Source organism: Lepisma saccharinum, unplaced genomic scaffold (assembly GCF_977018435.1).
Source record: "Lepisma saccharinum unplaced genomic scaffold, izLepSacc3.1 HAP1_SCAFFOLD_644, whole genome shotgun sequence".
Lineage (NCBI taxonomy): Eukaryota > Metazoa > Arthropoda > Insecta > Zygentoma > Lepismatidae > Lepisma > Lepisma saccharinum.
The window spans coordinates 8,200-80,288 of record NW_028143315.1 but is presented as its reverse complement, the minus strand read 5'-3'; the positions used below and the strand labels follow the sequence as shown (position 1 = coordinate 80,288).

The following is a 72,089-nucleotide window of genomic DNA, read 5'->3' as shown; positions in this document are numbered from 1 at the left end:
TCGAATTCTACACACTTCTTCCTAAAGTGTTTGGTTCTGCATGTCTAGAATAAGCAGTTAAGAACTTTTAATGCAGAACTATTCGAAGTTCCACGACTTGAGGAAACTGAAAATCAGAAAATAGTTTCAGGAAATCGGAATCGTGACGAGGATATTTACTTCCAGATCCTATTTTAATTTAAGAGAAAAATCGTTACAACATATTTCAGTCAGACTTTTATATTACCAACAAATTCTACTTCATGTGAGAATAATAAAATGGGAGAGTTTCGATTTAAATATTGCGAATATAAAATAAGTGGGGACATAGGAAGTTGATTCTGTATACTTTATTTATAGTACTAATATTTCACAGATGAGATGCTTCGGACGCATGAAGAGGATGGGTGCAGAAAGACTGCCAGTAAGAGCTTACAATGCACAAGGAGTGGAAATAAGGCCAAGGGGGAGACCAAGATGTCGGTGGAAAGAGCAGATAGTGGAGAGTGTTAGGAGAAGAGAACAAGATTGGAACACCGTGGAAAGAGAGGAGTGGTGGAAGACAAAAAATATATAAAAAATGGAGAGGATTGACTTCTATGCCGACCCAACCAGAGGCAGGAAACAGCGAAGGATGATGACTAATATTTCAGGGATACTTCGGGAGGTTGAATTTCTCTCTCGGCACCACCTTGAAGGGTAGTAAGATGTGATTTTGACTGCGAGTAAAGGTTGAGCTACGCATTTCAGTGGCGGTTTCAGAGTGAACATTGTTCGATTTTCCTGGTCGTGTCCAAAGGTGTTGCACTGTTTCGAACCATGGACGAGCCACGAACGATCCTCAACGCTTTACATATGAGTCATTCCATGCGAAATCAACACAGCCTCCAACCTGACCATCTCCGATTTTCATGAAATTTGGGAAGTTGAAACTATGCATGGAACTTAGTAACTATGAAAATTTTTGGTCTCGTGCGTCTTGTAATTGTTAAATTATTCAAGGTCAAAGTTAGCAGAAATTGCCCTTTTTGAGCCCGCTTAGCTATACTAAATGTGCTGTAACTCCGCCACTATTTCGCCTAGAAAGCTCAAATAAAGCTTATTGTACAGGGAATTGAACAATCTTTCCAGTGATATATAACAAGCCCACCTTCCGATAAAAATATAATTTTGTCACTTGACCTTGACTTTTGACCTTGAATATCTCAAAACATGTCATCACCAAAAATCGTGAAAAAAAATATATTTGGTCCCTCATGCCATACTCTAAAACATATCAAAAAATCATTCTGGGACTGCAATGGGATCAGAAGATACAAAATAATATGTTTAACTATGTGACTGATAAAAGCCTCATTACATGAACTACGACGAGTCAAAAGTCCTTTAACACCCCCTACAAAATGTAAAGGAGTTATCCTGAGTATAATTGGTCATGAAAGAAATAGGTTAGGCACAAGAAGATCTCTAGCTGTGTGTGTCAAGCGCAGGTCCGGCATATTGTTGACCGCCATATTGAATTCAACGCAAACATTCCAAAGGAAAGTGGGTGATGTGAAATATCAAATCAGGTTAGAATTTCTCGAGAAATGAAGCGGCGAAAGGTTTTCCAACTTATTTTTAGGCAGCAAAACGTTATACGCATATCTTTCACTTACGATATATGCACATTATAGTGTTGTCAATATTCCTGTGAGTACACTCTTTGACGTCTCTCACACTCACATAGAACATTTGGCAACATCATCGCAAGCAGCAACTATGCCTTCTCTCAGATGGTCAATATCAGGGACTTTTACTGCATGCACCATTCTCTTCAAATGTTTCTGAAGGTAAAAGTCCTCCTAAGATGTTAGATCTGGGGAATGTGCAGCCCTTTTAATAGATCCCCATCTGCCCATCAATCTACCTAGAAATTTACCATGAAGAAATTGCCAAAATGTTCACATAGTGTGGTCACACACTGTCCTGTTTCAAAACTCTGGAAAAGTGCCATACCCCGTAAGCAAGGATGAAAAAACCGTTCACTTAACACATCCAAGAAGCTCTCGTCATTTAAGGTTCCGTTGTTGAATATGGACCAACCATTCCTGTTCTCCATACACTATACCACATCATTAGCTTACCAGCAACAACCATTCGGCTGGGATCTGTCTACTGTAGATTATCAAATCACAGATATTGCAAATTATTTTTATTAACTTCACCGTGAACAAAAAATTAGCCTCCTCACTGAAGAATTTTTCATTCCAAGGGAAGTGTCGCGTAATTGTATGAGATATTTTTCCCAATATTCATCTATTCAACTATTTGGTGAATGTTGCTGATTAAAATCATATGCAATGGTGCGTATACGGGAGGTTATTGCAGCATGACACCGCAACAGCGTCGGCCGCTTGCCGGCCCAGTCATGCAACAGGTGCCGGCAAATTGCGTAACAGATAGCCCGTTACACAAACCGCTTGTTTTGTAATGTTTCCACTTTTCACAATTATAGTTACAATTACAACTTAAATAAGCACGTACCTTGCCGCAAGGATGCTGGAAAAGGTGTCCTCTAAAATACAAATATTTCTGGCACTTTATTTCTGCCCATATCGCTTCTGACAGCAATGACTCATCCAACATAAAGGATTCAATTTTTCATTCTTGTCTTGCCTTCGAATAAACAAAACCGTGACTCTTATTTTGCAGATAACACAAGATTAATCCTTTTGAACACTAGAGTCAGTGGCGTGCCCAAGATTTTCGAGGGGGGAGGTTACGTATACATTATTATGCAAAACGAAAGCGCAGATAAACGAATTATTTAACAGTGTCACTTAATTTTAACGTGTGAATATTTTTGAAGTAAAGTAGCGATCATACACTGTGTGCGTTTTTCTTTCTGAGAGCGCCATTTGAAATAAGCACTTTTCCCCTTTTGCTACTATGGGATAAACTGAATATAAAAGGCTATAACAGGGCCTCCCCCATGGCGCAGTGGTAGCGTCATTGCCTTGTAATCAAGGTGTCCTGGGTTCGATACCCGGTGGAGGCACAAGTGGTTCGGATCCCACTTTAAACTGTAGGTCCAGTCCCGATTAGCCATACTGTGCATAAAGTGGACTTGAAACACCAACTCAACCAACCAACCAAAAGGCTATAACTGCTCAACAACTGCATCTTTTTAAGAAATTAAAATTCTAAATGTAAGAATGAACAAAAAGCAACATTTTATGTAAATTCCGACAATTGTGAGTCCAGGGGGAAACGGGGGCCAAATCCCAAAGTTCTATTTTCCCCGTAATTACGCAAAATTTCTGAACGTCGTAATTTCCATATTTTTTTTTTTTTTCAAAGTTGCGGCAGGAGCATTACATATCCTCATAGAGTAGTCTTTTGTTGTGCTTCCCTCAAAATTTGGTCCATCCAGTGTCTATAGAGCCGACGCTAGAAGCGAAATTCCTCAGATGTCGCAAGAGCGTCAGCGGCTTATCGGAGTAGTGGTAAGCCGCGAGAAGCCTCTCGATACTACGCGAATGCGACAGCTGTCGGCTACCAGTTGTTTAGACGTGTTCACTTCGGTTTGCGTTTATCAGTACTCGTGTTGTTCAGTGCTAGTGCTTTATCGTGTGTTAATTGTTATTCATTCATTAGTTATGCCGCCAAACAAATATAGTCTTGAACAAAGAGTTTTTATGTACGATACTTACGTGAAAACGAACTCTTGCAGAAAAGTAGTCAGGCGATTCGCAAGAAAATTTCCTGGCAATCCTGTTCCGGACAGACATACTGTTTACAACCACGTTAAAAGATTACGAGAGACAGGATCTCTTGAACCTAAGAAACGTGTTTCCAGACGACGTGTTCTTACGGAAGAAAAGCTAGACGAAATTGGTGAACGACTTGAACATACTCCAAAAAAATCCCTCCGTCGGCTTGCTCAGGAAACAGGCATTTCAAAATCCTCAGCACGAAATGCCACTAAATTACTTAGATTAAAACCCTACAAAATTACAGTGGTTCATGAATTGCAACCGCGCGATCACGCGACTAGAGTTCGATTCTGTAACTGGATGCTGGATAATATTGTTGCTGGCAGAGTAAATCCAGAATTAATCATATTTTCAGACGAAGCTTGGTTCGAATTGAATGGCCGAGTTATTTCACAAAACAATCGCTATTGGAGCGCAGAAAAACCTGACCTTGTGCATGAAGTTCCGCTCCATCCTGCAAAAATTGGTGTGTGGTGTGGTTTGAATGCGCACAGAATAATAGGGCCTATTTTTTATGAAGGTACTATCAATGGTGAAAGGTATCGAAGAGACATACTACAACCTTTTTTTGAACAATTAACGGACATTGAATGCCAGCAGTCATTTTTTCAGCAGGACTCTGCTACTGCTCACACTGCTTATGAATCACTTAATTTTATTGCCGAGATTTTTGAGGACAGAATTATCAGTACTGAGTTGTGGCCCTCTCGTAGCCCCGATCTTACTCCTTGTGATTATTATTTATGGGGAACATTAAAAAACAAAGTGTATCAGAATAACCCGCGTACAATAGAGGATTTAAAAGAAAATATAAGAAGAGAAATTGCCAGAATCACACCTGAGGAGCTTATGGATGTTCAGAGGAATTTCATACGCAGATGCCGGAAATGTATTGGTGTTGAAGGAGGTCATTTTCAACATCATTTATAACACAGAAGGTTAGTGATCATCATTATTATTAGTTTTAAATATAATTTTACACTTTCGGTTTGCTTTATGCGCCGCGATGCTGTTTCTGTTACGGACTATCTGTTACGCAATTTGGCGGCACCTGATGCATGACAAGGCCGGTAAGCGACCGACGCTCTCGCGGTGTCTAAGAAAGATTACATGTCAAAAATAAAGTGCCAGAAATATTTGTATTTTAGAGGACACCTTTTCCAGCATCCTTACGACAAGGTACGTGCTTATTTAAGTTGTAATTGTAACTATAATTGTGAAAAGTGGAAACATTACAAAACAAGCGGTTTGTGTAACGGGCTATCTGTTACGCAATTTGCCGGCACCTGTTGCATGACTGGGCCGGCAAGCGGCCGACGCTGTTGCGGTGTCATGCTGCAATAACCTCCCTGTACTTATTTCTCTCCCGAAATGTCAGCGTGATCTCGACAAGTTCCTAACACGTTAGTAACATTCTTAATACTTTGTTTTTAACACCTCGAAAAGGAGAAAATGATTACAAGCATGCAGTATAAACTTTTTGCTGGTTAAATATACTTTGGAAAAACCTTCGCCGCTTCATTTGTCGTGGAATTCTAGCCTGATTTGATATTTCACATCACCCACTTTCCTTTGAAATGTTTGCGTTGAATTCAATATGGCGGTCAACAATATGCCGGACCTGCGCTTGACACACACAGCTAGAGATCTCCTTGTGCCTAACCTATTTCTTTCATGACCAATTATACTCAGGATAACTCCTTTACATTTTGTAGGGGGTGTTAAAGGACTTTTGACTCGTCATAGTTCATGTAATGAGGCTTTTATCAGTCACATAGTTAAACATATTATTTTGTATCTTCTGATCCCATTGCAGTCCCAGAATGATTTTTTGATATGTTTTAGAGTATGGCATGAGGGACCAAATATATTTTTTTCACGATTTTTGGTGATGACATGTTTTGAGATATTCAAGGTCAAAAGTCAAGGTCACGTGACAAAATTATATTTTTATCGGAAGGTGGGCTTGTTATATATCACTGGAAAGATTGTTCAATTCCCTGTACAATAAGCTTTATTTGAGCTTTCTAGGCGAAATAGTGGCGGAGTTACAGCACATTTAGTATAGCTAAGCGGGCTCAAAAAGGGCAATTTCTGCTAACTTTGACCTTGAATAATTTAACAATTACAAGACGCACGAGACCAAAAATTTTCATAGTTACTAAGTTCCATGCATAGTTTCAACTCCCCAAATTTCATGAAAATCGGAGATGATCGGGTTAAAAATTGCATATATCTGTGCTGATTTGGCATGGAATGGTGACTCATATACTTTTCAATGCACTGTGAACCTGGAAATGATATTATTATTAATAATAACAAAATCAAATGCATGAAAACAGTACACAATGTGTGTTTGTATATATGTATATAAGTAAATAAATAATTGAAGGCTATGTTAAACCTGAAAAATCACGAGGGAATTTTAAATTTTCCTTCATTCTAGAATCTGCTCTAAAACTACCCTTGGTAAGGACTGGATCCGGGAAGAAAAAGGTAGAAATTGCCTGATCCGCTCGTGGCAAGTGACGCATTCATTTCTCTTGTACACCCAACGGCACAAGTAATAGTGGTCAAATTGTCCATTACCACTCTCATTCAGTCTGTTTTCCCAAGAATTGATATAAAAAAGTCAATAAGGACAACATCTACTTCACACTAGCAAAATTCCATTCCTTAAAACAATAGGATGTAGAATTTAAAATAATGAAAATAGGTCAATTTGGCTACCAATGTCTTCACCGTTCGCTTCGTTAATGTTGAACCGGACAGCCGTACGTAACGTACCTAACTCGAAGGACTTCCGTTCCCGAATCATCCCTGAAATGTATGATTGAACCTCTAGTTATAACTTTCCATCCCCTTGAGACATTTTGCCCTCTTATATTGGGCGTTGATTTCTCGACTAATGATCTCCCTATCGAAGGTTTTGTGTCGCCTCCATAATTTTAATCCAATCTTCATCGTCACCATTAACCTAAAGAGCGACGTTTGTTTTCATGGTCAAAAGTAAGAAAAATCAAGAAACTTTCCCACCGGTGTGAAGCATTGAAATCATCTGCTACATAAATGTCTAGAATTTCACAACCACATTGCCACCTCGCGTTCCCACTGGAGAAAGTTTCAAAACACCACGCAGCTCAACGATTACAGCTCGTTGGTTTCGCTTATCTTGGTAGATGTCTCCACCAGCAAGGAGAAGGAATTCGATTCTTTTATTTCCTTTCGGAAAAAAATGAAAGGATGTTTTGTAGTTGCAAATTGTCAACCTTGAGAAAACACGTATACCATCTACCTGGTGGAAGTGCACCGTAGTGAAGAAACATATCAGATTAATCCACTGATAAAGATTTAACTTTAACACATTGCTAACAAGATTGTGAAAAAGTTAAACATGACTTACGTATCCAATCACGAGTGATGACGTAAAGAGATTCACGCCACAAACATACACACATCACATTTTATTTCGTGACTGACAACACGATTAAGTATACTTATAAAAATTTATATTATTTAAAGCAGCTGCGATAGGGGCATCCTTGTTGCTACGTTCGGGCCATGGGTTCGATTCTTTGGTGAGTTAACTCGGGCAGGGAATTTTCCATTGATGTCCCCATAATCAACTCACGTAGCCTCTTGTTAATCGGTACAGCATTACCTAGGAACAACTAAAGGATGCTGAGCTTAGACTACTAGAAGCACAGCGCACTACGACGCCAGGGACCAGGGTTCGAATCCTCGCCTGGGTGTTCATTGTGAGTGTTCCGTCATCAGTTACATCAAATCATCCCTCATCCTCATCGTGGCGATTAGTCAAAAGTGGCAGAAAAGCGACGCTAAATAACAAAAATCAAAATCAGGTAAGATGTGTTAAACTTTAGTTGTAATTGGCACGACGTCCGTTGAACCGTGCTGTCACTGCGAGTCGGGTAGCGACAGCGCTTGCTGTGTTGCCAAGTTTAACTCATATCTTTAACCCGTTGAATAGAAATCTGTATAAAATCGGTTTCGCAACGTGAACTGACATTGATAATGGGTTTTAAAAACAGCTGCAATGAGCTTCAAAACAAGCCCAAAATCGTATTTGCAAGAATATCCAATAATAACAAGAAGTTGTTTCGCAAAATTTTTTGGCCGAATAAAAAAATTGAAAATCATGAACTGTAATTAAAACTACCTGTTTTTATTTCAACACGCTCGGAACACAAGCTTTTTTATTTGTAGAATTTCAAAGAGAACGGTCATTTAGAAGACATAAAAAACCGGCACAATTTTTTGTTCTCACGACGATAAAAAATGGATTAACGCAAAATTGAATGAGCTAAATTTTGATGTAACTTGTTTTTATGTAGGTCTACTTCTAGTGGTTAAATTTTAATTGAAGTCCAAACTCAAGTATCCATGTAATTTTTAATTCGATAGTAATCTTCAGCCCCGTAGCTAGATACTTTGTCCCCCCCTCCCCCACCCGTGCTACTAGCACCGACATTTCCTTCGATATTTTCTTCTTCTGTGCCATGGTTTGTGATTTTTACATCCTACAAATTTTGAAATGAGGGAAAAACTGAAAAAAAATAATATCGGTTATATTGAAAGATTCGTACTTTGCATTCTGATTTTAAAAATTTAGCATATTTAAGAATATTTCAGTTAAGTCTTAATGTCTGAAGAACATCTTTAAAAACGTACTACTTTGGGAATCAGAAAATTCCAGCAGTGTGTTACCAGAATATAAGCCTACAAGTAAAGGAAGACAAAACAGTTAAGAATAACAATTAAAATAAATAATACAGTGTGCAGTACGTTCTCAGTAGAAAAAATGTAATTAAAATTATTGAACTCTGCTTAAAAAAATTGCTATATTTCATAAAACTAACAACAGCGACGCGGCGAAGCCAGGATTTTATTTTTCGGAATGGGATCACAGAGATAAACATTTCAGGACAAGCTGAGAATGTCAGTAAGTACATAATGTAAAATGTGCATTATGTTTGTATATCTATATATAGGGTAAGCCTGTAACTTTGTATCAACATCATAAATCGAAAAGGATTTATGCTGGAGACATTTTCGTGACGTGATGTAACAGAGAACGTCATACGGAGTTGAATTGTGACGTCTATTTTCATAAGGTGAACCTCCAAAGGAAGCAGAACACTTCCTTCGTCACTTGAAAAATCTGGAACAAAAGCCGAGTAGCACCTTGTATGTTTTACTTCTCCCCTTACCTCTGCCAAGTGTACCCCAGCCTCCATAGCCTCGCCTCGTACGGTATTTTCATAAATTTATTTTTTATTTTCCTTTCTTTTATTTTTTGTAAAATGACTTGGAGCCTAACTTATTGGAGGTGCAGAAGATGGACTTCAGATTCCAGGAGGTTTAAAAAAGTAACCCTAACATGTAATTTTATAATAAGGCTGGAAATTTGGGTTGGGGCGCGTGACCCCTTGCGCCTGCCCAGTTACGCCTGTGGGAATAGGCCTGGACTATCATAGTACAGTGGGATCCATGAGTATTACCGTGCAAATTGTCCACGACTATTTTCATTATTTTTTCTCTTACATCCTATGTGGTTTTAAGCGATGGATTTTTATGTATGCTGGTGCAGAAGTTGTCAACAGCTTCTTTTGAGTTTTCTTTTAATTCTTGAAGCTCTTATTGAGTCAAATAAAGTGCACGAACATGGTGATGGACAATTTGCACGGTAATATTCATAAATATCGCTGCACAAGGCGAAGCAAGAATGGTCTTGGTTTGGCTCTTGGTAATTACCGTTGGCTACTTCAAGAATTCCGACTCAAACAGTAAACAGCTTCAGAGAATCGGCAAATTACCCAATGAATCAGCAAAGCATTGTTTCCGCCTCAAGGTCAGGAGGTGTACGCCAGAAGCACTGAACAAATTTACGACAGGCGTTTTTTTTTTGTTTTTTTTTGATAAAGCCATTGCAATACCACACAGACTTCCTCGATCTGGTGATTCTGGTTAGCGGCTTATAAAAAGCATTTCTATTCCATAGGCGTGCGCAGACCCTCTGATTAGGGGGGGGGGGGAGCCTTGATGAAAGTTCAGTCGGGAAAGAAAAACTGTTTTAGTTTCATTGCATTGATGGCTCGTATATACATTTTTTTGCAAAATGGAAACATTATTGATTTCATATGGCACAAAAAATTTCATGGGGAGCCATGGCATTCTCTTTTAGATTTTTTTTTCATTTCCATCGTTTGGAGCCTAGGCCCAACTCCCGTCTTCCCCTAAGCAGGGCTCTGAACTTGAGAAGGTTGTAAAAAAAGCAGATATTGCGAGAGAAGCGAGCAAGAAATTTTAAGAAATATATTTTTATTTGTATAAAAGTTGATATCAGGTGGGGCAATTTTCCCTTTGTGCCACCCTGCAGGTGCTCTTGACCGTCTGGAAGAAATGATGCAAGACAGACGTGAAAAATAATTCCATCTTGAATATTCTTCTGTCCTGCTACTCTCAGTTCTTTTACCCCAATGTTTGCCCCCTAGAATTGATTTCCATCCAAGGTTGGGGAGGGGCAATGCTTATTGACACCCCCTGTGGTTGCGCCACTGTACCCCTTCCCCCGTAGTTGCTTTGAACTTTAATCGATTTGAAAATACTTTATTTTCTTTGGGAATATAATATAGTTTAATATCGGCGATAAGATTCCTCTACACTAAATTTCTAGGTGGAAGTATAATAATGTATGGATGTCTGGAAGGGGGAGCAACGATGGCCACCCCTCCCCCCCATTAGTAATCGAATGTCAACATAAAAGTATATATTTCACATGTATAATTTGATTTCAGTCATAGTAATTTACATTAATGCGATAATTTCGAATTCAAGTGGTGTTTTTTGAGGGGCAACACTAATATCGGGGTAATTAATATACCTGCATACCTTGCTTGTCTCTCCGTTGAAACATCTGCGAACGTCCATGATTAGTGGGGGGTTGGACTGCCCCCCTTGCCCCCCGTGCGCACGCCTATGTTCTATTCTGAATGTTTTAAGTCGTTCTTCCACTAACCGAGATTCCGATATAATAGGAGGGTTCAAGGCCCTTACCATTCCTTCACTGAGTCAGGCTTGCTTCGAAAGTGGCCTATTCTGGACTCGATTCCATCCAAGGAATGGAATAAACTGCGACAATGAGGGCCAATAGCGGCGATTGGGTGCCAAAACTAGGGGGTCAAGTACAGTTTACTTTTCTTGACAGGCCATGTTGCAGGTTCAAACTGGCAACAAGTGGGGGGCAACTGCCCTCCACGCCCTCTAATCGCCGCCACTGATGAGAGCTAATGATAAACTGATGAGTGATTAAATGGATGTTAGGACAAACACAATGATAATGATACAAGCGTGCACAAGCCTACTCTCGACGTGAGGCCCCAGGCTCGGGGAATAGTGTGTTGACCCAGAATTAAAACCTGGGACCTCTGGTTTGGTAGCTTTTTAGTTATGTTGACTACTCTGCCACAGAGTCGGGCGAAATTACGAAATACACCAACATTCTGCGTAAATTGGTTGGTGTGCATTCAGTGGCGTGCCCAGGATTTTCGAAAGGAAGGGGTTACGTATACTTCTTTTGGTAGTCAGCCCTCATTTTTTGCAACATTTTCCTGCCTCTGACAATCTTTTTTTTACTTGGTCAAAGAGGGGGTGGTTATGACCCTCACCCCCTTGGGTACGCCACTGTGTGCATTGTTAATTGGACATTACACCTATTTTAACACTACTCCCTCGAAACGTATCGTTAGAATAGGTTCAACAAGTTAAGCACTAAGCAATGAATGATGTCCAATTAAAGTAGTATGCTAATAAAAAGCCATTGTCACTAACATTCAGCGAATTATTATATTATAATTGGGTTGTCTAGTGTAAAATGTCGTTGTCCAGAGATGTTTAGTATCAAAATTTAAGTGTATACTTTCCCAGTTATTATATACAGTGAGGCAGTCAAACGGGAAGATTTAAAAAATTCACAAAAAATAGAGAGAGCAAATATTAGTTAATTTTTTAACATGAATGTACTGTACATGAGTTGAAATTACTAGTGTACCTGAAAATGTCCATTTTTTTAATATGGTGTCAGTAAGATGGTTTTCCTTCCTTCCTTGGTTTTGCGCACATTGTCGGAGTCTCAGAGTAAATCCGCCCATGACGCTTCGTAGCATCTCCAACGGAATGTTGTGGATCTCTTGCCGAATTTGCCCCTTCAAACCAACCCTGGTTCTTTGGAGGGTTGTCCTTGAATACTTTAGATTTGAGGTAACCCCAATGGAAAAAGTCAGGAGCCAACAAATCGGGTGAATGGGCAGGCCACGGAATATCGCCGAATGTGCTGACGACCATGTCTAAGCACATCCATACACACACTGGCAGTATAGCTAGTTGCACCATCTTGCTGGAAGAGTGTTTCTTCATCTGGGTCATAGCCATCGAGGGCAGGCAGGAAAAAGGTTACCAACATGTCAGCATAACGTCCAGCGCTTACCGTCACCGTGTTACCGTGTTCATTTCCGAAAAAGTAGGGGCCGATAATTCCACGAGATGATAATGCACACCACACTGTTACTTTTTCTGAATGGAGAGGCGTTTCATGGAGAGTGTGTGGATTACTTTCGGATGGGCGGATTTACTCTGAGACTCCATCAACGTGTGCAAAACCAAAGACGCCATCTTACTGACGCCATATTCAAAAAATGAATATTTTTTCAGGTACACTAGTAATTAACTAATATTTGCTCTCTCTATTTTTGTGATATTTCTAAATCTTCCCGTTTGACTGCCTCACGATCGTTAGCGAATAAGATATGATGGGGTGTATGGGCTTGCCAGCTTATCAGGAATTTCAAAAAATGTAATCATGTGAAATTGTTACAGCGCACTTTTTGCTCGTGGCTGTGCGGAATATGTTATGTAATAAAGACTCCATAACTAAGCAGATTCATATATGATATGAAAAATAAGCGTTTGATGGTGGAGTATAATTTAGTGTTGTCTTAAGAACTATGTAAATATGATACATTGAGTTTATAAACTCTTTGTACAAAAATGTTACGAAAATATTTTAGGTTGAGTTTATTTGTTGCTGTGTTGACCAAGCCCGTTGAGCGATTGACCCAATATCTCTCTCTACCGAGGGTTTCACTTCATCCTCATTGTTTCAATTAGCCGATCGTTGCAGAAAAAACGACGAGAAAGAAGGAAAATGCAAATGTTTTGGACTCTTATTTGAGACGTCACTGTCCCAAATCTCGCAGCAGGACAGAGTTTTCAGTGGTTTTCCTCAGTCGATCCATTTGAATGCTGGAACTGTTTTGCAAATATAATTATGTCTGAAGGTCATAGGACGATTCGTCATGGATATTCGACCATACCGTTTTCACATCCACCATCTTTCTTGTCGCTAGTTGGCTGACAATTCTTCCACCGTGAGGTAAAAGTATGCAAGTTACATATCGCAGTCCAATATCTACTTCGGAATATGTCTGTTGTCAGTTTGCACGTAAAGTTGCATGCAGTGACATCTAGCGACGTTAGTCCGTACAACAGCAGATGCCAGTATTCCGGTAACGTGTGAATGGGATGAGGTAACGATTATGAAGTTCTGAACTATTAAGGGACTAGCGACATTGGAGGGACATAAGTAAAGGAAGATGAAGAAGTAGTTAGCAAGTGGAAAGGAAACGTCGAAATAACTGAAACCAGCAGGAGAAAAAATAAACGCGAAAAGATAATTTGATTCAAGAAGGGGAGTCTAGTTGTGAAAGACAGAACATGTGGAGATTAAATATCGAGATGGTACAGGAATTGTTGGAGAACTGAAAGGAAACAGAATAAACATTATACGGAAAGAAGAGGATATGAAGGGATACGAAGCAGGAAGAAGAGTTATAGACGTAAAAATAGTAAAGGAAGATTTTTTAAAATAGGATATGAAAAATAATACAAAAGACAGAATCCAAATTAAAGGGATATGATAATAGAAGAATAAGGAAATGGAATTTAAAGAAATTGGAACGGTTTCCCTCAAACAATGTTATCACACTGAAAACAACCGACACTTAATTGAGGGCAATGGCGTGTCCAGACGGGATGTTGGTGGGGATATATCTCCCCATTGACAACAGATTTTCCAAAAATAAGATACGTTCGCTACGCGGGAAATGGAAAATGGCAGTAAAAGAACATATGCCAATTGCTCGATATTTTAAATCATTGATAGCATTCTCGGTTCACTGATAATACATAAGCATAAGCAAATGTTCGCCAATCTCATGATCTCCAATCTGAAGTTCGTGGGTTTGAATCTCTACCCGAGCATAGTCATTTCTATTTTATTTATTCTTTAAAACGTCCAAAACATTCGCCTTTTTTTTAAAAAAAATGTGACAAACATCTAAAACATGTTATTTTACAGATTTATTTTAAACATTTTTTAATTGAACACATGACATAAATGTTTGCTACTATAAATGTATGATATTGAATTGACAAAACCTTAATCCTATTGTTTCCGGTGGCACTTTAGTGTGATTAAAACAACCATGCTTAAATTAACATAGTATTATGAATAACATATCCATTAATTAACATTTTCTGGAAATTTATTTCAGTATTTTTAGCTTCTTCGCCGTTTAAACCTTGGATACAAATACGTATACCAACAGATCGCGACTGCCCACGAATATAATGAGATTATCACGAACGCAGGAAAGAACCTTCTTAGCTCGTAAGACAAGCAGAACAATTTTATGTCTGAGTGAGGATTGCTTCTACTAATAGCGAAGAATGGACGGTAGATGAAGTGCGCATGCCACAATCGATGGAATTGTAGTCATGTCAGTGTTTCCACCTCTGAGTACACAATTCAGCATCATTAAGCAATTCGGATCAAGCAGTGACTTCAGTATGATGCTGTATTTGTGTGCTGGAAGTCGAATGAAAATGTGTTGATAGTTATTCAAAAAATGAAAACAAAGATGTTGACTGCAATTAAACCATTTCATTATATTTAATTGGATTTACTATTTGTTTGTTATTATAATATCACCACTACGACACATAGTAAGTTTTTTCTTTTTTCTTTTTAAATAAAACTGTAAAACCCTCATGACAATATTTCGATGTAAAAGAGATGAAAAAAGAGGTGAGAGGTTGAATAATACTGAACTGCATACGTTCTTAATATTCTTAGATAAATGATGGATCTGAAGGGAAATAGAAACGATTTTACCCTAGGTCGGGGCAGATTGTGTTGCATAAAGTGGACTTAAAACAGCAAATCAATCAATCAAATCAATCAACTTACTAGAGTAGCACTTTAAGCCTTACTTTACATTGCCCACTTTAATTTGCAAGTTCAACGCTTGTGATTGAACAGGAATTCAGGCCTGGGCATGCGTGAGTGTCCCTTCATCAATCTCATCATACAATCATTCATCCTTGTCTCTCGATTAGTCAAAAGTGGCATAAAAGAGACGTGAAATAACCCAATTCAACCAACCAATTGATCTTTTAAGTAACTTCTTTTTAGAGTTTCTGATTGAATGTTGTTTTGGAGGGAATTGAAAACGATCACATGAATTGCTTTATCTGATTTTGTTATCGGCAGTTACACTAGAAATAACATCAGAGACATAATTTTGTAAGATAAGATAATGATGACATTGCTCATTGTTGTCGTATTAAGTAGCTACTTTATCGAATTAGTGGAAACCTACAATACTTAGTAGTACTTGAATAATAGTAGCATGAACAATTTTAAATTTTGAATTTTTGTGATAAAGTTTTTAAAGTACTGTTCGTGCATAGATATGTTAATTGGGAGTGGACTTTTAGTTTTGTGTGGAATCTGTAATGCAAAATTTCTACCTTCCCCGAGGTACACCAGGTAACTTTTGATTTCCAATCGATTTAGGGGAAAGCGAATACTTGAATGAAAGCACCCAGACTTCGCAGAGGAAATTTCCCTGTATTTAGGGGTAATTTCTCGCATATGGCAACCCTGGATATGAGTGGCTTACTGTAGGTGCGTTTGCGAGTAGGAAGTGCTGAGCTGATCGATACGCCAGAGGGCACCACCCCCGCCTCAACCACCCAGTGACCTACAAGTGCGCGTGCACACACAATGGAAGATGCACGTTAGCAACGCTCTCTAATTAATGAAACATGCTTTGCAATTAGCAAAGCCGAAATGCTCGACTTCGTGCACCTTGCGTCTTGGGAAGTCGATGATCTTCGTGCCATCAGTCGAGCCAAATCTCGGCCTACGTCACAAGAAATACGATTGATTCGGTTTATTTTACTTCGCTTTTCTGCCACTTTTGGCTAATCATGAAGATGACGATGAGTAATGCTATGATGAAATTGAACACCCAAAAGTTAAAGTAATTGAAATTGTATATAGCATTGTCTCCCGATCAGGCACGTATCCAAGGTGGGGGCTTAGGGAGCTCGAGCCCCCCCGAAAGTTTTCGGTTTACACTAGATAAAATGAGGTTTTTGGTTTCTTGTGGTGTGAAATAAGATGATGTGAGGATAATTTAAGGAGAGAAATAATTATCGAGGAAATACGGAGTATGTTCTGTATCCTTGTTATTGTTAATAGTGCGTATCTAAGGTGGAAATCAGTGGGCTCGAGCCTCCCCCCTTAGGATTTTTTTCTGTTTACACTACATAAAATTAGGATTTAGGCTTCTTGAATAATGTGATGATAATTTGAGAGAAATACTTCTGTAATTATCGAGAAAAGACGGAGAATGTTCTATAGCCCTGTTATTGTTACTAGCGCGTATCCAAGGTGGGGATCAGGTGGCTCGACCCACCCCCCCAGGAAATGTTTCAGTTTACACTAGATAAAATTACGTATTTGTCTTTTTGAATACTATGACGATAATTTAAGGATAAATTATTCTCGATGCAAGACAAAGAATGTTCTATTACCCTCTTATTATTAATAGCGTGTATTCAAGGTAAGAATCAGGGGCTCGAGGCCCCCCCCCCACCTTCAGGAAAATTTTCTGTTTACATTAAATAAAATTAGGATTTTGGCTTCTTGAATAATATGATGATAATTTGAGAGAAATAATTATCAAGAAAAGACGGAGAATGTTCTATAACCCTGTTATTGTTACTGGCACGTATCCAAGGTGGGAATTAGGTGGCTCGAGCCCCCCTCCCCAGGAAAGGAAATTTTTCAGTTTACACTAGATAAAATTAGGTTCTTGTCTTCTTGAATAATGTGACGATGATTTAAGGAGATACAATTATCGAGGCAAGACGAAGAATGTTATATAACCCTGTTATTGTTAATAGCGCGTCCAAGGTGGGAATCATGGGGCTCGAGGCCCCCCCCCCCCCCACACGCCTTCAGGAAATATTTCTGTTTACATTAGATAAAATTAGGATTTTTGCTTTTTGAATAATGTGACGATAATTTAAGGGGAGAAATACTTATCAAGGCAAGACGGAGAATGTTTTATAACCCTGTTGTTGATAATATTGCACGTAAACTTTTCTTGAGCTTTCAGTATTGTCGCAGCAAACTTGAGCACTATGTAGAGACTTGTCAGCATTTGGAAGTTGCACAGCAAAGGTATCGCCACACGTAGAGCGATTCGTTGTTATTCTTAATCTCTGGAAGGCGCGAGAGATAATGTTCTTGAATAAGTGGAGTCGATCTATTGGCAATATTTATAAATCGTTTATCTGTGCAACGTTCTAGAATATACTGAGCATATAAATACCCGTTAATTAGAACCATTCATAAATAGAAATTCTTTGACCAAAGCTTGGATCCAATGAGAAAAATGGCTTTGTCTATTACATCATTTCCTTACAAGCGTTCAATTCAAGGACTTGTTCATGATTTATTTGATCGTGTTAAAGGTACTTTACTTCAGTCTCTAATACGAAATTATAAAAACTTCTGGTGAGTTGATATTTAAATATGTGTCCGAGATAAAGAGTGGCGTGCCAACGATTTTCGACAGGGAGAGGGGTTACGCATATTATTTTTGGTGGTCAGTCCTCATTTTGCCATATTTTCCTGTTTTTGACGTTCTTTTTTAAGGACTATGTCAAATGGGGTTATGACCCCACCAACCCTCCCTTGGGCACTTCACTGGAGATACCTAAATGAGTAAGCATTTGAACATATTGGGAGAAGAAACATTACATGTGTTGGGAACGGAAGGGTTTTCACTGTGCAATAATTGTTTCGCGATCCAGCTGTATTCTATAGAAGACTTCCTTTGTTTCGTGCCGATATATGACAAGACTGCGGAAGCTGTGATAGACAATTTTGAACACTTGCGAGAGCTTAGGCCTGAATATGAACAATTTGGTGGGTTTCGGCTTTTAAAAGAGCATGTAACAGCTTCGTAAAAACACTTTTGGTTACCTGGTACACAGATGTTTTGATGCCTGATGAGAAGAAATGGACGAACATACATACTAAGTTGGTTCCGGCACACAAGGTTAATGGAAACTGAGGAGTCGAGTGGTAAAAAACGTTCCGATTTCACGTCCTGATTAAAATCACAGCCTTATACAGTGGTGACGATTTAGGGGATAGTTGCTCCCCATTTTTTTGCCTCCATACTATGGCCTCTAGTAGTATCGGAACGCGCCAGTGGATGTTGCTATTAATATTCGCAATTAATTTGCACGTACTTATAACTAATTTGCAGGGGTTTTAATTAATTCGCATGTACTTAGAATTTATTTGCAAGTACTTAGAATAATTTACATTTATGTATTTGCATGTTTATAACTTTTTATGAATATATAATTATTTATTTTATGAAAAATATGTATATAGAACGTAATTAGAGGTACTAAACGCTATGCATATGGTTTTATATTCATTACTGCAAAGTATGTAACGTATCAATCGATAATATTAATGTTTATAGTATTGAAAATAAGTTTTCTATGGTTTATGAACCGCTATGAAAGGTGGTAATGGGTGTAGGTACAGGTCCAATTACGATTTGGGACGGTCCCGGTATTCGAACCCGCGATATGTAATATTATTAATTAGTACTATGTAATAATTTCATTATATTATGAAAGACGGTGGTCTCAGACGCTAGGCAGAATACGGTGAACTCCGCGCTGAGGGTAGACGAGAAAGGAATTTGGGGAGTGTGCGTTCAAGGTCAAATGACGTCAGAACGTCAAAACAAAGAACGAACCTGATTGACCAATCAGAGACCGCGTCGGTAGATTTTCAGAACCAGTTTTCCCAAGGTTAACCAGTACGCAAGAACAGGGGAAAGCTATGCAATACTGTAGGGCAGGGGAAGGATTCAACCAGACAACAAAGGATCTCTGGAATGCGCAGCAATGGTCAAATTTTTTGAAGCTATGCGTCGCTTGTAGAACTGGTTTCCGCCGCCAATTAATATTCCGCTCAGGGTTGCCCCAAGGCACAGGACGCTTTAGCGCAGGTTTTTTTTATCTGTACTAGGAAGAAGGGAGAGCTATCAGGGACGGGGCCTACAGTTTTCACCATTTGCTTTTATCACGGGGTAACGAACCTAGGACCCTTTGATTATTGATTTAGGTAGTAAATGTATGTTACTGTGTGCTATTTAACTTAATTTTGAGTTTATTTTTTACCAAACTTTGACTTTATGTCAAACATTTTCACAGCTTATCCTTATTTTTACAAAAATAACACTATTTATACTATTCAGGCAACATTTTTTATTAAATTTTGGACTCGCAAAGACATTTTTTCAACTTTTAATTTATTATTTTACAATTTTATGTTAATTTTTTACCAAAATAACACTATTTATACTATTCAGGCAACATTTTTTATTAAATTTTGGACTCACAAAGATATTTTTACAACTTTTTAACTTATTATTTTACAATTTTATACCTATTTTTAACCTAAATAACACTATTTGTACTATTCAGGCAACATTTTTTATTAAATTTTGGACTCACAAAGACGTGTTTTCAACTTTTAACTTATTATTTTACAACTTTATGTTAATTTTTTACCAAAATAACACTATTTGTACTATTCAGGCAACATTTTTTATTAAATTTTGGACTCACAAAGATATTTTTACAACTTTCTAACTTATTATTTTACAATTTTATACCTATTTTTAACCTAAATAACACTATTTGTACTATTCAGGCAACATTTTTTATTAAATTTTGGACTCACAAAGACGTTTTTTCAATTTTTAACTTATTATTTTACAACTTTATGTTAATTTTTTTACCAAAATAACACTATTTGTACTATTCAGGCAACATTTTTTATTAAATTTTGGACTCACAAAGACATTTTTTCAACTTTTAACTTATTATTTTACAACTTTATATTAATTTTTTACCAAAATAACACTATTTGTACTATTCAGGCATCATTTTTATTACATTTTGGACTCTCAAAGACACACACACACACACACACACACACAGAGAGAGAGAGAGAGAGAGAGAGAGAGAGAGAGATTTTTCCAAGTTTAGGCTTAATATTACTCAAATAACACAATTTAATCCAGTCAGGAAGGATTTGTTATTATATTTTGGATGCACAAAGAGATGTTTTCAACTTTTTTACTGATTTTTTGCAGGGTATGTATTAATTTGTATTTATTTTGTTTTGTATCATATATACATTTACAAATTTTTAATTTAGAGTTTAGTATTTATTTAATTTTTTTTCAAAAACACTAAAGAAAAAGTACTTTTAGCTAAAATGTAAGCCACAGAATATATTATTATTATTATTATTATTATTATTATTAGGGTTTACTGATTTCCACTATGCTATTTTTGGTTCTGTATTTCTATATGTATTTATTTAGGTCAGGTTACGCCTGCTACGTAGGAAAGTTTGTTTATTTTAGAGTTTGCTGAGTATTTTGTTACTTTTATACTAGGTAAAGTTTTCTAAATATATCAGGAAGGGCTCCATCCATATACTTTTGTTTTTGCTGTTTGGAGATGATGCGATCAGCATCACTCTCCATCTGCTTTTTATTTTATGTACCCAATATTATTTTGAGGCTTAGTGAATTCTAGAGCCTATTTATGCAGGAGAGAGGGCTTGAAAATTTTGATTTTATCAGAGTATTTTAAAGGATATTTTATATTTATTATGTGCTACTAGAATATCAAAGCTTGCTTAATTTTTATGTCTGTAACGCTGTTATTGTATTTCTAGCTAAGGTTTACTGGATAAAGTACACGAAATGTTTATCATTTCGACTATTTACTTTTATACGAGGCCAAATTTTTAGTGTAACGAAAATTATTGTGTGTCTATAAAGACTGAAATCCCTTTACCGATGGGTCCATAACTGGACGCTTACCAACATTGTTTCTTTTTTAAAAAATATATATATAACCATTTATCAATATATTCTCAATTCACAGGACAAGACGAAGTTCACAGACGACTGACTATATGGACCATAGGTCCACTTGCTAAACTTTTTTTCTATGCTAGAAGAATAATTTAGCCTTATAGCCTTTTTCAAGGTATTTTTGAAGTATTACTGGTTTTTTGGGTGCATCAACATTTGGGTTACACAGAAACCAACATGGCATCCAGAAAGAGAAATCAATAGTCACACCCACAGCACAGTTTAAAAAACTACATAGCTGAAACCTTAGAGAAACATAAAACTGCAAACACAATATATCTAGATTCTTCCAAGGCGTAGGATAGAGTAAAAACATGGCTTGCTTATTGACAAACTCAACAACATAGGAATAAAATAGACAAGCAATCCTTTTTTCAGTAGAAAATTCCAGTTACTCAAGTAAGCTACATCATACGTAGTACATAAGAAGAGCAAATGAACATCATCAGCAGTAAACCATCATGGAACTTCTACCTGCTGAAACAACTAAGTGAGTATAATTTATCAGAAAAAATGCCTACGTTTCAGCCTAATTTACCTCTACATTAATAATACTACCAGAATACTAAGGCTTCAAAAGTGAACACTAAGAATAATATTCAGACTAAAGTATAGGGCATCTTGCAAAGGATTATTACTCCCTACATCTACAAGTCAATAACAATTATTCTAAATACTACGAACTTGGACAAAATATAGTCAAATACACAACACAAGAAGGAAACTAATTACAAGTAAAACAGCAGACACTCAATATCTCTAAACAATCATGTAAAAATATTCTACAACAAACTGCCTCATAACATAAAACTGCTAAGTCCCCACAACATATACAAATACAATCAATAAAAACTACTTGAAATGGGAAAACTGACTACAGTCTCACAGACTTGATGTAAAATAACAGCAAAACTTAGAAGCATGCACAGTCAATAGTGCTCAATTTGCATACAGTTCACATGCAAACTCTCATGAAAAAGTTCAAAACAGTCTCCCAGCTCAGTTCTCATCTATACTTGGACAACAAAATCCTGCAACAAATTCTCAGAAATCCTACCTTTCCTACCCTTGCTTAAATAGCTAAAGTGCAATCTTCATACTAAAATATTGAAAAAAGGCATATCTATTTACATAAAAGTGTGAACACATGTGTTTGTCTGCGTGTACTCTTAGATAAATTGATAAAAAAAGCAATATAGTTATAAATCAAAGACTATACCTAACAATATTAATTTCAAAATAAGCTGATAGAAAAAGATATAAGAACTACAGTATAAGCTTTTAATTTTTGTTAATTACAAAAAATAAAAGTTAAATACAGTAAATAAACTTGGTCCCTTACATTGAAAAAGGAACATAAATTGAGAGTATTTGAAAATAAAATCCTTAGGAAAATATTTGGACCTAAAACAGATGAGGAGACAGATGAGTGGAGAAGAATACATAATTTGGAAGTACATAATTTGTATTCATGTCCAGATATTATTAGAATGATTAAATCAAAAAGACTTAGGTGTGTAGATCCTGTGGTACAAATGGGAGAGGAAAGAAGAGTATACAGGATTCTTGTTGGGAAACCTGATGGTAAAAAACCAATAGAAAGACCAAAACAAAGATGGAGGGATAATGTAGAGATGGACCAAAAGGAAATTGGTAGGGAAGAAAAGAAGTATATAGATCTTGCTCAGGACAGGGACAGATGAAAGGCATGTGTTGCTGCAGCCATGAACCTTCGGGTTTAAGAAGGCTAGAGAGTTAGTTAGTTATACATTAAATAAGCATAATATTTGAATTGTAAGTAGAGAATATAACAAATGTACAATGCATTGTGCGAAAACTATGTCAACTTTGCATTATAAGCAGAAAATTAAACCAGTTTGCCTTAGAAATACATTTTAAAAATAGGCCAAAATAGCATGCGTAATAGAAAATTAAGAAAACTTTCTGAAGCATAAAAGTACTGACAAGTGCTGAATGAATCAATTACTGTAAAATATTATTCTCTGATTCAAGTAATTTAACTGTAAACATCATCTTTTGTGTGTAAAATATAATTGTTAGTTGAACTGATAAATACAAATATTAACTTTATACGCCTTGATACACTCTAAATAACATAACTTCGATATATAAATTAGTAACAATTTGTTAAAATTAAGTTAAACTGTAGAATTGTTTTCTTAAATAAATATAAATATAAAGTAAAAATAATAAACAAATAATTCCTTCTTTTCCTATTTAAAGAATGCCAAACAGTGTAAATCAGTTGTTAGTGGCTAAATAACATAAAATTTGAAGGCAGTAACAATATTTTTAAAAAAGACTGCTTTTTACCTAACTTTGTAAATTAAATACTAGTACATTTTGTCAAATTATAAATAAAATATACCTATTTCTTTGGTATTTGTACTAAAGTGAAGAAAATGTTACTAAAACTTGGCTAGTACAGTAAATCTAAGAGTTTTAGCTTTATTTGTCCGTAACTGGATATAATTGTAACTTGTTAATCTCGCCAAACACAATCTTTACCTCAATTTTGGAAGCTAGCTGAACTTTAGCGTTTCGAATTACATATAGTGAAGGCCTCTATAGTGGAAAAATACACCCAGTCTGTAAAAATTTAGAAATGTTGTCTCCTTGTCTGTCGAACCAGACCAAAAGTGTTCTCAAGTGTTTCAATATATTTCTTAACATAACTAACTTTTCAAAAAAAGAATACCTTGTGCCCAGATAGCTTAGTTGGTATAGCGTTAGGCTTTTAACCTATCTGTCCAGGGTTCGAGTCCCTGTCTGGGCGATAACAATTTTTAAATTTTGTCATCGGATCTTTTGCAGAATGGATATAAAATATGTTTACAGTCTAACAGATTATTATTTATCTAAAATTTTGCAAATAAGCTTTTAAGTTTCTCAAATATCAGCATCTTTAGCTAACAGTACAGCATAACCAGTATTATTATGATAGAAATGTTCTGGTGGAAGAACCTACACCTACTGTAATATCTCTGTGGTATTAACTTACATGCAGCCCATAACTTTTGGGATTGTTTCTCCTCCGTTACATTTCCTGGCCATTTACCCTTAGCGTCGCGATTAGCCTCAGAAGCAAAAAAAAAAGCGAAATCTTATATTTGTTCTTTTTATATCTCTGAAACCACCTATACTATAGAACTACATTTAATGAATTTTGCAGTCTTCCTGTTTGATCTGTTAAATAATCCAGTCAATAAAAATATACTTGCATAGAAAAATATGTTTTTCAGATACTTTAATCGGGTAATCTGCTTTTGCGTACTTCCTCAGAAATATACACAATCATAGTTCTTTATAAATTTAGCACCTGATATAGAATAAGTCGAAGTCTAGTTAGAGTTGGCCTGTAAGTGCTTCTGGTACATGTAGTTACTTGAAAAGCAAATATTGGGTGTATAAAAGATAGCATTCTTGTGAAACAGTAAAAAATCAACCTCATTTCCTCGTAGCATTAGCTGTAAATGCTTCTTGCAGGTTAACAAAGCTCTGGCGTGTGGGCCTACATCACCTACAATCCTTTGTAAGGTTCGTGTTGTCCTATAAATTGTCGATATACATACTAAATCCCTAGTTACAGCCTAAGGTTTTAGTTTCAATCAGAGAATTTCAGTGTTCAGATAGTGATTGTGGTCTCGTATAATAAAGAAAATAGAAATAACCCAAATGTTGATGCACCCAAAAAACCAGTAATACTTCAAAAATACCTTGAAAAAGGCTATAAGGCTAAATTATTCTTCTAGCATAGAAAAAAAGTTTAGCAAGTGGACCTATGGTCCATATAGTCAGTCGTCTGTGAACTTCGTCTTGTCCTGTGAATTGAGAATATATTGATAAATGGTTATATATATATTTTTTAAAAAAGAAACAATGTTGGTAAGCGTCCAGTTATGGACCCATCGGTAAAGGGATTCAGTCTTTATAGACACACAATAATTTTCGTTACACTAAAAATTTGGCCTCGTATAAAAGTAAATAGTCGAAATGATAAACATTTCGTGTACTTTATCCAGTAAACCTTAGCTAGAAATACAATAACAGCGTTACAGACATAAAAATTAAGCAAGCTTTGATATTCTAGTAGCACATAATAAATATAAAATATCCTTTAAAATACTCTGATAAAATCAAAATTTTCAAGCCCTCTCTCCTGCATAAATAGGCTCTAGAATTCACTAAGCCTCAAAATAATATTGGGTACATAAAATAAAAAGCAGATGGAGAGTGATGCTGATCGCATCATCTCCAAACAGCAAAAACAAAAGTATATGGATGGAGCCCTTCCTGATATATTTAGAAAACTTTACCTAGTATAAAAGTAACAAAATACTCAGCAAACTCTAAAATAAACAAACTTTCCTACGTAGCAGGCGTAACCTGACCTAAATAAATACATATAGAAATACAGAACCAAAAATAGCATAGTGGAAATCAGTAAACCCTAATAATAATAATAATAATAATAATAATAATAATAATAATAATAATATATTCTGTGGCTTACATTTTAGCTAAAAGTACTTTTTCTTTAGTGTTTTTGAAAAAAAATTAAATAAATACTAAACTCTAAATTAAAAATTTGTAAATGTATATATGATACAAAACAAAATAAATACAAATTAATACATACCCTGCAAAAAATCAGTAAAAAAGTTGAAAACATCTCTTTGTGCATCCAAAATATAATAACAAATCCTTCCTGACTGGATTAAATTGTGTTATTTGAGTAATATTAAGCCTAAACTTGGAAAAATCTCTCTCTCTCTCTCTCTCTCTCTCTCTGTGTGTGTGTGTGTCTTTGAGAGTCCAAAATGTAATAAAAATGGTGCCTGAATAGTACAAATAGTGTTATTTTGGTAAAAAATTAATATAAAGTTGTAAAATAATAAGTTAAAAGTTGAAAAAATGTCTTTGTGAGTCCAAAATTTAATACAAAATGTTGCCTGAATAGTACAAATAGTGTTATTTTGGTAAAAAAAATTAACATAAAGTTGTAAAATAATAAGTTAAAAGTTGAAAAAATGTCTTTGTGAGTCCAAAATTTAATAAAAAATGTTGCCTGAATAGTACAAATAGTGTTATTTTGGTAAAAAAATTAACATAAAGTTGTAAAATAATAAGTTAAAAATTGAAAAAACGTCTTTGTGAGTCCAAAATTTAATAAAAAATGTTGCCTGAATAGTACAAATAGTGTTATTTAGGTTAAAAATAGGTATAAAATTGTAAAATAATAAGTTAGAAAGTTGTAAAAATATCTTTGTGAGTCCAAAATTTAATAAAAAATGTTGCCTGAATAGTACAAATAGTGTTATTTTGGTAAAAAATTAACATAAAGTTGTAAAATAATAAGTTAAAAGTTGAAAACACGTCTTTGTGAGTCCAAAATTTAATAAAAAATGTTGCCTGAATAGTACAAATAGTGTTATTTAGGTTAAAAATAGGTATAAAATTGTAAAATAATAAGTTAAAAAGTTGTAAAAATATCTTTGTGAGTCCAAAATTTAATAAAAAATGTTGCCTGAATAGTATAAATAGTGTTATTTTGGTAAAAAATTAACATAAAATTGTAAAATAATAAATTAAAAGTTGAAAAAATGTCTGCGAGTCCAAAATTTAATAAAAAATGTTGCCTGAATAGTATAAATAGTGTTATTTTTGTAAAAATAAGGATAAGCTGTGAAAATGTTTGACATAAAGTCAAAGTTTGGTAAAAAATAAACTCAAAATTAAGTTAAATAGCACACAGTAACATACATTTACTACCTAAATCAATAATCAAAGGGTCCTAGGTTCGTTACCCCGTGATAAAAGCAAATGGTGAAAACTGTAGGCCCCGTCCCTGATAGCTCTCCCTTCTTCCTAGTACAGATAAAAAAAACCTGCGCTAAAGCGTCCTGTGCCTTGGGGCAACCCTGAGCGGAATATTAATTGGCGGCGGAAACCAGTTCTACAAGCGACGCATAGCTTCAAAAAATTTGACCATTGCTGCGCATTCCAGAGATCCTTTGTTGTCTGGTTGAATCCTTCCCCTGCCCTACAGTATTGCATAGCTTTCCCCTGTTCTTGCGTACTGGTTAACCTTGGGAAAACTGGTTCTGAAAATCTACCGACGCGGTCTCTGATTGGTCAATCAGGTTCGTTCTTTGTTTTGACGTTCTGACGTCATTTGACCTTGAACGCACACTCCCCAAATTCCTTTCTCGTCTACCCTCAGCGCGGAGTTCACCGTATTCTGCCTAGCGTCTGAGACCACCGTCTTTCATAATATAATGAAATTATTACATAGTACTAATTAATAATATTACATATCGCGGGTTCGAATACCGGGACCGTCCCAAATCGTAATTGGACCTGTACCTTAGGGTGCCAAGGAAAAACGAAGTTTAAAAATTTTAAAGTCTTACCCCTCAAAAATGTTCCTTTTGGCATAGTAATTATCTACCAAAAATATTAGGACATAAAAATTATATTTACCACTTCCTCAAAGCATTTGAAATTTATTACATTAACTAATTTTAGGGAAATTTATTTACATGACAAAAACGTGTGAAAACTAGTTATTAATAGCCATAAATGTAGTATTTCTGAAGCAAAACGTACCGTAAAGAGTCAGTAAGTGAATTACAAAACTTTTTGTAGCCATCAACTCAATGTTCAATGGAACTTGTTGCAGTTACACTTTCTACGAGTTTCGACTTCTTAGGTTCGGGAAATTCACGCCGGTGCTTTTCCACAACCTGCAGTAGAAATTGTTTCTGTTCCTCCTGATTTGTTAGTATAGGATTGAATTCCTGAATTAGTGAAATTCCACGCTCTGCAGCGTCATTCACCACCTTAAGTGATTTAACTCTGACTTGAGCAACCAAATAGCTATTAAGTGATGTCCACTTGGATGGATGCTCTCGAAGAAAGTCCTGCGATATATCAAGTGCAACAAAAATATGTCTTGTGTTCACAGTAACGAAATCAGATAATCGCTTTGAAGAAATGTCACAATTGTCAATGTCAAGGTTGATTCTCTTAGCAGGTTCGTTTTTTTCATCTCGTGAAAGAGCACTGACCATCAGAATTTTGTTCTCCACTGACACATTATCATCAAAGAATGCCAAACCTACTAGATGTTCGCTTAAATACCAAAGTTGATGCAGGAAACTTTTCAGTGCTGCATTAGCTACAGCTTTATTTGTAATCCGGTATTCAACTAATTTTTGCAACAGTTCCAGATCTTGTTGTGGAGCAGAAGCTGCACAAGGACAAGTAAACCACACCTTCAAATATATGGACACAACGAACAGATTAAACTGCCGAAGTTGGGAAAGTTCACGGGTTGTAAGGTGAAATTGTGAGCGAAACAGGTAGATCTTAAAACAATAAATGAGTTTTGCCATCCATCTTGCACGATGGTAGGCACCTGGCGCATTAATATTAGCAGCACTAGATAGGTCGCCTAGGAAAAGAATTGCTAAATTCAACAATTCTTTGTAATCGTCTCTGGGTTGATGTATGTGCAACTGGTTTTTCAAAAAAGTCAAAATGTCATCTTTAATCGGATTCAATTTTACAGTTAGCTCTATATCACTAATACTGCTTTCATAGGCCTCTACATTGATAATGTTCCACACCGATGAAAATCTCTGAAACAGTTTTATTTGCGGACCTCCACCGGTATCAAATAATGTTTCAAATACTCTTGCAATGATAAGTTCATGAATATGATGTCTGCATGCCAAAGATAACAATTTTTTATTCATCTTCTGCTCAAGCAATACACATGCGCCACTTTTGCTCCCTGTATTACTTGCGGTAGTATCGAATGACATACTACAAACAGAATCAGTCAAGTTCCAATCTCTTAGTGCGTTATACACTGCGAATGCCTGCGCTTCACCAGTACCATTTTGTAATGATGGGACAGCTAGCAATTTCATTAAACCACATCCAGAGACAAGCACTGCAATTCTGTCTACAGATTTAGCAGAACCCCCACACTGAGGAATTTCCAAAGAGGGTAATAGCTTGGTATCCCAGTGAACAGTCAATAGTGTGTCTGGTGAGAAAGTCTTTTTGATTTGAGTAGCAATGTTCTCTCTGTTTCGTCTTCGAAACTGTCTACAGGATTCTTTATTTAAAGTTAGTTCAGCAGGATTGTGACCTAGAGATTTTGCAGCAGCAGCCAAAATATAGGTAGCATTTCTGTCGCTTACCTTTGTACGATCCAGAGCAGCGCCCAGCTCTGGAGTAAAGAAATTAGTCACGCGTTGCTTTTTAGAATGTGAGACATCTTCAGCTGAAGCACTAAAAACTGGTACCATATCATCTGATGAACTATCGTTTTCAGTCTCACTGCTGCCACTAAGCACTTCAACATCAGTTGTCACCAACTCCTTCTTTCTCTGCTCTTCTTTGCGCTTTCTTAAATCTTGTAAAGATTCTTGCTTATGACGCCGTTCTTCCTGTCTGGCTAACTTTATGTCAACCGGCCCCATACTTCCCCTCCTTCCTTTTTCTCGCTGTGCTTCCAAGAACATTTTGTCTTCCTTGATCTTTATGAGACTCATGGCATCAGCATGGGCAACATCAAACAAATCATCCAAAGCTTCTGTAAATGCTTCTTCTTTATGTTTCTGTGTATCACTTTTTCGACTGGCATTTTTCTGTAATGTTTGCCATTGTCCATATAAATTTTTAATTTTCACAATGATATTGTATTCTTGACGAGTAGGTATTCTCGCCTTTTCCCACAATTCTAGAAGCTCCATCGTTGTCCTCCTAGCACTTTCTTGAATGGTCTGCTTTTCATTTGTGTGAGAATGAAAGAATCTTGCTAAAATTTGTCTATTTGATGGCAATTTGCTTCCTGTAATTAAATCTATAGTGCCACCAATCAACCAAATTCCACGGTCTTTTCCAATTTGTGAAGTCATGGCAGCTATCTACCTGAAAGCAAAAACGCACCTAATTATTGCATTTATAATTTGTAACAGCGTATAAATATGTTAAAAATATAGATCCTGATTATAAATTCAAAACGTGTTCAAAAATTTTAAATATTCTCTCATTCACTAAATAAGTGATATTTTTTTAGGGTTAGTTTTCTTTCATAATTCATTTCAAAAGTAACTTATCCAAATATACATATTGCGTAGTTAATTAGTTATGATCGAACATAAAACAAAGGTAACTTTATCAATATCCTTTACAAATATTGTTTAAATAAAACAAAAAATTGTGTAAGATTTGTTCATTTCTATTGTCTTTACCTTCTAAAATGTCCTTATCTTCTAAAAAGTCTTTATACTCTTTATCTTCTAAAATGTCCTCATCTTCAAAAAAGTCTTCATACTCTTTATCTTTTAAAATGTTTATCTTCTAAAATGTCTTGGTGCTTTATCTTCTAAAATTATCAAATCATTGGAAATAAAACCTAAAACAAAAACGTGATTGTGGACGGTAGCCATTTTGAAAGCACTGTGCTGCCATTTCAGAGAAGAGAAACTTTGATAATTTATTAAAAACATAAAATTGGATATTTTAATTATTGAACTGTATCATATAGAAACTTTTGAACTATATTTAAAAAATCACAAGCAGTTCCCTCTTTTCGTCAAATTTCATTTACAGCACTTTTTCTGGTAATAATTATAAAGTTCAATGCTTTTGAGGGACCTGTAAATATTAAAAAATTTTGAAGAAAAAGGCATTTATCTTATTTTTAGGTCAAAAGGAAAAAATTTAGGGGGTAAGACTCACAAAAAATATATATTTATTTTTTACCATGCATTTCCTTGGCACCCTACTGTACCTACACCCATTACCACCTTTCATAGCGGTTCATAAACCATAGAAAACTTATTTTCAATACTATAAACATTAATATTATCGATTGATACGTTACATACTTTGCAGTAATGAATATAAAACCATATGCATAGCGTTTAGTACCTCTAATTACGTTCTATATACATATTTTTCATAAAATAAATAATTATATATTCATAAAAAGTTATAAACATGCAAATACATAAATGTAAATTATTCTAAGTACTTGCAAATAAATTCTAAGTACATGCGAATTAATTAAAACCCCTGCAAATTAGTTATAAGTACGTGCAAATTAATTGCGAATATTAAATAGCAACATCCACTGGCGCGTTCCGATACTACTGCCTCTTAATCCTAAGCCTTGTATAACAAGAGAAAGTAAACTTTCCTTGCACCCTCCCCCCCCCCAGTTTTGGAACAAAATTGCCACCACTGACCTTAAACATATGAGGTTCTATCTATACCCCTAAAAAAAAAAAGTGTTCAGCCACCCCCCCCCCCCCCCCGAAAGGAATTCCTGGATACGTATCTGCTTCCGATGTCATTAGTCTCTGATCTCCTCATACATAATCCGGCCCTGATTGTATACACATACGTCAAAAGTCAGTTCAATTATTTTTCTGTCGCTTAATACTTTTGCTGTGCAGCTATTTATTTATATCCTTCGCTTCTGTTTTGCAATCATGAGTAAGTTTACGTAAGAACGCCGCTAAATAGTTTCCGTGGGAAATAAAATTGTTTCTCACGCATATCTCTCTCTCTCTCTCTCTCTCTCTCTCTCTCTCTCTCTCTCTCTCTCTCTCTCTCGCGTATTCTTATGTCCGTTTCTCTCACTTCCTCACCCTTTTTAGTTTTCTATCGCTTTCCTCTCGCGTTTCTCTCTCTTCCCTATCTCCCCATCTCCTTACGTTCTATAGATTCATGTCTCTTCTCACTTTCTCCCCTCTCTTTCTGGGTATCTCGCTTCCCATCTCTTCTCTCACTGTCACGTCTCACGCTTTACCCCTCTGCATCGTATTCTACTTCTATTTTATTTAGCTTCGTTAATTCGCAATTGTTTCTTTTCGTGGTAGTGGCTCTTTGCTCTTCTTCTGTTTCTTGCCCCATTCATTTTCATGAATTATTTCTTTCCCGGTTCGAATTTGTTTTTGTGGTGTCGAATCCTTTTTGTGAATTAGCTCTTAATTATATTCGACTTTATTCAGTCAGTGACCATTCTGTTAGTTCCTTCGCACTCATTCTATTGCACTTCATACTTCTTGTACTTGTTCGGCTGCTCTTATGATTTGGTTACCTCAAGGTGGTTGTTCCCTCTTGACGTTACAACGGCATACCATTTTAATATTGAGATCATTGTGATTACAAGTTTATTGAAAATAAAAGAACAGCAAACTTGAAGGAAGTTTCACATCTGCACTTAATACGTGTATCTTTAAACACTGACTGCGGCGGAGGTGGAAGTGGAGGGTGAACAGGCGGAAGATAAAAGAAGGGAAACTGCAAGAATTAGCGTTGTCTCAATCAGAAACAGGCATAACCGGTTTTTAATTCGGGGCAGTTGAACCAGAAATATTCAGTTGATCTAGTTTGTCGATCGATCGGGTAAGTGCTTCAAATGAAATTCACTTTCCCCGTTCTCATTAATTTACAAAGCACGGCGAGAGAAATTGTACTCCCTGCAAATTTAGACCATTTGCACGTCCTCTCTTAACCACATGATATTCACATCGGAAATTAAGTTTAAACACACACACACACTATACATCAGTAACATACGTATACAACAAATGAGACCATATCGGGACCCTCAAGAGAAATAATAAATCACGTGCCAACAAAAATCACTCCCCCCCCCCTTGTTCGGTTTAACCGCCATGTATAGTAGATTCAGTTCTTAATGTATTGTCACCATCGGCGGCTCAAGGTAAAATTTTCACCCAGGCGAGCTCCAGTTTTGGCGTCCCATCCTAATTTCAACCTTGCCACTTCACCTACTTTCTATCGCCATGTTATATATTTACGGTTTCAACGAGGAAAAATAATAGCCCCATTATTATTTTACTATATTTCAAATACCTTAAGTGTTACTGTTAAAAAACACGTTTATTGTAGGTATGTATGTAGATATGTATTTATTTAATACCTGCACTGCAGTAATCCCTTAATGTAAAATGCTACATGATTTAGCAATAATTTGTCTTCACAAAGCCATATCTTTTTTTTTTTTTTTTAAAAAAAAATAACACTTATGTTATCAGAAATAAGTTTTTTGATCTACTCAAGAGGGGCGTCTCTGTCTGGCGCCCCGAGGGCTGCACCCCGACACGGCCCTTGATTTGTCCCTGTCAGTCACAACCTTTATGTTACACCCTGTTTGAATATTATGTAAAAAGAAAGATAGAGGTAAAATAAATTTGGATACATGGGAAATTAATTGCTCGCGACGATGTAGACAATCCACCGAACGTTAAAAAGCTAGCAATTTATTTTAGTTGAGACTCTTCTGAACTTTTTCCATAGTTGGAAAAAAAATCTTACTTTGTCTTATCCTTGGAGCTATCTTCTTTAAGCATTTATTACGTATCACAGCCAGCAACTTTGCAATTCAAGGTTGCACATTACTCGCGTGTTGACAAATTGACACGCTGTCATGGTACAACATGATGACTTTTTCGGTGACGTAATGTGCTTTTCGGTGCAACATTGCTGACGTTGAATCAAGGTTGATGCTCCAAGAAGCACCATGGAATGAATGGAACTCAACTCGCTAATATGCTGAAACATTGGAATTTCTGAGTGCCAAACGCCAGATGGCAGCACACTTGCGGTTTTACATAAACGATATTCCAATCAGTTTGCAGCTGGTTTTGCATGGGTTGTCACTCTATATTTCTTCACTAACTTTTGCTAATTCATGGAAGAAGTCACATACTCCATCTCACTTTTACACATAGGGCAGTGGCGTAGCAGCCGGTGGGGGGGGGATAAGCTGTACGGGCCCCGCTATGTTTTCTCTCTGTGAACCTGAAATTTTACATACAGAAATTCAGCAGTTAGTGTCGCTTATTTTTTAAAAAAAATGGATTTACGAAACAGAAAGTTGGTTCCCAGTGTCTGCCATAATAAGCAGTGGTGTGTTGTTTCAGCCAGAGGGGCCCCGGCAACTTGACATTATGGGTCTCCACCGAAATTCAGAATTAAGTTACTTGCTCATAGATGGCAATCGATAGGAAACTTCTCTCATCTCACACCTTTATACGAGCTACGTGGTTTTCGTAATAGTAGTGTAGTGTAGTACAGTTGTGAATAAAGTAGAAAAATTCAGTTGCTCAACCGGTCGATGCCTTATTGTTACACAATAACTAAAGAAACAAACTTGATAATTTATGACCTTTTTATTACCAGTAATAGCCTATTACTTGATATTTAAAATGTAACTTCCCACCAAATATTCTCAAGGCCCCCCCCCCCCAAGTCTCAGTATGAGATTGAAATAACATCTGAGATAAATTTCCCACAACGATCACACCTCTTATGTTTTACTTCAAAGGGGCCCACAAACTCGGGATGTTGAGCCCAGGGGAAATTTTCCCTTTGCCCTTAGGTCCAGTAGCCCCAATTCCGCCACGCAGGGTGTACAAAGTATACAGTGCTCAAAGTGCTCCAATCCCTCCAATCGGCATTTCATTGAGTGACAAATTTTCAGTGAATAAAATCCAGTCGCTGCTTAATTTTCTATGTCTCAAGACTTGAGTCCGCTGCTATTTCTTCGCAGCAGATTGCAATTGACCTTTTGATGTTAGGTCACCATCGACAATCTAGATGTCCATTCTGTAACTGAAATGATAAGTTTGCTTTAGTATATAATGTGAACGGCTTTTACGTTCAATCTTGGTCTGACATAGCCAGAGGATGACTTTTTTGGCTGAAGGTGCATCCACCTCTAAGTCCAAAGAAGGAGTGTTTATTATCCTTTAAACAATTTCCCCAAACAGTATTTTTTAAAAATATATGTGTATTATATGTAATTATTTATCAGAGATTCAGACCACCCTGGTTTAGTTTCGACAAACTACTAAAATCGATGACAACAAATGGAAAGAAAGGGTTAAAATTAATTCATTTTACAACTTGGGGGGGGGGGTTGCTAATTGTGTGTCCGTCCCACTCTTGCATCATCTCGATGTTTATTTTTTATTTATTCCACTGAGGGGGAGCCCCCAATATTTTACTTGCAGGGTGGGCCCCCAGAGAACTGCCCTACGCCACTGACATAGATATATACAATACATATATATATATTTTTAAAAAGGTTTAGCTTTTTATCCGCGGTAGCTCCGTTCGTCGCGAGTCAATAATTTCCCATGTATCAAAATTTATTTTACCTGTCGGCCTCTGTGGCGGAATAGTCATCGCAGCCCCAGCTCGCTACGACGCCATGGGTCCCGGGTTCGAATCCCGGTAAGACATATTTTTTTGTGTTTGTTCCAATGAGGAAAAATATAAATTTTTAGTAAGAAATGATTTATGTGAAAACTAAGAAAAAGCTATTAAAGTGGAATAGCTACTACGGCTTAGGGATATTGCTAAAAAAATAAAAGTTCTTTGAGCATCTGGGAAGTGCCGGGTTCGAATCATAATGCATTTTTCGGTGAAAATGTCTACGTAGTACAATTCCTGCGTGTGCCTGATCTTCAATAATTAACATCTCTACGCTGGGAGGAACCAGGCAACGTCGAAGTTTATTGTATTTCAAAGGCAACAGATCCCGTTGCGGTTGCACTGGCAGAGAAGATTCCACGCAGGTAGAACAGCGACAGCGAAAAATCAGGCGAGGCCAGGCCGGCTCAGTAGCTCAGTGGTTAGAACAATGGCACGGTATATCGGAGACCCGTGTTCGAGTCCTGGTCGAACCTGCATTTTTCGCTCAAAATTTCTACGTTGGTATATATTGTTCAAAATCAATTCTCAGATGTTTTCAGAAAATTAACAATATTTTTTAAAATAATGTAATTGCTTTTATTTGGATACATGCTAACATAAATTTATTAACCCAGTGATAGCGTACATGATTAGTTTAGTGCAGAAAACCTGGTGTAAATACCTCTTACGGTTTTCATGATGTACATTTTCAAAGTTTGGGTTGTGCGACTTTTGAAACACTCTGTAGTATGTACAATTGATAGTAGGTAGTTTCCTGGCGCCTGATTTTCAGAGCTGGCGCCTAGCTTTGAAGAAATTTTTTCGAGCACTGACTATATTATATTTGAAATTGTTATAATTAACCGAAACGAAAAATTAACCCATCGCTTGGCTATCACGAAAGGTCACGGCACGCTCCTGCCACTGCTTATTATCGCAGACGTCATCATATGATATGTTACTGGGAACCAAATTTCTGTTTCGTAAAGCCATTTTTTAAATAAGCGACACTATCTGCTGAATTTCTGGGATTATATAAAATTTCAGGAGTACAGAGAGAGAAAGAACATAGTGGGGCCCCTACAGCTCGGGGCCCCCGCATCGCGGGGTTTGCGAGTGCGGCCGCTACGCCACTGTCTTCATTGATTGGTCTGCTTGAATAAGTTCGTAAACTAAGTCAATATTTATTTATTTTATTTTCAGTAAACTTTTTATGGTAAAATTTTCGTATCCCAAAAATGTATTTCTTCAATTTTACAGGAGAAAGTACTTACCGAAATCGCTTTATTTATACTTTATGAAGGTCTTGGAAGTTTGTTTTCACCTCGTTAAAAAATTTTTGCCGGTAAATCATGTAATTTTCGACATTAATGTCACCCCGATGCACGAAAGCTGTTCACTTGATGTCAGTCTACTACGTGAACCAAATATTTGCAATCGTTTCATGACGTAACAACCGGTCAGTGTTTCCAAATACGCAGTTTTGTAACTGTGTAACAGTTCTAGAACGTAAATAAACGTGAGTTACTGTTCATCATTTCTAATTACGAACTTGCGACAACATGATGTGCACAGGATCAGTGGCGTGCTCAATGTGAGGTTGATGGGGATTATAACCCCCCCTTTTGCCCAGTATCTCTAAGGCTATTTATGAATGGTTCGTGGGGCTATTTATGAATGGTTCGTGGGGCTATCCGTGAATGGTTCGTGGGGCTATTTATGAATGGTTCGTGGAGCTATTTATGAATGGTTCGTGGGTCTATTTATGAATGGTTCGTGAGGCTATCCATGAATGGTTCGTGGGGCTATCCGTGCATGGTTCGTGGGGTTTTCGAACCTGAAAAAAATTTCTAATTTTGAAAAACAAATTTAACTATGTTTCCTAACCTAACAGAACCTAACCTAACCTTGCCGTGCATGGTTCGTGGGGCTATTTATGAATGGTTTGTGGGGCTATTTATGAATGGTTCGTGGGGCTATCCTTGAATGGTTCGTGGGGCTATCCGTGAATGGTTCGTGGGGCTATTTATGAATGGTTTGTGGGGCTATTTATGAATGGTTCGTGGGGTTTTCGAACCCAAAAAAAAAATTATAATTTTGAAAAACAAATTTAACTGTTTCCTAACCTAACAGAACCTAACCTAACCTTGCCGTGCATGGTTCGTGGGGCTATTTATGAATGGTTTGTGGGTCTATCCGTGCATGGTTCGTGGAGTTTTCGAACCTGGAAAAAATACAAAATCAGTAACACAAAAGTAGGTATTTTTCTATGAAGAAGAGTGCAACACTGCATAACCACTGATCAAGGACTACGCTAGTCAATGTATATCTTGTGTAACGCAAGCAAAAGCGAACAAAATAAAAATACTCGATATTTCGAAAATTGAGATTATTTGCCTGCAAAAAACGAAACGCGAAGTAGAAGAATCCTTACGAATGCAGAATATGTAAGTATCAATGTGAAAAATACGAAAATAAGGGAATTAGAGACGTTTGGTGGTTACCGAAATTTTAATCTTTTTATTATCCACCCAAACAACGCAGAAGTCAATCTGAAAGAAGAGCGAATTCAGCCGAAAAATACAAAATGATTTCGTTCCATTCGGTGAAACACGGTCGTTCACGCCAGAGTAGCTTGTATAGTCTGTGTCTCATATGTACGAGTGGAATAATCTGTGCGGTGTTACTGCAATACAGCGCTGTAGCCTACTGCCAAATGACAGAAGTGGTCTTCCTTATTGCACTACGTGTTGACAACCTTGTGATCTGAGGTTACTTGGTTAGACTAAATGCCTAAGTTGTTAGGTTAGACGTGTTAGGTTTAGTTCTATTAGCATAAATAATACATTTACAGTGTATTTATGCTAAGACAACTAAACGTAACAACTTAGGTATTTATTATCTGACGTCAAAACACAAGGGTGTCCTCGCGTTGTGCGATAAAGGAGCCAACAGCAGAAAGGGAAAGCACGTCGCCTCAAAATGTACGGTGGAACCAGTAAGTGAACTGAATAAATTGTGGGAAAATGAAGTTTGCATACAAGGTAAAATATACAGAGTTAGCTAAGATGTTTGTCAATGTATTGGTATATGAAATGGGAAACAAAGCAGTAGAGCTTGTCTTGCCAGGGATCCGGGCTCAGTCCTTGTAGTAGTATTTTTTGCTAAAATTTCAGAGTTGCTTGGTGCATGTGCACTATTCTGATTTTATTTGCATACTCGACAAAATAGATATATATCCAGGATTAGTTTTAGAAAAAGAAAGGTTCCGGTAATCTGTACACACATACCACATTCCTTTGGTAAAAATAAAATGTTAATAGTTTTATTCTCAATAATAAAATGTGCCAGTACGGTGCAAGGGCGCCTACAGGATTTTTTTTTCTCAGGGGCCAGTCATAGAAACTTATTATTATTAGGTAACACTTTACTATACCGGAGACGGATTTCTTCAAATTTACAGAAGAAGGTACTTACGCAAATCATTTTCTGTAGCGTTGTTGATGTTCGGGAATGTAGTTTAGTTTTGATCCATTTTAATGCGAATGCATGTGGTTTTCTACGAAAATCTATTTGCTACTCGCTATTGCTGCTGCCGCCATTTGCTTCCTGCACGAGAGCACAATACGCTCTCGTATTGTCCGTATATGCTAAATTGAACGAAAGGAGTGCTAATGGAACCTAACCTAACAGGCCTAACCTAACCTAGTAGGCATACCTCGTCCCCGTGATGGGTCGTGGGGCTATCGTGAATTTTGGGGCTAACTTCAATGGTTTATGGGGCTACCCGTTGATGGTTTGTGGTAAATAAGGAACAACAGTAAGTACTCGTTAATGTAAGAAATAGACATTATTTTCGTTAGAAATTCATTATTTCACCTAAAGAAATGTTCCGCAATGTAAAAAATTGTGAAATAAATCATTGATAGGTGTCTCCGGTATAGTAAAGTAGTACCTATTATTATTATTTTTTGGGCATGAGTTTACAATACCGGACCACACACCAATTTCTATAAAATTTCGCCTACTTACTAATTTCGGTGTCCTGATAACATATCTGTAGTTCATATTTGACGGTCACTTGTTGAAATTGTACATTTACGTGTAGAACTTGTTAAATAATGTTGCGATTTACCACGGTGATTGTCCATACACAGCAATTCGGAACCATCTTTCTTTCACAATTCGTTAATGGTCTTCCTTTACGCACAACAATCTTGCTGACGTCAGACGAGGAATGCCTACAAGGCCTGTTATGTTAGATTCCATTAGCATAAGTACAAAGAAAAATTAATGTTTTAGCTAAGAGAACTATACCTTGTCTTGCCTGTTGATTTCTTCATGTTACGAAAATGGCATCTTCCTTGGAGCTATTGTTCTTATGGTAGGGTTCATAGTTTATTTAGTTTTTTCTCGATTTCCATATTTGACCTCCAATTATTTCATGCAGATTCGTGATTAGGAGTTCACAGGCGAAATTTCATAGAAATTGGAGAGTGGTTCGGTATTGTAAACTCGTTCCATTTTTTGTTGTTGCCTATTACTACTACTATAAATCAGGTAACAGTATGGTATAGTGAAAACACATTTCACTCATTTATTTCCTAATTATTTACATTTGAACTTACATGTTATGCATAGCGGAACATTTTTTAACGTGGTATTTTGTTTTTTCCCCTGAAGAAAGCGTATTTTTTTCACATTACAAGTATTTATTGTTCGTTGCTAATTCGCTTTCGTTACACACAATATGGCGGGCAAATCTTGACTCACGTTGTCCATCGTCAGCTGATATGCAGTGTTTCCAAACTTATTAACTGAAAAATGCCGCACAAACTATTTACAAAAGGTTTTTAAGCGAAAATTAATCCACAAACCATTCACGGAAGGTTAGGTTAGGCAAACACAGAAAAATAATTCCAAATAAGGAACGAGTTTACAATACCGGACCACTCTCCAATTGCTATGAAATTTCAGCTACTTACTAGTTGAGACCTCCTAATCAGGAATCTGCATGTAATAATTGGCGGTCGAGTATGGAAATCAAGAAAGAAACAAAATAAACTGTTTTCTTAACCCTACCATAAGAACAGTAGCTCCTCGGAACATGCCATTTCCACCAAATGGATGTCACTTATCGCACAACGCTTTAGCAACATTGTGTTCTGACGTCACGGGAGAGAGCTTTTTCATGTTAGGCAAGGTATAGTTCTCTTAGCCAAAATATTTATTTTTCTTTGTATTTATGCTAATGGAACCTAACCTAACAGACCTAACCTAACTTCGTACGCATTCCTCGTCTGACGTCAAGATTGCAAGATTGTTGTGCGTAAAGGAAGAGCATTAACGAATTGCGAAAGAAAGATGGTTCCGAATTGCTATGTATGGACAATCAATGTGGTAAATCGCAAGGTTATTTTACAAGTTCTACACGTAAATGTACAATTTTAACAAGTGACCGCCAAATATGAACTACAGATACGTCATCAGGACACCGAACTTAGTATGTAGGCGAAATTTTATAGAAATTGGAGAGTGGTCCGGTATTGTAAACTCATGCCAAAATGAAATTGGAAAAGAAAACGGTCACACGTCATCTTGTTTCCAAACTTATTAACCAAAAAATGCCGCACAAACTATTCACAGAAGGTTTTTAAGCGAATTTGAAGCGAAAATTGATCCACAAACCATTCACGGAATGTTAGGTTAGGTTCAGTTAGGTTAGGGAAACATAGAAAATTAAATTAGAAAAAAAACCGCTCCCATGTCATCTTGTAAAACTACCGCGTGGTTGCTACACTAACAGTGGGTTACATAATCGAACGCACGGAACATTTGATTCACGTAGTCGACGGTAATGGTGGCAAGAGCTATGGTGCATCGGAAATACATTTATGTCGAAAAATACATGATTCACCGGCCGAATAAGTTGAATGAAGGGAGAAAACACTTCCATGAGCTTCCAAAAGTCTACAGAAACTCAGTTCCGTAAGTAGTTTCTCCTGTAAATTTGAAGAAATGTGTTTTCACTATACCATACTGTTACCATAAATCATAAAATTCAAATTGAATTGAAAATGCTTTGGCATTGTATACAAGTTCAGACTCTAGTCTACTATTTTGATAGAAACTGGATTTGCCTTGCTTTCTCTCAGTAAACGGTAATGGTGCTGATTGTTTTATGATTTTTTTCAAATTCTCCTAGCAGGAAGACTAATTATAGCAGAATTTTGGAAATCATTGTCACACGAAATTTGAACCTTCCTTAATGTAATGAGCACTGTTTGGATTAAAAGAAAAGTTATTTATTTTGAAAAAAAGGTAAATATGCGATATTGCCCGAATGGATTTCTTCAAATTTACAAGATAAGCTACTTACTGAAATCAGTTTCTGTAGCATTGTCGAAGTTGTTCGAGGTATTTTCTTTCGCGGAAACCGAAAACTTCACCATAGAATGCTGCAGAACAAGAAATAATTACTTTTTTATGTAGGGAACTTGCATTTTCTGTAAAGCAACAACATTATGCCGTTTTTTCCATTATGTACCTGCAGATGGCGCGAGCATCGAAAGTCACGCGGTCTCGCCAGTGTTTCCAAACGTTCCTTTTTCTTAACGAGATTTTTTTTTAACTAAACTTACCTAACCTAACCTTGCCAGAAATGGTCCGTGGGGCTATCGTGAATGTTTTTTGGAGCTATCCGTGAATGGTTCGTGGGGCTATTGTGAATGGTTTTTGGGGATATCGTGAATGGTTTTTGGAGCTACCCGTCAATGGTTCGTGGGGCTATCCGTCAATGGTTTGTGATGACATAATGAACACGAAAGTAGGTATTTTTTGGTGAAGAAGGTTGAAACACTGCATACCTACTCCAAATCGACAAAACACAAGCAAGACGTGCAATGATCCATGACGAGTGCACGCCATATTGTCTGTTACCCAAGCGGAACAAGGAAGACAAATAATGACTTGTAATATGAAAAGTTGACACTATTTTATGGAAAAAGGCATAACTTCACCTTAAAGAATCTTCCGCAATGCAGAATAGGTAAGTATCAATGCTAAAATTAACGAAATAAACGAGTGAGAGGTGTTCGGGCGATATCGCATAATTACCGAAAAAAAAACAACTTAAAAATTACCTTACGCAAGTATGCGTGCTTCTCGTGGACAATGTATTTTCCGTTGACAAGCGACTGTAAGTATCATAGACTAGTGGGAATTTTAGGTTGAAGTAAATTGGAACCTTAGTGGAATGCATTTAGGGACTTTATTTTAATGCTAAGAGAAACAAACCTGACCTGCCTAACCTAACCACGAAAGCATATATTGAACAAAATCTTAAGTAATTATTAAAACTCTGCAGAATGTGTTAACAGACGTAAATCAAAATCAAACCATGTAAAAATTGCATTTGTTGCATGATAAAATCACAATAAAACAAAAGGATCTTTGGGCCTAATAAACATCGATCACTTCGTTGATGATCATTTCTTTGTATTTTTGTACTTTTCCACAATGCACAGATATCAGTCAGTCAGAGACCACTTAATCTACTGTCCTTCATGGTACCTATGATCCATGTTTTTATGTGCCGAAGGGTAATGTAAAATAATAATATTAATATTTCAAAATGATGGGGTGTGAATTACAAAGGTCAGATTCCGACTTCGGGAAATAATTTTCCTGAGTTTTAGTAATGCCGAACAGCCATGAAATTCCAAAGGATATTTAAAAGAGATTAATTCTTGATATTTTCTGCACTATAGGTGTCTGGAATTTCGTCTCACGAACATCAGGATTATTAATATTTCATTCCCAATGCCATCCCGCACATCTCTAGTTACGAAAGTCAACATGATTCTAGTTCTCTCTCTCTTCTAGTGTCTCTTGTGAAAACTTCTCTTGTCAACTTGTTGAACACGGAAATTAGCTCAGTTGGTAGAGCATCTCATGGCTACCACACGGGAGACCCGGATTCGAAACCTAGGGCATATGATATAGACCAAGAATTTTTCCTGTTTCTGCCCAGCTCTGAGGTCCACCCAGCCTCATATAAATTGGTACCTTGGGGGTAAAGGTGGCCAGGCATGATGATGATCACATCATCCCAACTATGGCCGAGTTCAAGAATGTGTGGAGCTCTATACCTCCACATCACCCCATATGCCTTCATTGCACATGTGCACACGCACAGGGGTAGCTTTACTTTACTTTACTACTTACGGCAGTTAATTACTGTAACTGACAGTGTGTAAATCACAGAAAACCATATTATTTGTAATAAAATATTTGCTACCTGTTCACTATTCAAATTACTTAAACTTTTTCCAGAATTCTCGGTGCGGGCGCCCTTGATGGAGGGCAAGGTTCGAAGGCTTCTGGCCGAAAGTTCACTTGTTTCTGGTCCCACTACAACGTTGGTGAAAACATTCTCTTGTTATTTTGTTGGACATTCATTCCTACAAAAAATTCAGCAGGCAATTCACACATACAACCATCTACTAAGAGACAAAATTATTATCTCTAGTAACATATATTACCCTTGTCTGTGACCTGTAACATCAATAGTATCCGAGCACCTGAAATGTGACAAGGCAAGATACGGATCAAAATTCCTTTCATTTCTGGCGAGTCAAGTGTGGAATAAACTGCCTGTCCTTGCAGAGAGGAGAGAAATTTGGTCAAAATTAAAGGACAAATTAGGAAATCAATTCTTCTTTGTAGTTAATCAGTGGTGATTTATTCATTCTTGGTTTTGGACTTTTAACCACTGTTATTTTCAAAAAAATTACCAACGTTTCGGAGGCTGAATCTGCCTCCGTCTTCAGGGTAGCGTGTAATCTGTTAAATCATATGGTGTGTATAAATGGTTGCCTTAGAGGATTATTCTTGGTGGCCTAGGCTCCACCTAGTCTGTCGGGCACAAGGACAAAGTTGCCAGGGAGGATTATCAGTGGCTCAGGCTTCACTTCGTCCACACTACCCTGAAGATGGAAGCAGATTCAGCCTCCGAAATGTTGGTAAATTTTTTGAAAATAACAGTTGTTGAAAGTCCAAAACCAAGAAGGAAATAAATCTACGAATACTGACAGTTTACCTCATCACCGCCTCCTCATGTGCTACATGAATAACTGTTTAAACTTACTTTTCTTTCTTATGATTTTTAAAATTACATACATGTCTAATTTCCATATTCTGTATATCTATCTATATGCAATTTGCATAACTGTATACTTAACATATTAATTCGTGTAGGATTAAAAGTGTTTATTTGTACAGAGCATTTACTGACATTCGCTACGAGACTTGGCGGCAAGCTGCCCGGCATCAGCGCTTGTCTTTCCCGGTGAATGGGTCAGCGACAGTCGCTCGAGTGGGCTATTAAAATTACAGTTTTCATATTGTGTACTAACCTTGACTACAGAAGGCGTTGAAAATGATGTCCCTCTGCTGCAACACATTCCTGGCATCTCCGAAGGAAATTGGCATTTACACGTGCAAGGTTTAATATAAGCGACTGTCGTGGACCCGTTCACCGGGAAAGACAAGCGCTGATGCCGGGCCGCTTGCCGCCGAGTCTCGTAGCGAATGTCAGGGAATGCTCTGTAGTTAGATAATCAGTGTAAAATAGACTGCAAGCATAAATGGAACCCTACTTCAAATAATAATATTTGCTGTAACTTACGGCCTGTACGTCACAGAAAACAATACTTTTTGTTATAAAATATCGCTACAATTTCACCATTCGAATTACATTAACTCTTTCCAGAAATCTCGGGGGGTGGGGGGTGCAAGTGCTCCTGCGGACACTCATGTTGCATACTTCTGCTTCAGTCTCTTTCGTCTCACACCGATGATCCTACTAAGTTAGCGACAATTTTGAGTGTTTTCTTTATCCTTCTTTGATTTTTATTTAGCCCTTTTGGCCCTCCTTGCTTTTATCCATATATATATATATATATATACATACAGGGTGATTCTAAAGGTATAGTACAAACGAAAACCACAGATACCTCCCATGAAATAGAGATGAAAGTTCCCCTTCCACTTTGCCGAGAGATGCCTCCGTGAGGAGTTAGACAACGCCGAAAACGTGTGAAAATGAACTTCACACCTCTGTACAGCCAGTACCAGTGAAGATAGAAAGGCGGAACAAACGAAGTCAAAAGGAACACCAAAGTCGCCCATCCGAAAAACACTAGGCGGCAGCTGCGCAAGACAAGTGAAGGGAAAGGGTAGTGATCGACAACGGTAGGGACAAAAGAAGCAATGAAGCATGAAGTAACAATTGCACAGCGGGAAACAAACACCATGACTGAAGCAGTGCAGTCGAGAAAAGTAGTGCGGGGTTGCAGAACCACGGGAGGACGACTTAGGATGTAAAAACACACCGAGAATGCAAGCAAAGTGGTCCGTGACACTCGACAGGCAACAGACGCGTACATGGTTCGGGGCAGAAATGGCGGCGCTGGCGGTGCAGCGCAAGGGGAGTCCCCAAAACACAGTGGGGAGACACTGCAGCAAGAACAAAGCACGGTGCAACAAAAGAGAAAGAGGACGGGACGGGGAATGGTTCCAGCCAAGAAGACAACAAATGCGGGACGAGGGATTCCCCGTAGCAGCACCGAGGGGATGTCACACAGAGGTCGTGCGCCAGTAACTACGGGCACAGGAGGTTATTGCTAATGAAAAGTGCACGTACAGATAGGACTACGTACCCCGTACTGACGTAACAAACGTCGTGATGGGGCCCAATCAGCCTCTTAGAAATGAAGCCGGAGGCACATCGCTGGGTGGGAGCAGGCGAAAGGCTGCGGGAGTGTCGTACGGACCCCACCACTCCATATGGTGGACGACACTAATGGACGAGGTCGGAATGTTTCCATCCCGATCACCAGGTCCACCGTTCCCAGACCTGACGCGGCTGCTTGCTTCCGAGCGCAACCCCAGCCGAACAGCTCGAGTCCCTCCTCGGCCGCAGCCTTCTGCTCCGAAACCAAGCGTGGCCTCATAGTACCGCAGCCGCACACTGCCGCGTGGGTGTGAGACCGGGCCGAGCAAGGCTGGACAGATAAACTGCGTGGGACAATCGTGTAATGATTTTTGATTTTTTGATTTTGAATTTAAAATTTTGGGTGCGTCAGCACTAAGGCTATTTTGCACCCATCACATTATACGGGGTCCAGCCCCTTATCGTTACACAACGTTACACTCTAACGTTGCATAACTAAAATCATAAAATATTAAAATGTTCTGACTTTCGTTAAAAGCTGAGGCTGTAAAGGAGCACTCAGCACAAATAAGGACAAAACACAGGACAACACAAACAAAATTATACTGGCTATGGGGCCAGCCGCCAGAGCCTCGTTAGTCTGCAGTCCAGGGTGTACTACGTGGAAGTGAGGTTGACTATTGGGTGCACTACATGGAAGGAGCACCCCTTACACCCCAATCGTGTAATGAAGCTACGTGGGGGTATGCACGTCTGTTCAACTGCTGGGTTACCCCACATTGGTGTACACAAACACCACACGATCGTACGTAGTGTTCCCTGTCGGCTCGAGCAATACCGATGAAGTACGTGTTGTGGGTGAATGGGGCAAGAATGAAGGACGCTACATGTGTTCCACGATGACAAGGCCCCAGAGTACATAGCCCCACCTGACGGCAGTGGTCAGGTAGTGAAGAGCACAGGCACGGGTGGCTCAGGAACGTCAGCTGATTGTACCACAGCGCCGTGCGGACGTGTGGGCTGATTGGAAGTGCAGTGTCAAAGAGCGTGTCAGTGAAAGAGCCGGTGCGGTGGTGGTGTGCTTGACGTACGACAATTGAGTACGTTGTTTCGAAGCCGTTGTGACCAGTGTGTGTGTGTGTGTGCCACCTGTGCACTGCAGTACAGTATTCCATAATTGGCACTATCCTCACCGTACCATGGAACGGTACACATTTGTAGAACTGAGGGACATGCATTTTGTCTACGGCCTTGCAGATGGCAATGGCCGAGCAGCTGCACGCCTTTATCGCGGACGGTATCCGGAGAGGCGACAACCCGACAGCAGGTTTTTTTTCGAACGTGCACCGTACCCTTGGTGAATCGGGTGTGTTACGTGCAGGCCATCATGTCGGTCACCCAAGACATGTGCGCACCGCGGCGGTCGAGGAGGACGTACTTGCTCGCGTGGACGACACACCGTCCACTAGCACCCGTAGCATTGCACGTGCAGTGGGAGTATCACAGTCGACAGTGTGGCGTGTCCTTCATGATGATCTGCTGTATCCCTATCATCCACAGCGAGTCCACGCGTTGCAGGCTGGGGATTACCCACGACGTGTGGAATTCTGTCAACGACTGTTGCAGTTTTGTACCGACGATCCCCGTTTTTTGCGCCATGTGCTTTTCACGGACGAGGCAACATTCACCCGTGAGGGCATTTTCAATTGCCGAAACAGCCATGTGTGGGATTATGAAAATCCACATGCAGCAGTCGAGGTGCACCATCAGACCCAGTTTGCAGTGAATATCTGGGCAGGTATCATCGATGAACAGATTATCGGTCCATACCTGCTGCCACCACGTTTAAATGGCTGCCTCTATCGCACCTTTCTTGCATCAGTCCTTCCAGAGCTGCTAGAAGATATACCCCTCAACGTGCGACATCGTATGTCGTTTCAATTGGATGGAGCGCCTGCACATTTTGATGGCACAGTGCGAACCCTTTTGCACCGTACCTACCCACAGCGCTGGATCAGCAGAGAGGGCCCCGTCCCCTGGCCCGCCCGTTCGCCTGACCTCACACCAATGGATTTCTTCTTGTGGGGCCATGTGAAAACACTCGTCTACGAGACCCCGGTGCCTGACAAGGAAACATTGGTAGCGCGGATACTTGCAGCATCGGCCGAGGTGTGTACCATGCCAGGGATTTTTGATAGGGTTCGCCAGAATTTCCTGCGACGCTGCAATGCCTGCATTGAATGTGGTGGTCGTCAATTTGAGCAACTTTTGTAACAACGTCAGTCCGGGGTACGACTACGTACTACGTACTTTTCCTATCTGTAAGTGCACCTTTGCGTGGCAATAAACCTCCTGTGCCCATAGTTGCTGTGTTCGTCCTGCTGGCGCACGACCTCTGTGTGACATCCCCTCAGTGCTGCTACGGGGAATCCCTCGTCCCGCATTTGTTGTCTCCTTGACAGGTACCATTCCCCGTCCGGTCCTCTTTCTCTTTTGTTGAACCGTGCTTTGTTCTTGCTGCGGTGTCTCCCCACTGTGTTTGGGAACTCCCCACGCGCTGCATGTGTTTGTTTCCCGCTGTGCAATTGTTACTTCATGCTTCATTGCTTCTTTTGTCCCTACAGTTGTCGATTGCTACCCTTTCCCTTCACTTGTCTTGCGGGACACTCCTATTTCCTTTGTGGAACCCCATGCGCATGCGTTGCGCAGCTGCCGCCTAGTGTTTTTCGGATGGGCGACTTTGGTGTTCCTTTTGACTTCGTTTGTTCCGCCTTTCTATCTTCACTGGTACTGGCTGTACAGAGGTGTGAAGTTCATTTTCACACGTTTTCGGCATTGTCTAGCTCCTCACGGAGGCATCTCTCGGCAAAGTGGAAGGGGAACTTTCGTCTCTATTTCATGGGAGGTATCTGTGGTTTTCGTTTGTACTATACCTTTAGAATCACCCTGTATATATATATGGAAACAGTATTAACTCATTTTCTACACAAACCGCTGTCATTATGTATAACACAGTGAGGAGAGTTTCCATGGGAGATTTCAGTTTCATCTGTGTCCCAGGAGTCCGTCGGGCAACGCCGGCAAAAAAGATGAGAAGTTGAAGTAAGGTAGAATGCATGGTTTCGGCCAAGTATTAGATCAGTATTTTCAAAACTAGCATCCTCGCCTTGTAATCAAGTGGTGATGCATTTAGTTCTCTGAGTGTACACAGCTCTCCCGGGCATTCAACACTCATATGACTTCTGCAGTTAACTTGAAAATTTGTAACGAGTACCGTGTGAGGCAAAAACTAGCATTAATGGGTTTCCCGTTTGTTGTTGTAAAATTTCGATGCTGCGTATTCTAGCTTCTTGCAGTCTCCTACGCTGTGTGTATTCTAGCTAACTTTACACCCATAGTACAGGAAACCACGAAGTCGATGGTGGTCAGGGTCGATTAGATTTTCTGTGTTTCATCCTTTTTCGAGCCGAGTTGTTGGTACATTGTGCTACGCACTCTTTATCTGCTGATCCGAAAAATTTTACATTATGAGTTTGAGTTTTCAATTAGAACCTTAAACCTAAAAAATAGGCATTCAATTGTGAATGAAAATGACGAAAATAGACAATCTACTTACCTAACTTGCCCCCTTCTTTCTTTTCATTCGCTTTCTCCAGAGATACCCGTGACAGAGAAAAAATCCTAACCCTACTAATAACCAAAGAAGGTGTTTCTAATAACCAAAGAAGGTCAAGCAATCGACCAGTCCTACCCCCCCCCCCCCCACTAATAAATGTATATTCTTCATTTTTCTTACATATTGAAATTTTGTGGACATTTCTGTCGAACTAGTTCTGATTTTTCGAGAAATTCGGAAATAATTTCTGGACATAAAGACCTCTCGCGGCACGTGTAATTGATACCAGGGCCTGATATTATGCTTTGATTTAGACATTTTTTAAATTTTGTGCACATAATATGCACATGGAGGCACAGACTGGTTCGGATCCCACTTTAAACTCGCTGAGCAGACGTTTCAAAATCAAGTTTTGTAGCCACGAAAACCAATGCACCATTTCATTTTTTGTGAATCCCCCTTTTGACCCCTAGTTTTTCTTGTATCAATCTCTGCGTCGAAATGTCAGAATTAATAAGCAGATCCAGACTACTTTCACTCCATTTTTCAAATTCTCTGGTGAAATATTTCACTGAACTCTTCAATTGAAATTTCATGAAGTCGAATTGAACCTGAGATGCATGTGTATGTACTTACAAGACCACTGAAGAAGTAACATTCAACAACGAAAGAGTTATAATCATTATTGTAAATTCACAAAGTCATGAGAAATAGACAGTGAAGGTGCAAGGCATGCAAGCAAGTGTTTAAGATAATCTGAACTATAAAAACAGATGACGTTATCACAGTTATAATTTAAATATAAATGAAAGGGAGTGTAGATCAAACTGTCTGTCATTAACTTCATTTTCTACACAAACCTAAGGAGGCCCTATATAAATCGAGTAGCGTAAATGTGGAAGGATTTTAACCTGTTTTTTTTTCCATGGTTTGGTTTGTATATAAAATGAGTTTCTGAACCTCTCTCCGAACACCGTTATCTACTGATTTCCTTCAAACGTCCACAGAATGAATCTTTATGATGAGATTGGGCTGTGACATCCGCTGAGGTAGTCCGACGTTTTCATGTCCATTTTGTAGCTGTAATCCGACCACAGGGAAACAGGGATGTCCTTCTAATTTACGTAACAACATTTTCGAGCTGAATTATGTCTGCCGGTAACAGTTGCAAGTGGTTTGGTTTGTATAGAAAATGAGTTTCAAACTAATAACTTTCCTTCGTATACGGTCATTGGACCAACACCACCAGGCACTGGAGTTATGTATCCTGTGCATAAAGTGGACTTAAAACACAAAAACCTGTCCCCCAACTCCCGATGTCTTGCTCGAATATCAAGAAGGGGCCCCTCAAACGATGGGGTTCGCATTGTCATCAATATGAAAAAAACAAAACAAATTGGGGGTAATGGGACTTTTGAAATCATCTATACTTTGGTCTTAAATGAAATAAATTAGCAAAACATCCAGGTGGGGCTGCAGATATTTTTCCAGGGCCAAGGGAACATAGCTCGAAATGTCAGAATTTATAACTTTTAATTTGTGTATCTTTTTTTTTTTTTTTTTTCCTTTCAGTTTTCCAATTTACTGGGAACAGTATATAGGAAAGGCAACCTTCTTTTCTCTACTGATGGTAACTCTGTTATAAGTCCCGTAGGAAACAGAATAACAGTATATGACCTAAAGAAGTAAGTATGATATTTGTTCTTGTAAAAGTTCCAATGTACAAGGTAGAATCAAAAAGTAAGGTAACAAGTTTTTTTCCACAGAAACCTTTATGTCGTGGTTGCCTAAACTGTGACAGGGTATACATGACACTGCACACTAACATTCCACATAGTCACCATATTTGTCTAAGCACGTGTTCCAGCGGGTGACCAATGCATCAATGCCTCGAGTGAAGAAATCAGTGTCAAGGCTGTCCAACCAGGTTTTCACTGCATCCTGTGCCTCTTGCACTGTGTTGAAGCGTCGTCCTCGAAGATGCTTCTTCATTGGTCCGAACAAATGGAAATCGCTGGGTGCAAGATCAGGGCTGTATGTGGGGTGTTCCAAAACCTCCCAGTGGAAACGTGCGACATGGTCACGGGTGAGCTGTGCTGTGTGAGGTCGAGCGTTGTCGTGTAACAACAATACATCCTCCCCGAGTGCTCCAGGTCGTTTCCGACGTATGGCCTCTCTCAATCTGTCCAATGTCTGGCAGTAGGTCACAGCATTGACAGTGGTACCACGTGGAAGGAATTCCAGGTGAATCACACCAAGGTGGTCCCAAAAGATCGTGGCCATTGTTTTCCTTGCACATGTTACTGTTTTAAACATTTTGGATGGGGGCGATGATGGATGTTTCCACATCATTGAGGAACATTTGGATTCCGGTGTCCACAATGGCACAGGTGTCGCATTACCCGTAATGATGCGATACAGAAATGACGACCCTTCTTGTTGATAACGGATCAGGTGGTTCAGACTCATGCCCATTCGTCTGCCTTTGTCATAATCAGTGAGACTTCTTGGTACCCAATGTGCACACACTTTGCGGTAGCCAAGCGTGTTGTGCACAATACTATGCACAGAAGCATACAAAATGTTCAGTGCATCTGCAATGTGTGACAGTGTGATTCGCCTATCCTCCCTAATCATTCCCTCCACCTGACAAATGTTCTGGTCGGTAGCTGAAGTTGACGGTCTGCCACTTTGCTGATCATCATTAATGTCAGTCCTGCCATTTTCAAACTCCTTACACCAACACCACACTTATTTCCTGGATAACACGTTGTTTCCATACACCTCCACAAGTTCCCGATGGATCTTGGCTGGTTTCTTCCCCTTCGCATGCAAAAACCTGATCACACTTCGCACTTCCACATTTGACCATGTTTCCAGTAACCCTGCCATCTTCGAACTGCGATTCTCTGCAACTGTGTCACCATGCTGCTCTCTAGCGGTCACCAGGGATACTATCCATCAATACCTACAACACACACACACACACAAAAAAAAAAAACAGTTACTAGCATATCGTTGTACATTTTCAGGGCACTTGTTACCTTACTTTTTGATTCTACCTTGTATTTTAATATTTTACCTTGATCGATTAATAATCTTAGCTCTGGTTAATTATGTTGAACTTATTTTGGTCCCTTCACAGACTCCCTTGAGAATTAAGTAAAACTTCAATGTTTTATGCAATATAAAATGTGTTTCAGATCATGGAAACTACAAATAACCAAGATATTTGATCTGAAAGTATGGCCCACCAGATATTTTTCCTGGGAGAGCACGTCATATGTGGGAGGGAGGGAGGGGAAGGGGGCTGCTTGATTTTGTCGTACTTTCAGAGGTCGTAGAGAACATGAAGACTACCAAATTATCTTCATGCCATTTTACTCACTTTGAGGCTCCTTATTCTGTATGAAAAAGATTCTCTCGGGCTATCGACCAGGTGGGTTGTGGAAAAGATTCCAAGCTTTCGAGAGCTAACGTTACTCTCATCTTCAGGGTAGGAGAGAGTGACGTCAGCTCTCGAAAGCTTGAAATCTTTTCCACAACTCAACTGGTCAATAGCCCGAGAGAATCTTTTCTTTGCCAAGAAAGCTTCAAGTCTTACTTCCTTATTCTGTAGCTTCATAATCAAAGGATAGAGGGTTTGATCCCTGGTGGAAGCACATTGCACAGTGGTACACATTCCATTTTAGACTGTAGGAGCAGTCCCAATTAGCCTATTTGAGCATAAGGTACACTTAAAACAATTTTTGACTTTTTTGGTTTTGCTCATTTGAATACTGCGAATTCTCAAAAAATGGCATTTAACCACGTGACAAAAATTCATGACTGCCACTCACATTTGTTATTTCTGTGGAAAGTGACAAAATTATAGTAAGTATGTTACTGGATAGATTATGCATCCTGTAAAGTGTAAATATCTTACAAATCTTGCAAAATCTTTCTTTTATGCAAATTCATCAAATATGGGAAGAAATACGCATATGCAGAGTTAAGTAAATGACTTCATCATGACAGCACCTCTGCTGGCATCTTGTTTCCATAGAATACTGTCGCTTTTAGAATATTATCAGACAATGAATGTAAATGCCAATAACAATCACGATGCCATGGGATTGCATACATTCAGGATGGAAAGTGCCATTTTTTTTATGGTTCGTAGGATCGAAAGGAGGGCTCGAGGAGCAAATAGCTAAGCAGGTTTCTTTTATGTCCTTTACAGCTTGTGAACAGTACCCGTGGAGCAAATAGCACACATAAATGCATGTCTGACATATCTTATGATATTCATTTGTAATTGTTTTTGTGTTTGCTAATTTTTTCTGTTTCTTTTGTAGTAACAAAGCTGAAACTCTTCCAACAGAGAGCAAATTTAATTATGAGGCTCTTGACCTGTCACCAAATGGCTGTATCTTGCTAGCTGTTAATGAAGGTATGTTTCGATGCATGATGAATCCATCTGCCCTCCCTCAGTTTCCAAGAATTTTGCATGTTTTATTTTAAAGAATGTGTGTATGAGATTAAGAGAGATATGAATGTGTGTATGAGATTAAGAGAGATCTAATTGAGTAGGTGGGAAGGTTATTGGTGCTGTCTGGACCCAAACCACTTACCAAGCACACATGTTTTAGCCTTGCAAGCAAACACAAAAGAACGGTCTCCAAGGTCAGGTCTTACAAGTTGGTTCCTTTGCCACATAAGGAAAGGACAAATGAACACTAAATTGAAAACCTGGTTTTACTCATCATTAATTAGTTAACGTAAAAGTGGCAGAATAAATCGCATTAACCCTAAAATAGCATGACAAAAAATTGTTGCAACTGTTTGGGAACCTCTAATGTATTACATTTATAAATCTCATGTTTCAGCCATTTGAATATCTTATTTATTTGCTGACATGTGCACCTAAATCATATTAATAAAATGTACCTTTTTTTCAGTAAAAAATATTTTAAAATGATACACATTTTTCTTGTGATGCAACAGCATATTTATTTTTATTGTACAATTTTAAGAAAGTTAGTGTCTACATAACATAAATGACAAAGAAGTGACAGCACTACTGAGTTGGAAATTTAATAGTGGCAACTATTAATTTACAAATGATACGAAAGAGATACCTCTGTGAAACTTTTACAGCCTTTTGATGTAGTCACCAGCATTGTGTACAACCGTTGCCAGCGATGTGGAAGTCGTAGTATTTCTGTAGCAGTGCCTGTTCTGTTGATGGCTTGAATGGAGCAGTCTATTGCCTGAAGAATCTCTGGAACAGTTCGGAAGCGAATGCCCTTCATCTTAGGGATCAAATCAAAGTCACAGGCGCTTAAGTCTCGGTAGTATGGGGGATGGTAGAGTATCTGCCAGCCCCATCGAGCTAACAAATCAGTCACAGGTTATATATGTATACAGACAGTTATATGCCCAAGCATTGTCCTGCAAAATGACGGGAGGATTCAGCAGAAAGTGTCCCCTCTTCTTTCGCAACGCAGGTCACAGGTTATATTCCTAAAATGAACTGTAATACCACAGACAAGTTAATATGTTAATAAAATTAACTTGTCTGTGGTAATACTGCACATTGACAGTCTGTCCTGGAAGTATGTTGAGTATCACCAAGACTTTCACATTAGTGGGGTTCTGACTACCAACTTTAGACTGCCAACTCAACGATACTCTATTCCTCTCGTCACTGTGCGTGTGCCTAGTGTTGGAAGGAAGAGTCCATTTACTGGGAGGTAGCTTAGGTATCAAACTAACATGTGGTATCAGTGGGTTCTGTTTCATGGCGTGTGTACAGCAGTGTTGCTACTATTAACTTTCCAACCCACGTATATATACCTAGCGTGCACGTGATTAATTACTAATCAGAGTTCACTTTAGTATCATCGTCTATTCTATTTCATTCTCTTTGCATTAAGATAAGGTATCATCTTGTTCTAGATAAACACACCCAACCTGCAAAACTTGAGACTTTTTGAAACAAAGTTGCATGTGCAGGGATTAGTATGTACAATCATTGTTTTGCATGAAATTAATTGTTAGGAGTTAATCACATGAAGGTCAGCAGCAAGTCACTGCATGTCTGAAAGGGTAATGAGTATATTGGGAACACCAGTTGCAGCTGCTCCAGCCTGTTAGAAAAATGTAGAATGTGTGGCGGCAGATTTGATCCTGCCATAATAAAGAGTTAAATTGCCAAAATATGAATCAAAGGTTTATATGGGTTTTGTATCTATTTAATAATTTCTCTCTTTTTTTTTTCTTTGTAGACGGCGAGGCTCATCTCATTAGCTTGATAAGTAAAACAATTATTCACAAGTATCGTTTCAATAGACCTGTTAAGTGCATTCGATTCAGTCCAGATGGAAAGTACTTCGCAGTCACAAAGGAGAATCATGGTAAGTGTTATTTCAAGAAAACTTGCTCTTAAAAGAATGTTTGGGCTGCCTGCATTTATTGTAACTTTTGCCTTCAGTATGTGTGAAAGAATAAGTATATACGAGACACAGGGTACATCAGAAAAATCCAGACAAGTGTCACGAGCCGGAAATAAAATGCTGTGTAATCAAAAACGCCAGCAGTCCCCGGGTGACGAGAGGTCGCCGGGGGAGTTGGAGTCGAGGGAGCGAAGCGCGAGGTGTGTTGCGAGTGACAGTGTTAAGTCGGTCCATTTAAAAGGTTTGGGCGAACCCACTGATGACACCTTCGATGGACCGATAGAGCGCCGCGTCGTGACCCAGCCGAGGAACCGCGAAGGAAATCAGGTACAGTGGTGACACTTTGGGTTTTATCATTGTCAGTGTTTACATATCTCGTTGGCTCGTGCGTGATCTCTCCCCCCCTCACTTGTGAGATTCTATTAAATATTGGTAAGGAGCAATGAGCGTAATTTATTCCATTCTTCATACACACATCCTCTTGCAGCCAAGCAGTTTAAGCCGGCGAACGGCCTAAACGTAACATGGTGGTTTAGTGCGCCGGTTTTGTCGTAGTATAGGCAAAATAGCTACCGGTCCCCCCTTCAATAAGTAAATTAAAATAATCACGTCAATTGAAACAATCACTATGTTTTCTGAAGTCACAAAATTTCCCAACGAGGAGCTCATTAAAGCCGCGGAAGAAGTTCTCAGGGATTCGCATGCGAGAAACAATTTCACCGCCCTCGATTCTTTTAGTGCAAACAATCCGTTCTTGCAAGTTAGAGCTATGCCTAACACAGTGCTAAGAGACCCTGCTTTAACGTCACATATATCAGAATCACAAATTGTTCACAACCAGCTCTCTAAAAATCAACAAGGCATTTTTGATGCATTACAGGGTAACGTATGTGTCTTACAAAATTTAGTCTCCATGACTCTTGCTCTCCGTAAAGATCACGACGATCTTAGAAATCAGGTACGTAGGGAATTGAACTCTAGGCGGCAGTCAGCACATTCCAGCTCGCAAGCAAAGGGCGTTCAATTCAGCGGATATGCCGCTCAGCGCTCTCAATTACTTAAAGAAGTCGAGAAATTTTTCTCTCGTCAGCACGAAGCTCAGTGCTCACAGACGACCGAACAGAGTTCGAGCGATACGGCTCCCGCTGAAACCGAGAGCAAAGTACGACACAGGTTGTCGTCGCACACGAGCAAGATTAACATCATAACAGCTGATATCACAAAAGCAGATGCAAATGTTTTGGTTTCAGCTTGCAACCCTGATTTTCTACCTATCGGCGGAGTAGCTTTAGCTTTTTCTAGAGCATGCGGACAGCAGCTGGACGATGAACTTCAAATCTTCAACAAAACACAGCCTGGCGACGTCAGAGTTACCCCAGCGTACAATCTATCTGCTAATTATATTTTTCATTCCGTCACTCCAGACAACAAGGACCCTGAAATTTTGCGAAAATGCTATGTTAATTGCCTAAATTTACTCTTAGCTTTAGGCCAAAGATCCATTGCTTTCCCACACCTAGCCACAGGTGCTTTCGGGTTCGACTCAGCAGCCGCAGCCAATATAGCCCTTTCATGTGCGAAGCAATTTTTAGAAGAACATCCTGATGAAATAGACTGTATTACGTTCTGCACTCATGCAAATTCTGACAAAGAGATATTTGAAGGCGAATTCAAACAGCTGTTCTCGTTTTCCGAATGTACAGATGAAATGAAAGAACGACATGCGAGAAAGAAGAAACCTAAACAGAAGCAAAATCGTAATATTGTTACTTCACTTGCCAGTGCACAGGAAGGTAACGCTGGAATTTCAGAAAAATTTCAGAAAATCACACTTCCTCTAACAAAAATCAACAACCTTTTCTTCGTTGACATAACTGTAGGAAACAAGCAAATACCAATGCTTTTAGATTCAGGTAGTACCACAACTGTCATGAACAGGCAAGACTTACCTAGAAATATCAAGGTAAAACAGAAATTTCATGTCTTAAGTGCTTTTAACAATTCAAAATTTTCACTAACAAACGAAACCGACTTACACTTCAAATTGGCCGATCAACCTTTTCTGCACACGGCACTTCTGTATGAAGGGTCAGGGAACCTCAACATTTTGGGAAATGATTTTCTAACAGCACATAGAGCCGTCATAGACACAAGTAGACGAACCTTGCAAATTACTCGTTTTGGCTCCTGGAAATTGCAAAGAGAAAAGAATGCTCAGGAACAAGTACACAAATTATCCAAAATCGCCACGGAACATTTAGAACAGTGTATCCAACCCACCTACACAACACAGGAGGAAGTAAAACTAAACCCTAGAGAACAAGCGGTGGTAAAAGTACAGCTTCTAAATTGCACAACCAGCGACAGTAGCCATATATTAAACCCCATTCCCAGATTTTCATCCCCTAAAGGAACTTGCATCCCTACCTCCCTCATGCATGAACACGAACCACACGTCCTCATTACAAATTTTTCCAATGATCCAGTTACCATTCCGACATTTACGACGATAGGGAAAGCTGATGCTGTCTTGGAAATAATTGGCCAGCAGGAAACGGGAGAGACAAACGGTCCTGCCGAGGCAAGGACGGAACCTATCTGGAACCCACTAAAGGAAAATAACAGCGACGATAGGAAGCCACATCGACATTTTTTGAAGGAACATTCTGAAGAACTCCAAAAGCGCATTTCTGAATCTCGGAACAACTTCGACAAAACGAAGATCGACATCAACCCCAACGTCTGTGAAGAAGACCGAGATAAACTACTAGAACTGACACACGAGTTCGCTGATGTCTTTAGTTGGAAAGAGGACGATATAGGAAGTTGCACCCTGTATGAACTGGATATCGATACAGGAGATTCGCCTCCAGTGTACACTCGACCCCACAGGATACCACCCCATACACTTCCAATCATGCAAGAAGAAATCAAGAAACTGCTACAACAGGGTGTCGTTTCTCCTATTTTAGCGCCACGCTGGAATTCTCCTATTTTGCTTGTGAAGAAACCAAATAACACGTACCGCGTCTGCTTCGACGCTCGTCGAATCAACGCCGTCGCCAAGAAGATAAGTTTTCCGGCACCTCATCTCATAGACATTGTAGAGAGGGCGGCAGGTTTCAAATATTATTCATCTATGGACATCCTCTCGGCTTATTTTCAGATACGCCTCACACCAAGTAGCCGTGAAAAAGTGAGTTTTCAAGTGCCGCAGATGGGGACTTACGCTTTTAATTATGCCCCACAAGGATTTGTCACGTCGGGAACAGCGTTAGCGATAGCGCTGAATTTAGCCCTCAACGTCGTTGACAACCGCCATTTGTTCTTCTATGCAGATGATCTCCTGGCAGTCTCTGACGACATACCCACTTCCTTGAAGATATTGCGTCACACTTTTGAAAGACTTAGGCTCGCTGGATTAAAATTGGCTCCTAAAAAGGCAAAATTCCTGTACGATGATATTGTCTATCTTGGACACCATTTATCCGAGAAAGGATGCGCTATTTCACCTAAAATGCTAGAAACTGTTAAGTCGTATCCGACCCCTACAAGCAAGAAGACTTTACGCCAATTTTTGGGCCTGGCAAATTTTTCCCGTCGTTACTCTCCATATTTTTCCAAACACGCATCAGTTCTTACACAACTGCTGAAGAAGGAAAGAAAATTTCGATGGACAGAAGCACAAAACGAGGCATTCAATGCTTTAAAGCATTCACTAATCACGAGCCCAGTATTAGCCAGATACGATCCCTCTCTTCCTATTCACATATACACGGACAGTAGCAAAATAGCTCTAGGGGCTGTCATTGCTCACGAAGACCCCCAAGGAAATGTTAAGCCGATTGCATATGCAAGCAGGATACTAAATGATAAGGAAAGAGAACAAGATATAAACATGTTAGAACTCTCTGGCATAATTTTTGCTTTAAAAGCATTCCGACACTACATCCTTTTCAAAAGATTTATATTACACACCGATTCCAAATGTATTCAAAATTTACGACAATCAACTACCCTCAAAGGCCGTCTTTGGCGTTTTTCACAATTTCTGTCCGACTACGATTTCGTCATTCAACATCTAAAGGGAACAGACAACAGTGCCTCGGACGCCATTAGCCGTAACACGAGGATCCAAGATGAAGCTTTTTCTCCTCTCCTGGAAGATGAAATTGTATCTGTTTTGAGAACACGTGAATTTGACCTTGCCAAAGAACAACAAGCAGACCCTTTTCTCAAAAATATTTCCCTACATTTAATTGGAAGTAAAGAAGCCGACCCTAAATATGACAGAACCAGCCAGCAATTCCGTCTCCTAGATGGTATTATTTACAGAAGGACCCGAAGTTCAGACACACAGGAAAGACTACTCACTTGCATCCCACATGCATTACAAGATATATGGTTCGAACAAGTGCACTCTTCTCCACACGCTCTCAATCATTTTGGATACTATAAAACATATGCCTATGCAAAAGACCGTTATTATTTTCCTTCTCAGAAATCCTTCATCTACAAGAAATGCAAAGAATGTGAACAGTGTGCACGACTTAAGCAGTCCCGCCAACCAAAGCACTTTGAACTACAAACAAGGACTTCTCTGACACCTTTCCAAATTATCGCCTTGGACCAATGTGGTCCATATGTCACATCAGGACCAGAGGGACATCGCTACGTGATCACGTGCACTGACGCAGCCACGCGTTACGTAGTAGCCGCACCGACACATTCTCTCACTGCTGAAGTTCTGGCGGATTTTCTGTACACGAAAATCATATTACCATTTGGCTTTCCAGAAAAAATCATAGTGGACCAACTTCCAGGTCAAACTTCAGATTTATTCAAAGAATTGGCCAACAAATTCCAAATTGAACTAAGCTTTGTCAGCCCCGGGTTTCATCAGAGCCTTGGCTTAGTTGAAAAAACGCAACAAACACTGGAAGGAATGATCAAATTTTATGTCAATGCCAAACACAATAATTGGTCAAATTTCTTACCAACAGCGGTCTCAGCTATCAACAACACGCCGCATTCATCTGCACGGTACTCACCTACCTATTTACTGATGGGTTATCATCCCCGCAACTTACCGGATGCGATTTTTCAAACCCCGCCTCAGCATGTGAGCAATTATGAACGGCTGGAACACATGAAGCTTTCGCGTCGATTTGCACAAGATAATCTCCTCAAACGCCACAGAACAGACAAGGCACGGCTTGATCCTCACTATTCTCAAGCAGCGTTTAAATCTGGCGATCAAATACTTTTGTGGAACGATCGACGCTTATCAAAGACGTCCAAAGCGTTTTCAGGCAAGTACGAAGGCCCCTTCACAGTAATCGAGCGACTTGACAAAAACCATTATAGAATTGAAGGGATCAAGCAAGGAAAACGGTTTGAACAAAAGGCAGCATCGGTCAGGATGAAACTTTACACACCACAAACGGTAACTCTCGATCGACCACGTACAGAAGATGATAATGTGAATGCCTTAAAGTTACATTCAGGAGTGCAAGCGGATATCCCTCGAACTCTAGAGGGACTTTATCTGGAAGAATTCACAACTAGTGAACTTTATATATCAGAAGTTGACAACACTGCAAGAAACATTGAAACACTGGCAGTATAAAACAGCTACTTCCTAACGAAGACGATCATCATCATCATCATCCTTCATAGTTCCTTGCCGCGACGAAAATTCGAGCAGAAATAGTAACAACTCCTCAACTATATATTTTACCACGCTGAATAACGCGTATAAACTATGCTTTTTCTTATAAATTCTGCTATGTTTTCTCTGCACCAATAACTCGCAGAACAAGAAGAAAATTAAATATATCTCGTACACGCGACAGCACTCGCCGCAACATTTTTTTTTCTTTCTCATACAAGATTGTGCCGACCTTTTGGCATCGTGACGTCACTTTATGATGTGATTTCACACAGAGTAGGATGGAATTCTGAAGACGATACCGTAGCAACACGGCCTTCTGCTTCGGCAGCATTTTGTGTACGTAAACAAAGAGCACGAACGCGATGAATATAGCCACTGCATATGGGAAGAGAGCTCACGTGTTCTCACTGTTGGCGGAGACAATACTATGCACCATTCGCTGTAAAATTCTCATTTTGTGACTTTTCAATAATTTATAACTACCTTCAACACGCCAAAAGCCTTTACAGAGCATGTATGGGCCAACGTCTTATCCACCTTTTCTCTTCATATTTCTTCAATTCATATAACTTCTTACATATAAACGGCAATATTACCAATCTCATTAATATATGACAGCATGTTAACTTCTAAATGTTTATTGTGCAGATGTGTCCCAGCTATCGATGAAGCGAACTGAGAGCGCTGCATCGTTAAAAACCGACCAAACTCTCACACAGAAACACATTTTTTTTACTGATACCACACACAACTCACACGATTTGGACAGAAATACCAAATCAAGTCCCTACCTCTTATTATTCCATCTGCCATTTTTATGACACATATTTACATTAACTGTCATTACATATTTGATACTCTCACTTCCATTTATTTTTTCTGAAGACTTTTCATTGTGTTTTGCTATAATTGAATGCATACTATGTATCTAATCTTATTATTTACACCCTGATGAAATTTACCAATTGCTCCTGTTCACGCTCAAAATTTTATTTTATGACATATTAAACACTGATAGTGATCATCATTTGCTGTGTCATCACTAATGTACCTTCTCATAGATATAAGGTGAAGTCATTTCTCCAGAGTACATCCAGAAGTCATCCATAAGTGGCAAGCAGATTTCGCATCGAATTAATATTGTTCCTGAACTTTTCTTGTGAACATATTTTGTCTCCCATCAACTTATTTGTGTATTCTTTTCAACATTTGAGACCTACTAACTTATCTTCGGATCAGTGTTACCAGTGATATATTTATTCAAGTGTTTTCACAGTGCCACGTACATGCACGTCGTGCGATGAGATGCCGCTGAGACTACCTTAATTGCCAATTTTGGTTTCATCCGCTTCGGAATACATGACAGAAAAGTGTTACACTTCAATTAGTGTATTATTATTGTTATGTTCTACAGTGCACTACATAGGCTACTTGCCTACTGCCCTACGACGAATCATGTTATATACGGGGTGTAATCATTTATTCAGGGAACTGGTCGTTGTACATATTGAATCATATCTTAATATTTTTTGTCAGTAAAGAAATGTGATTGTCCCCTGGCCAATCCCATTTCTTTTCAGGGGGAGGTGGCATGTCACGAGCCGGAAATAAAATGCTGTGTAATCAAAAACGCCAGCAGTCCCCGGGTGACGAGAGGTCGCCGGGGGAGTTGGAGTCGAGGGAGCGAAGCGCGAGGTGTGTTGCGAGTGACAGTGTTAAGTCGGTCCATTTAAAAGGTTTGGGCGAACCCACTGATGACACCTTCGATGGACCGATAGAGCGCCGCGTCGTGACCCAGCCGAGGAACCGCGAAGGAAATCAGGTACAGTGGTGACACTTTGGGTTTTATCATTGTCAGTGTTTACATATCTCGTTGGCTCGTGCGTGATCTCTCCCCCCCTCACTTGTGAGATTCTATTAAATATTGGTAAGGAGCAATGAGCGTAATTTATTCCATTCTTCATACACACATCCTCTTGCAGCCAAGCAGTTTAAGCCGGCGAACGGCCTAAACGTAACACAAGCAGACAATTTATTGTAGCTAAGGTTTATTCGTCAAAAACTTACACTTACCAAACAAGCTTTCATATATATCACTGAATGGATCCTTCCTGAGTCAGTCAGCGACTTTCCAGCATGAAAACTTTCAATAATCACACCTCTCTGATTGTATTACATACTCGACCTTACTTAACTCGGCCGTTCTGCATGTCTTGCATGCTCATCTGCCCTCTGGATGCATCAACAAGCAGCTACTGCAAACGGACAGTGTATTTGTGTTTGGGTGGGTGGGGTGTTGGGGTTGCATGGTAGATGTTTTCTACGAAAAATGTAGCTGTTTCTCAGCTTGTCACATAGGGAGTTGGTGCTTTATTTTTAATTGCTCAAATGCTCCTAAATATCAGTTTAGTTATTCTCATGGGGTCATATTGTTATACTGTTGGTATTCACAAAGGGCTCAGTGACACTCAAATAGCACACTTTTCTTAAGAAATGTTCTTCATAATGTTAAATAACTAGTTTCCTAGGTTAGATCTTGTTTCTCAGTTTTATATATTTGTGTGTGTATTTAGATAATATACATAATTAGCAGAGCCCAGAGGTTGATGTGAAAGTCCACTTTTTTGGTAGGCCTTGAAGACAGTGCTAAACATAATAGGGTGAACCATAAAACATTGTTTTTATTTTGCTTTATTACATTTTTAAGTTTTCCTACTGCATTTAGCTACTCCACAGTTGTATATGATTCTCCTAAACTTTATATCAGATAATAAGTCTTTTTCTTCAGTGTTTCCAACCACCAAACATCCAGTTGTATCGAATTATTAAAGCACTGACACAAGTACGTGACCCATTTTTCATTTATGAAAAATTCAAGCTTACAATTAGCCGGCCTTTGGGGGAGTGGTTAATGCATCATGCTACGATGCCAGGGGTCACGGGTTCGAATCCTGACCTGGGCATGGATGTTTGTGAGTGAGTTTCATCATATCACTCATCCCCATCTTTGCAAATTAGCCAAAAGTGACACAAAAAGCGAAGTAAAATAAATCAAATCAATCAATCAAGCTTACAACTAGTTTTTTAACGACTTTATGTCAATGTTCGAGCCCTATTAATTAGGGTGTTCAAAGCGAATACACAATTCAGAAAGTTTTGATACGTCAGAGTTGAAAGGAGCCTGGAGAGAAATTATTGAAGCAAATTAGTTAGACCATTTTGGAAACTGCACAAGATCCAAAATTGGAAGAAAAGTGTATTCAGCACAGTTGAATGGAATAAAGTAATTAGGCAGGCCAAGACACATGAACAGTTGTTCAGTCTTGTAGAAGGTAGAACATCTTGTTGGTTTTCATGTGAATCCTTCTAACCCTGAAAATATAAATGGGATTTTTGTGAAATGTTTGACAAGATTTAACAAGCTTTTGTGGTGTTTTTCAAGAAAATGTGTTCCTTTTGGTATGTAGTGTTACATATATTTAAAAATATTACCTAAGAATGTGGATTGTAAGGTTTTTCACATTTTCTCCTCTGTTCTGTTACAGTGTTTGTATTCAGAGCTCCCGGTCCTCATACGGGTGAATTCAATCCATTTGTTATGGAACGGATATTTCGCGGAGCTCATGATGAAACTGTGTGGATTGAGTGGTCTACAGATTCACGGTAAGTGGACGTTTGTATGGAATCAATGTGTCTGATGTAAGTATGGATATTTTGATGCAGCCTTGTTGTATTTATATTTTACATTGTTTTGCTGCCTCTTTTAAGATAATCATGATGATGTAGATTATTTTGATGAGGGTATTATTCCATCATTGTGCTTGGCCACTGAGTTTGTTTTATTCCATATTGTGGGAAGTGTATTATTTTGAGTGATTTTTAACCTTAATGGGGTGCATTATTGGGGGTGATCAGAAATTTATAATGCACTGTGAGTCACCAATAATTTTGAAGATGGACTACTTTATTTAATGAAAGAAGCTTTTATTCATGCTAAAATGGTATTCCCACTTCAAAATTCTAGCCCATGAATTGAAAGGATTTTCTCCATGCAAAGTGGAAATTGACTTGAAAACAGTACAGAGATTTTTGATAAATTGTAGGAATATTTTGTATGCATTTGTAGGCACATTGATAAAATATGGTTGGCAACACTAAAGGACTTGGAAGGCAGGATGCTCATGAAAGGTGATGCACACTGCTCAACTGCAGAATATAGTGTTCTGAAATCTTCTGGATTCTAAGGGTGTTTTGAACTTTTCTCATCTCTTTGCTCGCATGCTAATTGTCCTGAAAATCAAACGTGGTATTTTTTGTGTCTTTAGAAATGCGAGGAAATTTTTATTAATGACTTAGCATTACAAGGTGCTAGAAGCCCGTAAACTGATCATTCTGTGACATGGATGAATGCTAGTCACTGTTAATCACCACACAATTTTGAATTCCTTAATTGAGAAATTTCCTCCTTGATTTGTAAATTTATATAACCATTTTCTCTTTTCAGGATGATAGCTGTTGCATCCAAAGATATGACTACAAGGTTGTATAGTTTGGAAAAGTTTTCCAACTTCACAATGTATAGTTTGGGGAGTCATACGGATTCATTAGTTGCCTGTTTCTTTGAGAAGAATTCATTCGATATGATAACAGTTAGCAGGTAAGATTACCTATTAATTGGGCATACATAGGTGATGTGGTCTGCAGATATTAGTCACAGTGACAGTCATCAGTTTTTCAAAGGAAACATTATTTCATTGCAGTATCACTGACAGAGACAACTTAACACAGGTAAAATCAGCAAAAGCAAATAATTGGCCAAAACCAGTGCTGTATCGGTAGCTCAGTTGGTAGAGTAATGACAAGGTGTACCAGAGACCTTGGTTGTGTCAGTCAACCTGGTGTGATAAATGAAAACCTTCTCACTGTGTGCTGGCAATGCCATTTTGTTCAAATAAAGCACTTACAGCAGATACTAATACTATTTTTAATGTCTCTTAATTGTGCTGTTTTTGTGTTGTTTTTGAACAAAATAAATTTATAACATTTGTGTTGATTTTTCCACACCAAGTTGTAAAACATCAGGAAAATTGATGTATTGCCCAGAAAATCTAGAATGATGAAGAAATTTGAATTCTGAAATGACATGAATACCATAAGCCCCAGCCAGTGTGGACAAACATGTTGAATGTTTGACTTGTAACTTATCCATTAGATTATCATGCAAAGTTGAAGATTTGAACACTTACTTGCTGTGTGTTTTATCATTATTGAGTAGTCTGAAAAGTTATTTAACAATATCTGGTGAAATCTGGAACGGAATTTACAAAATGACTGGGAATCCTGATATAATAAAGCAATGAAACTTGATGTAAATGCGAGAGTCATATTGAAAGTAATGAGCATCAATTTTTCATGAACCAAGTTTTGGTTTTATTAAACAAAAACATACTACACCATAATCTACAGAAAAGTCTCCATTTCTTTGCAAGCATTTTCCCCACTTTTCTGGAAGCTTGAAAATACCCTTAGGTTGGAACTCTGTTCCAGCTGCTCGCAGACACTGATGCACTGCTTTCTGTATGGCCTTTGTCATCTGGTACCGTTGGCCTCGTAACTGTTTGTTCACAAAACCAAATAGATGTTAGTCGAAGGGTGCAATGTCGGGACTGTAAGGAGGGTAAGGCAGAAGTTCCCACCCCATTATCCCAATTTCCTCCCTGGTAAACTAAGCAGAGTGCAGATGTGCATTTTCGTGTTGAAGGACTATTTTCTTTCCAGGACGTTTATCCCACAATGCACGACAAAGCTTGTGAAGTCTTTGCTATAACGGCAAACATTTACGGTTACCCCAGGTTCAAGAAATTCAACCAGAATGCACCCCTCTGTAGCTCGGAAGATGGTGTCCATAACTTGGCCAGCAGATGGCACTGTCTTTGCTTTCTTTTTTTGCTGGTGATATAAAATGGTGCCATTCCATGCTCTGCCACTTTGCCTCCGGTTCATAATGAATTTCTCCACTGCACTGTGTTCTATGTCAAGTATTGCTGCAATTGTATCCACAGTGATCCATCTGTCTTGAATGATGTTGTCAACTCTTTCCATGTTGCGTTCCGTGAGGGCAGTTCGTAGGCGATCACTCCAAGACTGATCTTGATGCTTGAGTTTCCATTGTTAAAATGTTTTATGCATTTTCTAACACTGCTAACAGACATGCATACATCTCCATATGCACGCTGAAGACTATTCTGTATTTCAGCAGCAGGGATTCCCTCTTTAACGAGGAATTCAATCACAGCCCATGACACAACTTCATGTGCTCAGCAATCGAAGCTAATGACGTCACACTACCTCGTTGCATTCAGTAAAGTCTTTATTTGGGATTATTTACTTCTTTTGCATGTATTGATGGATTCGGATTTTTGAAAGTTGTTGCTCATTACTTTTAGTATGCCCCTCGTAGAATGGAAAATTCATGCAATCAAAGGAAAATCAATGCAGTAAGACATAGCTTTGACGATTTATATCCAAGTACTAAACTTTGCTTAGAAAGGTGTTTTGAAAAAATTGCTACATAATTAGATTTAACTGAAATTGTTATGTAAAACTTGACAACTGATAACAGTGGGAGTTTAATTTCTATCTATTTAACATTTCTTTTAAAATATGGAGTCCATGTAGAGTCATACTTCTTCGTAATGATATGAACAGGTTGTTGCACGCACTTAAAATAAAAACGCATGTTTTATGTAAGGAAGCACTATATTTTTTAAATTCTCCAGAACGTTTTGAAGCACTAGTAAGTGTGTCCATAAGAATAGTTGCAAAACTGATCCAGAACCGTGAATGAAACTGCAAGGCATTCTTGATAAGACTACATTTCAGTCTTTTCAAATTCATTAAAAAAAAAAAAAATGCACTAGGTTCGCACTATTATATTTACTTGAGTGATCACAAATGCATTTAATTGTATTTTAGGACTGAGTTGACACCTTTGAAATAATAGTGATCCAAATGGATACTGATATTTGAACATTGTTACAGTTCAAAGCTGTTCAGGATAATTTATAAATTTTAATACAATATGTGTTTTTCACTGGAACTATACCATAGCAATTTATTTTCAGAGTTTTTGCCTTAAGTCCATTTTATGCACAAATAGGCCAATTGGGACTGGACTACAGTTATTTTAAGTAGGATCTGAACGCTATGTGCCTCCACTAGGTCTCGATTCCAGGAAGCTTGATTACAAAACAATGACGTTAGCACCATAACATTAAGGAGGCCATAGCAATCTACCAGAGTTTGTTTTAAATATTAATAATTTCATATAAGATAATCATGTAATCCCAAGAAGCCATCTCTCACCTTAATGTTTTTGCAAAAATAGTGACAATTATTCATTTTGCATAATTCCCAGGTTATTTATAATCCATGAAAGTGTCACGTGAAATTTTTGTAGACTCTTGAGAAGTATCTGATGGTACAAATGATTAAATTCCATCGCTTTCCAGTATTTGTATGTGCTCAACTCTATTGTGTTTTTATAATTGCGAAATGAGACCGGTAGTGTGAGTACTATTTTCTCAGTATTTATCTATTGTGTTTAATTATTTATTTTTGAAAAATGATGGTTTCTCTGTTAGGAATGGACATGTCTGTGTATGGGAGTGTAGCATTGAACCTGATGAACTTGAACCACTGGAACCACCAGTAAAGAAGAAGAAAGAAGAAGATTCTAGTGACAGCGAAGACGATGTTCGGAAGAAGGATGATCCTCATGAAGGATCAGGAGATGAGGGTAAGTTTGTTACAGAACAAACGACTAAATACCGCATACTTCTTTATTTCATATTAAACAGCATGTGACTCGGATGGCATCTGCAAGGAATATTAATTTGTCTGCAAAACAGTTTAAGTCTTGCTAAGAGTATAAGCTTTAAATTTTACTCCAATCAAACTTACTGAAATATGAAGTTATTTCGTTGAATTCCATTGAATTGTTCAAATTTGATATCCTCCCAACTTTTGGTTGTAATTTTACATTATGACTGTAACATACCAGTCAACCAAAAGCATGTTTCAGAATTATGATTACCTATTTGCATTCCTCTAACATTTTGATGAATTTATTGCAGATGAAGAATCTGAAGAGGAGGAGAAAAAGAAGTTGTTCTACAAAAGACTTGCTCGGCATTATCTGTCGGATTTGGTGAAAGACAATCGAGTGAGTCTTACAGCTGCTACATATCACAAAGAAACACATATCCTGGTCACTGGCTTTTCAAATGGCTCCTTTTTCTTACATGAGATGCCGGATGTAAATCTTATTCATTCCTTAAGGTAGGCATTTATGTACTGTGGATAAACTTCTTTCTGTATTTGTGTAAGAATTAATTTCCATTTAAAACTGGGTATATGATCTGCTCACCCATGTCTTGTAAATAAATAGGCTCAACCCTAGTTTTCATTTCAAAATTTGATGTGCTGCATTTTTTTATTCTTCTCCCTTCAATAGACATTTATTTGTTGTTTGATCAGCAAGCGTGTGTTCTTCCAAAATGTTACATCAAAAAGTGTTTTAAACGTGTGTAACAAACATAAACTAGAAGAATTCTGCATTTTTTTGTGATAACCAGAATTAATAGAATCTGCAGGTTTATTTAAATTATATTTACTTTATATTATTTTAGATGATTTATTGATCGTGAATCTGGTTTATTAATTTTACGTATATTTTGTAGTATTTCAGAATATGAAGTCTCTTCCATTGTAATGAATAACACAGGCGACTGGATTGCTCTTGGTTGCATAGGGTTAGGCCAGTTGCTCGTTTGGGAGTGGCAGAGTGAGACTTATGTCATGAAGCAGCAGGGGCATTTTAATAATATGTCATGCCTCACCTACTCACCAGATGGCCAATACATTGCAACAGGAGGAGAAGATGGAAAGGTATGTTAGATATTTAGTTTCCGTATAACTCCAGTTCTTGTCTATGTGATTGTATACAGAGCAGTTCATAAGTTCCCGGACTAAGGCAATAACAAATTCAAAGTGAAAGGCGTACGAGTTTTGACTGTTTATTTACTCAGAATAGGATCCATTTGATGCGATACATTGCGCAGCACGAGTTTTTAATCTCTTCATGGCCTCAGAAAAGTATTCTTTCGGAAGTGTCTTGAGTTTTTAGGTCACAGCCTTCTGGATCTCCTCAATCGAGTCGAATCTTGAACCCTTCAGGTGCATTTTCAGTTTTGGGAAGAGGAAATAGTCCGCAGGTGACAAATCTAGTGAATATGGTGGATGATGCAACGTGGAGACTTGCTTTTCAGCAAGGAACTAGTGATTTATTGCTGCCGAATGAGCTGGGGCGTTGTCGTGCAGCAGGGAAAAAATCACGAGAGGTGAAGAGGTCTTTGTGAACTCGGATTCGAGCTAGCAAGCGTTTTAACACTTCCTGATAGAATTCCTTATTTACTGTTCTACCTGGAGGCACAAATTCTCTGTACCACTGTGCCACTGCTATCGAAAAACACGATGAACATCGTCTTCACCCTTGATTTATGGAAGCACAGTGTTTTTGGTCTTGGGGATGTTTTACCGACCCATTTGGAACTCTCATGTGGGACAAACCTTGAGCACAGCTTCCGATGGTTCAAATCTTCATGCAAAATCCGCAAAACCACTGTTTTGGGGATGTTTAGTGTTTCTTCAATCATCTGAGACGTCATTTTCTGATCCTCTTTAATCAAGTTAGCAACAGCTGCGATATTCTCGTTGGTCCGAGATGTTGTCAGCCGACCACTGCGTTCGTCATCCTTCACTGTCTTCCAGCCCTCATGAAAATGTTTGTGCCACTCAAAAATGGTTGTCCGACTCAGTGCTGACTCGCCGTATGCCTTCTGAATCAGTTCCAATGTGTTTGTCGCTGAAAATTCAGCTTTGCAGCAAAATTTAATTGCTACCCACTCTGTTCCTCCTTCACGTCCATCTCCCGAGTCTGACACACACACACAACACCAGGTTATATCAGACATCCGCACTCTATAACAACAACGGCTAGACTGATGCCTTTCAGCATGTCTGTTCGAAAGGGTTCAAACTACGTAGTTCAACAGTCATCCACTAGATGGGGTTAATGGGAAGGCTGCAAAATAATAAATATGGGAACTTACGGACTGCACTGTGTATGCTTTCACATA

The 72,089-nt window shown here is 38.4% G+C and overlaps 2 protein-coding genes across 2 annotated transcripts; one reads left to right on the top strand and one right to left on the bottom strand.

Moving 5' to 3' along the window:
- Positions 1-27,798: 27,798 nt before the first annotated feature.
- On the bottom strand, positions 27,799-30,018 carry LOC145983098 (uncharacterized). The gene has a single exon (XM_083116369.1). The coding sequence runs from the start codon at positions 29,941-29,943 to the stop codon at positions 27,832-27,834; it is 2,112 nt and encodes a 703-aa protein (XP_082972495.1). The 5' UTR covers positions 29,944-30,018; the 3' UTR covers positions 27,799-27,831.
- An 8,278-nt stretch (positions 30,019-38,296) lies between these two features.
- On the top strand, positions 38,297-71,309 carry LOC145983096 (periodic tryptophan protein 2 homolog). The gene is made up of 10 exons (XM_083116368.1): positions 38,297-38,472; positions 51,352-51,464; positions 54,117-54,211; positions 56,049-56,177; positions 65,436-65,553; positions 66,395-66,547; positions 69,534-69,688; positions 70,026-70,230; positions 70,632-70,839; positions 71,220-71,309. The coding sequence occupies exons 1-10, from the start codon at positions 38,455-38,457 to the stop codon at positions 71,307-71,309; spliced, it is 1,284 nt and encodes a 427-aa protein (XP_082972494.1). The 5' UTR covers positions 38,297-38,454.
- The last annotated feature ends 780 nt before the right edge of the window (positions 71,310-72,089 follow it).

Coding starts and splice junctions, on each gene's coding strand:
- LOC145983098 (XM_083116369.1), bottom strand. CDS start 29,943: ATGGAGCTTCTAGAATTGTGGGAAAAGGCGAGAATACCTACTCGTCAA.
- LOC145983096 (XM_083116368.1), top strand. Junction 54,212..56,048: donor CTTGCTAGCTGTTAATGAAG/GTATGTTTCGAT, acceptor TTTTCTTTGTAG/ACGGCGAGGCTCATCTCATT. Junction 65,554..66,394: donor GAGTGGTCTACAGATTCACG/GTAAGTGGACGT, acceptor TTCTCTTTTCAG/GATGATAGCTGTTGCATCCA.